The sequence below is a fragment of the Caloenas nicobarica genome, chromosome 6 (genome assembly GCF_036013445.1).
Source record: "Caloenas nicobarica isolate bCalNic1 chromosome 6, bCalNic1.hap1, whole genome shotgun sequence".
In the NCBI taxonomy this organism is placed as follows: Eukaryota; Metazoa; Chordata; class Aves; order Columbiformes; family Columbidae; genus Caloenas; species Caloenas nicobarica.
This window is the reverse complement of record NC_088250.1, coordinates 915,566-987,654: the sequence shown is the minus strand read 5'-3', so window position 1 is coordinate 987,654 and position 72,089 is coordinate 915,566.

The following is a 72,089-nucleotide window of genomic DNA, read 5'->3' as shown; positions in this document are numbered from 1 at the left end:
CAACCTCACATGGTTCACCCTGCCTTGAACAGCAGAGTGAGAAAAGATGTTCGGGGCTCTCTTCAAACCAGAGTTATTCTATGATTAAATGACTCTTTCCCTTGGAGAGGTTTTTGAAGAAAGAATACGGAGAGGAAAAAGAAAAGAAAATTAAACAAGACTCAGGAGATATAAAACATGTCAACTTGTCTTCCTGGGAAGAATGTTTCTCAACTCAAATTGTTAGTAGGGTTTGATCAGTTTGATAAAACAAACACACTTGCATCTGTTCAGGTCCTGGGCCATAAGAAGGGTGATGGATGGGTATGGTATTATGAGGTCAGTTGTGTCTCAGAAACTCATAATTCAGAAAGAAGCATGTGGCTGTCAAGGGGACTGTGAGGTCAGTTCTGTCTCTGGAGGTGACAGGCCAGCAGCAGGGACATGATTGGGAAAGTACCTCTGACAAAGTGCCCCATAGGCCCTACCCAGGTAGAGGGCTTAGAGATGGGTTGTCATCTCCATTCTCTGACAAAAGTGAATACCTGATAAGTCCTCAGGACGAGTTCCTGATGAAGAAGTACAAGGGGTTGTGAAGACTGAAGTCTCCCACTGTAATGACCAGGCTGTTCCCTGTGAGAACCTTGATGCTTATGATCAGGAAGACTGTGAAGTGCAAGCCCCACAGATTGACGTGGTCAGAAAATCCCAGAAAAAAAGAAATCCAAGTTCAGCCCTGTGATTTTCCACACATATTTTGAGGGTTATTTTCTCCACATAAATTAATCCAAACAACAGGCTGTTGGTAGGTGGTGATGGCTCATCCACCTTCACATACAGCTCAAGCATAGAATAACAAAATAGTTTATGTTGAAGAGACATTTAAAGATCATCTAGTCCAGCACCCCTACCATGGCAAGGGAAATCTTTCACTAGATCAGGTTGCTCAAAGCCCCATCCAACCTGACACGGAACATTTGCAATCATGGGGCATCTACTACTTCTCTGGGCAATATGTTCCAGTGTCTCACCACCCTCATCATACAAAAATTTCTTCCTTGCATCCAGTCTAAACCTATTGTCTTTCAGTTAAAAACCATGCCCTTTGTCCTTTCACTGCAGGTCTTGGCAAAAAGTCTCTCTCCATCTTTCCAATAAACTCCCTTTATATATTGAAAGGTCATGAGAAGCCTTCTCTTCTCCAGGCTGAACAACCTCAACTCAGTCTTTCTTCATAGCAGACGTGTTCCAGTCCTTGTGTCATTTTTGTGGCTTCCTCTGGACACACTGTAATGGGTTCATGTCTTTCTTGTATTGGATAACCCAGAGCTGGATGCAGCAGTGCAGGTGAGGTCTCACCAGAGTGGAGCAGAGGGGAAGAATCACCTCTCTCGACCTGCTGGCCACGCTGCATTGGATGCAGCCCAAGATATGATTGTTTTCTGGGCTGTGCCAATGATGGATTTGGGGGTCACATAACTTTGGGTTAGAAAACCATAGCTATGAGAATGATAAACTCCCAATGAATCTGGAAATTGTACAGGATTGGCTACTCCAGCTAGATCCCTGCAAGTCGATGGGGCCTGATGAGATTCATCCAAGGGTGCTTAAAGAGCTGGCTGACATCATAGCGGGAACTCTGTCCATGGTTTTTCTATGCTCTTGGGAATGTGGAGAGGGCCTGGACGACTGGAAGCTGGCAAACGTTGTCCCAGTCTACAAGAAGGGCAACAAGGATGACCCCGGCAACTATAGGCCTGTCAGTCTCACTGCTGTTCCTGGCAAAATCATGGAGACCATTCTGGGAGTTATTAAAAAACATCTGAATGACAACGCAGTCATCGGTCCCAGCTAGCACAGGTTCATGAGGGGAAAGTCCTGCTTAACAAACTTAATTTCGTTCTAGAACAAGGTTACCCACCTAGCTGACCAAGGGAAGCCTGTCAATGTGATCTTTTTGGATTTCAGTAAAGCCTTTGATGCCGTCTTTCAGAGTCTCCTCCTGGACAAGATGTCCAGCGCACAGCTGAGTAAACACGCAATGCAGTGGGTGAGCAATTGGCTCACAGGCTGGGCTCAAAGTGTTCTAGTAAATAGGGTTATGTCGGGCTGGCGCCCAGTCACTAGTGGGGTTCCACAGGGATCCATCTTGGGGCCAGCACTCTTCAATGTCTTTATAAATAACATAGACTCGGGACTTGTGGGATTGCTTAGTCATTTTGCTGATGACACAAAACCGAGGGGAGCTGTCAACACTCTGGAGGGCAGAGAGGCCCTGCAGGGGGATCTGGACAAATTGGAGAACTGGACAATCACCAACTGCATTAAGTTCAACAAGAGCAAGTGACGGATTTTGCACCTGGGACACGGCAATGCTGACTGCACATATAGACTAGGGGACAAGATGCTGGAAAGCAGCTCCGCGGAGAGAGATCTGGGCGTTCTGGTCAATGGCAAGTTCAACATGAGCCACCAGTGTGCCCTGGCAGGCAAGAGGTCCAAGTGTGTCCTGGGACGCATCAAGCACAGCATGGCCAGCTGGTCAGAGAGGGGATTGTCCTACTCTGCTCTGCACTGGTGTGGCCTCACCTGGAGCACCGTGTGCAGGTCTGGGCACCACAGGATAAAAAGGATATAAAGCTATTGGAGAGTGTCCAGAGGAGGCTACGAAGTTGATGAAGGTTTTGGAGAGGAAGCCATATGAGGAGCAGCTAAAGTCACTGAGTTTGTTCAGCCTGGAGAAGAGGAGACTAAGAGGAGACCTCATTGCAGTCTACAGCTTCCTCACAAGAGGAGGAGGAAGGATAGGTGCTGATCTCTTCTCTTTGGTGAACAATGACAGAACCTGAGGGAACATCAGGAAGTTCTGCCAGGGAAGGTTTATGTTGGACATTAGGAAAAGGTTCTTCACCTGTAAGGTGGTGGAGCACTAGAACAGGCTCCCTGGGGAGGTAGTCATGGCCCCAAACCTGTCAGTATTCAAGAAGAGACTGGATAATGCCCTCAGACACATGGTGTGAACTGTGGGGTTGTCCTGTGCAGGGACAGGAGTTGGACTCCATGATCCTTGTGGGTCCCTTCCAACTCAGGACATCTTATGATTCTGTCCTCTGCAGCACTTACCCATAGGTGCACACACCCACACTCCCTCCAGTGTGGGCCTGAGTTTTGATTCTGCCCAAGTGTCCTACCTACTCTTGGAGTCGTTACCCATTTGGCAACTTCAGCCTTGGGTCTCTCTACACCCTGGTGTCCTTCTCTTCCAACCAGCCCCCATTGCAGCTGGCCAGCAAAGCACAGGCGTGCATTCACACACACACACTAATGAGCTCACACAGCTAATAGCCAGGAGCAGAGTTTAATAAAAAGACAGGACACACTAATGTGATCAAGCCCAGGCTTTGGACAGATCAGCACCAAGCAGCCCCTCCCCAACTGCATCTGGCCCCTTGCATTCCTCTCCCCATTCACAGGCTGCTTCCTCCCTGTCCACCTGGGTCCCTCCCTTTCCATGCCCCAGTCCGCTCCCCAATTAACAACTGCCACCAATTACTTTTTTCCCAGTGAGGATCCCCTGTGATCACAGTGGTGCCAGCAGGGAAGGCAGCTCTTACGCAGTCGTTCACATGGCCTCGTCCTGCCCACAGCCTCATGGACACTACTGTAGAGACAACAAGACTGTAACAAGCTACACGAGTGTCCTGGGTCATTGGGGGGAGCAACGAGAGGAGGTGGTCTGAGTCAGGTGATCACGAATAGACCAATTGGAGTATTCCATCCCATTCACGACTTCCTGGAGAAAAAAGGTGGAGACCAGAAGGACTCTCTCTCCTCTGCTGGGTCTTCTGCTGCTTTGCTTGGCTTCTTTTTTTCCTGCCGTCCCTGCAAGCTGAGGCCTCATGGCTGTCCCTGCAAGCTGAGGCATCGTGACACACTGAATCTAGTCCTGGTTGGCTGCAGGATCCTGCCGGAGTAGCTGCTGGGAATTACAAGACTGGTTCTGTAATATTTGTTCTGCTTTATTTTTCTCTGTGTTCGTTTAGTAGCATTAGTAAAATGCTTTCAAATTTTCCAGCTTTCTTCTCTCTGTCCTTCTTTTCCTTTCCTCTCAAAATCGCCTGTCCTTAGTGAAAAAGGGGGATGAAAGGGGGGGGCGGAAAATGGGAGGGGGGAAGAGGGTTAAGGAAAATACATCTGCCGTGGTTTTTGATTGTCTCCTCGTGATCGAACCATGACAACGAGACCTTAGGGGTAGCAGAAATGCAAGAGCACAAGAGAACATTGTGGAAGGGAGGAGAGACCAGCACTGCAAAGCCATGTCCTACTGCTGTCCATGGCCATGGCTCCAGGGAAGCAGCAGCCACAATGACAATCAGGCAGCAGAGAGACAGCCCCTGCTGAGGCAGCAGGATGCAGCCTCTGGTCCCACGGGCTGCTCCTCCGTGTGGCAGCTGGAATTTTGACTCCATAACCCTTTCTTCCTGCTGGGGTTGTATCCCCAGCTCAGGAGAAGATTGGAAGAGATGAGAGCTCAGACAAATTATTTCATGCTGGCTTCTTGATTTACAGAGTGTCAAGGATTGATTGCAGGGCAACAATAAACCATGTCAGATGCTTTGTTAACCGCCTCTCCCCACCAGACCCTTTCGGCCCCCCTCACCACTAAGTACAAGTGATAGGAAGGCAAAGAGAAACAAAGAGATAGAGTGTTGAAAAAAGTTAAAAATGTTTTACTAATGCTACTAATAAAATAGAGAAAATAATACAAAATATACAAAACCAATCTTGAAATTCCCAGCAACTCAGCACCGGCTGCTTCAGCAGCAGCAGAGCAGACATCCAGAAGTCCTGGGTTGGACTCTGCAGCAAACCAGAACTGGATTCAGTCTGTCCCTAGGCCTCAGTTTGCAGGGACGACTTGCAGGGTCCTTTCCAGTTGCCGGCCATAGTCGAAGAGGGGAAAAAGGGACGAGACCCTCATGATCTCCCACTTTTATATGAAGTATCACGTGAATGGGATGGAATACTTAGTTGGTCAGTTTTAGTCACCTGTTCACTTTACTCCTCCTTGCCCCTCTCACTTATGGAACGTGCATCCTTATTAGCAACCTTGCATTCCACTGCTATGTCTACCAAAATGTGTATCCAACTTCAGAAAAGTGCAGTTACTAAGAAGGGCTTAACTGAAAGAAAAATTCACTAGAAGAGAAACTTGTCTTGTTTTTAACAGAACCAGGACATTCCACCCCTTATTACATGCCATTCACAGCATGCTTAGGCCTTATCAATACAATCTAATTAATTACTACGACCATATATACATACGTGTATACATATGTACATATATACATAGATGTAATTCATCATTCTCTTAGCCCATGGACCATCCTTTTGAGAAGTTCATTAAGTTCATTTAGTTAATGACTTTAAGCTTCATTTACCATAACAGCCTCCCAGGGCAGGAAAAATGGTATATTTAGTGCATCTCATGCCCATGGTTTGTGGGTTAAAGACATCAACTTCGAAGAAGTTGTCAGGTCCCACTCGAAGAAGCTAGCTCTGGTTTCATCATCACTGTCTTGGTCTGAAAGACACCTATTGAACACTGTTAGTATGGCATATAGCATCATGTAGCAATTAACAACATGCAGTTCAGTATTGAATATTCTCACCTAAAATCAAATCCCCTTGAGGTACACACCGAACTTCTCCATCCTTAAGCATCACCCACCAGGTGCTACCAGGACCTTGGGCAAAAAAAATCCCATGAATGGGCTTGCCTTTGCCTGAGGCAGGAGTAACCCAGACTGCCTTTCCTAACATATTTTTCATGTGTACTACAGGGACTTTATCTCCTTCTACAGTATGTAGAATTTCCGATTGTGCAGGCCCAGCTCGATTAGTTGATCCTCTAGTGTTGACCAACCAAGTGGCTTTTGCTAAATGTGAATCCCAGTTTTTAAAGGTTCCACCACCCATTGTCTTTAGTGTAGTTTTTAACAGACCGTTGTACCTTTCAATTTTCCCAGAAGCTGGTGCATGATATGGAATGTGATATACCCACTCAATACCATGTTCTTTGGCCCAGTTGTCTATAAGACAGTATTTGAAATGGGTGCCACTGTCAGATTCAATTCTTTCTGGCGTACCATGTCGCCAAAGGAGTTGCTTTTCAAGGCCCAAGACAGTATTCCGAGCTGTAGCATGGGGTACGGCATATGTTTCCAACCATCTGGTGGTTGCTTCCACCATCGTAAGTACGTAACACTTACCTTGACAGGTTTGCGGAAGTATAATATAATCAATCTGCCAAGTCTCTCCATACTTATATTTTAACCATCGCCCCCTATACCATACAGGCTTTAACCGTTTGGCTTGTTTGATTTCAGTGCATGTTTCACATTCATGAATAACCTGTGAAATAGTGTCCATAGTTAAGTCCACCCCTCAATCGCAAGCCCATTTATATGTTGCATCTCTACCTTGATGCCCTGAAGCATCGTGGGCCCATTTTGCTAAGAAGAGTTCATCTTTATGTTGCCAGTCCAAATCCACATCAGCTACTTGAATCTTAGCAGTCTGATCTGCTTGCTGGTTGTTTTGATGTTCTTCAGTGGCTCAACTTTTAGGCACATGAGCGTCCACATGACATACTTGTATGGGCAGGCTCTGTAGCTGAGCAGCAATGTCTTGCCACAGTGTGGCAGCCCAAATGGGTTTACCTCTGCGTTACCAGTTGCTTTTCTTCCATTGCTGTAACCACCCCCACAAGGCATTTGCCACCATCCATGAGTCAGTATAAAGATAAAGTATTGGGCACTTTTCTCGTTCAGCAATGTCCAAGGCCAGCTGGATGGCTTTCACTTCTGCAAATTGACTAGATTCACCATGTCCTTCAGTGGCTTCTGTGACTTGTCGTGTAGGACTCCACACAGCAGCTTTCCACCTCTGATGTTTTCCTACAAGACGGGAGGATCCATCTGTGAACAGTGCATACTGCTTTTCCGTCTCTGAAAGTTTATTATACAGTGGTGATTTTTCAGCACATTTTACTTCCTCCTCGTCTGGCGACATCCCAAAGTCTTTACTTTCTGGCCAGTCCGTAATCACTTCTAAGATTCCTGGGTGATTGGGACTCCCTATTCGAGCTTGTTGTGTGGTCAGTGCAAACCATTTACTCCACGTAGCATCGGTTGCATGATGCGTAGAGGGAACCTTCCCTTTGAACATTCAGTTCAGCACTGGCAGTCGAGGTGCCAGGAGAAGCTCTGCTTCAGTACCAATCACTTCTGATGCAGCTCGGACCCCTTGATATGCTGCTAGTATCTCTTTTTCAGTCAGAATGTAGTTAGCCTCAGATCCTTTGTATCCTCAACTCCAAAAACCTAAGGATCGACCTTGAGTTTCTCCTGGTGCCTTCTGCCAGAGGCTCCAGGTAGGACCATTATCTCTGGCTGCAGTGTAGAGCACATTTTTAACATCTAGTCCAGTTCGAACTGGTCCAAGGGCCACTGCATGAGTTATCTCACGCTTAATTTGTTCAAAGGCTTGTCGTTGTTCTGGTCCCCACTCAAAATGGTTCTTTTTATGAGTCACTCAATAGAGAGAGCTCACAATCTGGCTGTAGTCAGGAATATGCATTCTCCAAAAACCTACAACACCCAAGAAAGTCTGTGTCTCCTTTTTATTACTAGGTGGAGACATAACTGCAGTTTTGTTGATCACCTCCATTGGGATCTGATGCCGCTCATCTTGCTGTTTTATTCCTAAAAACTGGATCTCTCGTGCAGGTCCCTTGACCTTACTACGTTTTATGGCAAAACCAGCATCCAAAAGAATCTGAATTATTCTCTCACCTTTCTCAAAGACTTCTTTCTCTGTGTCGCCCCATATGATGATGTCATCAATATACTGCAAGTGTTCTGGAGCTTTACCTTCTTCCAGTATGGTTTGGATCAGCCCATGGCAGATGGTAGGACTGTGTTTCCACCCCTGGGGCAAGCGATTCCACGTGTACTGGATGCCCCTCCAGGTGAAGGCAAACTGCGGCCTGCATTCTGCTGCTAAAGGAATAGAGAAAAATTCATTAGCGATGTCAATGGTGGCATACCACTTGGCTGCCTTTGACTCCAGTTCAGATTGCAGCTCTAACATATCAGGCACAGCAGCACTCAATGGTGGTGTAACCTCATTCAGGCCACGATAGTCTACAGTTAGTCTCCACTCATCACTAGACTTAAGCACTGGCCAAATCAGTCTGTTAAAAGGTGAGCGAGTCTTACTGATCACACCCTGACCCTCCAGCTGACGAATCAACTTCTGAATAGGAATCAGAGAGTCTTGATTAGTGTGATATTGTCGACGATGCACCGTCGTGGTAGCAATTGGCACCTGCTGATCATCAACCATCAGCAGGCCTAAAACAGAAGAGTCTTCTGAGAGACCAGGCAAAGCAGACAGCTGTTCAATATTCTCAGTGTCCACAGATGCTATGCCAAATCCTATCGATACCCTTTTGGGTCCTTAAAATATCCTCTCCTCAGATAGTCTATGCCAAGGATGCACGGAGCATCAGGGCCCTTTACAATGGGATGCTTTTGCCAGTTTTTCCCTGTTAGGCTCATTTCAGCCTCTACTACAGTCAGTTCCTGGGATCCCCCAGTCACTCCAACAATATTGATAGGTTGTGTTCCCTTATAGTTGGAAGGAATTATCGTGCACTGAGCACCAGTGTCCACCAAAGCTTTGCACTCCTGGGGGTGTGTTGTACCAGGCCATGGTATCTGTACAGTCCAATAAGCTCTGTTATCCCTTTCCTCCACCTGGCCTGAGGCAGGGCCCCTCTAATTTCTGTTTTGCGCAGTCTCTGGGTGTGAATTAGAGGTTCCTTCATGAGTATCAGAATCTCTTCTGCCTTTTCTGTAAACTGGAGCAGTCATTTTCCTAGGAGTTTTTTCTTTTAACTCACGTACTCGTTCCTGAAGTTCTGAGGTATGTCTTCTATCCCACCTCCTCATGTTTTCTCCCTGGTCATGTAGGAAGAACTACAGTGTGCCTCTCTTTGTGGACTTCTTCTGTCCTCTCTCTTGGGATTGGAAACACCTTTTCCTAATAGCTGAAACATAGGTTTGTACAGGCCGTGAGTGGAAACTGTCTTCTCTGAGTGCTTTGATTTCTTGCTTTTCAAACCGGTCATCAGATTTTTCACACAGTTTCTCCACAGTCGAGACACAAGCCCGTAGAGAACCAGCAAGGCTGTCCTCAAAGTCCTGGAGCTGCTCAATCACATCAGAAATCCTTTGTCTACCACTAGCTGTCCAGATCATTGATGCTAATGACTTAGCATATGCAGGCGGTGTGCTTTGTAGAAACCCGTGCCACACAGGATTTTATCTGGGTCTGTCCCCTCTTGGCTGTTTGGCTCAAAAAAGATGATCTCCCATGCAGCTAATTCTCTCAGGAACTGGATACCTCTCTCCATAGTATTCCATTTCCCTGGATTACATATAACATCTTCCTTGAAGGGAAACCTTGCCTCCATAGCTGTCAGAAGTTGCCTACAGAGCGTGGAGGAGTCATTCTCTCTTGAAATTGTCTTATCAAGGGTGGCATCCCTTGACAGAGATACCAGCTGCCTGGCTTCCCTACCTTCTAGTTGCAGACCATCAGCTCCATTATCCCAACATTGGAGCAGCCAGGTTACAACATTCTCGCCTTCACGACAACTGAAGTCTTTTCGCATATCTCTCAGCTCACCTGGAGAAAAGGATCGAGTGGCTATCACTGCCTCTTCCCTTTGTGTTGATGATGCCCCTTGTGTTGGTGATGCCCCTTGGCCATCACCTGCAGCATGAATGGTCTTTTTTGTGACTCTTACAACTGGCAAGTGATGCTGACATGGGCTCACTATCTCTTGATTTATTTCCAGAGCATAAATGACTGTCACTGCCATTGGCATAGTCACAGTGCCTGTTGTGGAGGTTGCAGCAGCAGCAGTGCCCAGTGTGGGGGGTGCAGTAGCTGTCTTGTCAGTCACTGAGGCTGGAGAAGCGGCAGTGCCTGGTGTCGGGAGGGCAGCGGCTGTGAGGGCTGGAGCAGCAGCCTTGGCTGTTTTGCCCTGTGTGAACGGTGGGGGGCAGTAGCTGTAGCAGTTGCCTTAGGAGATGCCATAGCTGCTGAGCCTGTCACCAAGGCTTGAGCAGACACAACGTATATGTCAGGAGTTGAAATAAACACAGTCCTCCTATTTAGCCTCATCTCTCTTATCACTCGCATGAACTGACACACATTCAGCAAATATTCAGCAAACCTGACAATATCAAGAGAGTACGATCAAATCCCCAAAGATACTCAAAATTGTTAAAAACATCTGTAATCCGTCCTAACATAAAAGGAAAGGTGTTGTTAGTTAGCTTTTCAATAGATTGGCTCATCCAAATTGAAAACACATAGGTGTATTTCTCTTTAATCTCTATTGGAAATGTCTCTAAATACAACAGTAATGAATATATATTCATTACCGGCTGGAGTATAATAAAATAAACCAGTGCCTAACCACACAGCAACATCATCACCATATACCAGTTTCCGGACATGACAGAAGGCACGAACCTATTAGTGAAATATGCCCAGCACAAATACGGTACTGCAGAAGACACTGTAGAGAGTAACTCATGCAACTTATGCCACGGTATCTTTAAAACAATGTAATTGAATCTGTTTTAATACTACTAGATGATGTCTGAAGGACAAGGACCTGTGAGTACCTCACCCCTATGAGTTGGCACCGTGCCAAGAAAAATTGAATCTGCATCGCAGCAGTAAAAACCCCAAAATCTCCAAATTCTATCCCCTTTTAGTGCCAAATTTTAGTGTTTTTTTCAAGCCCCACGTTGGGCACTACACAAATCACACAAGCCAGCACAAAGGCCATCAGGTATTCCTGGAAGTTCCGTGAAGGCCAGTGGGACAAACAGTGTCTCTAGGTCACTTCACTTTGGGAGCAACATCCCATGGGAAACCACCTGAATGCAGCACTGGGATGTGCTTCCCTGAATTGAGATCCCTGTGTCCATTCCTCATTACATGGGGCATCTCAGACAAGTGCAGAGCAGGGAGACACACCACAAGGCTGAAGTGCCTCAAATCAGTTGGGAGCGGCAACGGGAAGCCAGAGAGTCACTGTGACTCCTGCCTCTGTGTGGAAAAGGAAAGACTGTCTCTGAACATCCCTGGGTGCACAAGGAGTCCACAAGACCAGCTCAGATGAGGACGCCTGACAGACCTTGGCATTTCTGTGTGTGACTCCAGGAACAAACCCCACTGGCTCAGTGAGATTCATCTCAGCTGCCTTGGGCAGGCTCATTGCAATTGTTCCTGTCTGCTATGTCACCCTTGCCTGTGATTCCAGATTGTCCTCTCAAAAGTGACAGAACAATCAGAGAGGATCTGAAGTCCTTGAAAAAGGCAGCTGTCAAACACATCTTCAGGAAAGTCAGGAAAGAGATTTATGAGAATTACAGGCTGGTCAGCATGTCTCTGTCCCTGGGAAGAGGTCATGTCTTCCTGTAGCCATTTCCAGGCACTTGAGGGGCAAGAAAGGGATTGCTCAACCAAAATTGGCAGGGGAAAGAATTGCATATTGTGTACATGGAAATTTGTAAGGCCTCAGACATGTTGTCCCATGGTGTCCTTATACCCAGATCGGGCCTGTCAGCTGAAGAAGTGGATGCTGGGTGGGAAGTTGGCTGAACGATCAAGCCCAAATATCATCAGTGATACAAAGTCCTTCATGCAGCCAGTTACCAGTGGAATCACTCAGTGACCAGCACTTGGACCAACACAGTTGAACATCTTTATTCTCCCTCTGTATGATAGGATGCAGAGCACTTTCAGTGCCTTTGTGGATGACACAATGCTAGGGAGGGGCTTTGGACAATCTCACCTGGTTCACTATTCCCTGAGCAGGAGAGTGAGACAAGATGATGTTCAGGGCTCTCTTCAAACCTGAGCTATTCTGTGATTCAATTAACCTTTCCCTTGTAGAGTTTTTTTGAAGGCAGGATAGCTGGAGGTAGAAGAAAAAAAGTAAATAAAGAGGTATAGGAGGACATGCAAATTGTGTCACATAAACAGCAGTTTCTATGAAGAATGTTTCTCCACTCAAATTGTTAGTAGGAAATATAATTGATAAATTTGATAAAACAAGCACAATTTTGTCTGGTCAAGTCCTGGGCCATAAGGAGGGTGATGGATCGGTATGGCGTTATGAAGTCAATTCTGTCTCAGGAGCTCATAATCCAGTAAGAAGCATGTGGCTGTGAAGGGGACTGAGAGGTTAGTTCTGTCTCTGGATGTGACAGGCCAGCAGCAGGAACACAGCTGGGAAAGTGCCTCTGACAAATTGCCCATACGACCTACACAGGAAGAGGGCTTGGAGACAGGCTGTCATGTCCGTTCTGCCTGAATACATGATGGGACGGCAGCAAACACATGGTCGTGTCTATCAGAGAAGCTGAAAGGCAAGCAGCGGTCCTGGGATTTAGAAGATCATGGTGAGGTGACTTCTCTCTGGTCAGGTGAAAGACCACAAGAAGCCTAATGGGTTGGGTTCCCTGATTGAAGGTCAGTTTCTGAGATAGTTGAGCTTTCTTTGGAAGTGGGAAAAAGAAGGAAAAAAAGATGTCAAAAAGAGTAACATGGGAGGTTGAGACTGGATATCAGAAGGAAGAAATGTCACTGGAAGGGCAGTGCTGTGGTGCAAGAGGTCACCCAAAGGGAGTCTGGATCAGTCCATGGCTTTGTGTTCCAAAAAACAGTCCGTGAGGGTGGAGACACATCAGTGAAGGTGCAGAAATGCTGGGGTGATAACAGGGTGGGGAAGCAAGATGGGTGTCTACAGCCTGCAGGGAAAGAGGGGCAGATGCAGGACTGTGTAGAACAGCCTGTGGTAGAGATGGCAAAGGGCACTGGCAAGGCTGGAAGGCACCAAGAGAACCCAGGTCTTTGACCCCTTGGCCGTGGCAGTTGTCTCTGTCACTGAGGCCTATGAGATGACATATTGTCCTCATGGAACTGGGGCATCGTTGGCTCCTTGCAGCCCCACAGGGAAGATGGAAGTTGTTGTACCAGTGTTGTCCTTTCCTTGGCCTTGCACACCCACATCCCTCAGTCCCAGGAAGAGCCCTGAGCTCTGGGTGAGGGATAGGATCCCCCGTGCCATTGCCTGGAGGTCATGGCTTCTTTCTGCTTCGGAAAGCAAACCAAGAGCTTTCTGAACATCAGGGCCACCCGCACAGAGTGGCTGTCGTCAGCCTCCAATTATCTGCTCTAACAAGTCCCTGAGGACTCTTTCTCAGTAACAGCCCTCAGTGGGACCCTTTAATGCTTCAAGGAACTTTGGGGTTTTGCTTTTGCCTTTGTCTCCTTGAGAGGTTTCTTCAGTACCTGAGGTTCATGGACTCAGCCTCAAATACACCATGGGCTCATTAAAAAGCCAGCAGCCCTAACAAGCCATGTCTCCTCCATAATTTTCTTTAAATATTGAAGACTTGTAGAGATAATTAGAGAGGTTTCAGGAGGGCAGGTAAAGAGGACATTTTCAATGAGCATTTTGAAGAATGGATAGAGGAATCGTCCCATGGATGCTGATGCAGAATGTCTCCTAAGGAGGTGTGGACAGGTGAGAAAAGCAGTCCCTTGAGGTTAGACATGGGATGGACAACCTTGCTACTCACCTCTCCAACCTCCCTGTTTTGGTTATTGGCCCCCTTGGAGTTACATCACTTTTCTTTACATCAGGCTTCACCGCTGAAATTTGCATCTGATTGTTACAGCTTCTTTACAGAAATTCCTGCCAGCTTACCTTAGACAACTGGACAAGCACAGAGATGACTTTTTTTTATTGGAGGAAAGAAAAAGAAAGAAAAGTTAAAAAGCAATCAAACAAACCAACCAGAATAGAACTGAATGAACAATAAAATACATTTCTCTGCTGTAGCGCATTTAAGCGACTTCCAGGGAGGTCCATCACCACAACTGAAGAGTTGCCTACAGGGAGTATGAGAGAGACGGCTGAAAGATGATTCTGCTTTACCTCCCTGAAGCTCAAAGCAGGGTGAGAGGGCTTTGAACGTGTAAAAAGTAAGAGGAGGAAAAAATTCTAGAGAACAATGGAAAGTGCAAATGGACAGGCTTCTGGAGAAATGATTTTGGACATTGTGAGTTGAATAAAGACAGGTAGAAACACCTGGAGTTCAGAGACATAAATACACAGCTTGATAGACAGAGTACTGGCAATGAAAGCACAGGCTAAGGTAGGTATTTCTTCAACCACAATTCATATGCATTCTCCTCCTGCATGCTGGGGCTGCTCCCCCAGCACCAGAGGAGATGTGTAGAGATGGGAGCTAAGAGAAATCATTCTCTCCTGGTTTCTTTAGTGAGTTTATCTAAACAGGCAGCCCAGATCCATGTGCACATGGGGTCTTTGGGTCTTGAAAAAAACAGATAGGAAACGGAGAATAATAATATCACAAGTTTAAAAACAACCAACCAACAAACACAAGGCATCCTTTATTTCCTTGTTCCTCATGCTGTACATGAGGGGTTTCAGTGTTGGATGTACCACTGAGTAGAGAACAGACACCATGAGATCAAGAGATGAGGACGAAATGGAAGGGGGCTTCAAGTGAGCAAATATGCCAGTGCTGATAAACAGGGAGACCACAGCCAGGTTGGGGAGGCAGTGTGCCGTCCCTGATCAGACGAATTCCTCAGCACAACCCTTAAGATCTGCATATAGGACAACACAACGAAAACAAAAAAATACCAAAATAAAAAAGCACTAAGTGTGATGAGACCAACTTCCCTGAGGTAGGCATCTGAGCAGGAGAGCTTGAGGATCTGTGGAAGTTCACAGAAGAACTGGTCCACAACATTGCCCTTGCAGAGTGGTAGGAAGAATGTATTGGCTGTGTGCAGCAGAGCACTGAGAAACCCACTGGCCCAGGCAGCTGCTGCCATGTGGACACAAGCTCTGCTGCCCAGGAGGGTCCTCTAGTGCAGGGGTCTGAAGATGGCAATGTAGCGGTCATAGGCCATGGTGGTGAGAAGGGAACACTCGGCTCCAAGGAAGAAGAAAAACAGAAAGAATCGTGCAGCACATCCCAAATAGGACATGACCCTGGTGTCCCAAAAAGAACTGGCCATAGATTTTCGGACAGTAGTTGGGATGGAGCCCAGGTTGAGGAGGGAGAGGTTGAGGAAGAAGAAGTACATGGGGGTGTGGAGGTGCTGGTCACAGGCTATGGTGGTGATGATGAGGCTGTTGCCTAGGAGGGCAGCCAGGTAGATGCCCAGGAAGTGCCAGGAGTGCAAGAGCTGCAGCTCCCGTGTGTCTGCGAATGGAGGAGAAGAAACTGGCTGATGGAGCTGCTGTTGGATGTTTGTTGTTTCTTGGCATAGGGGCTCTGTTCAAAAAAGGAAAAGACAACTTAAAATTAGGACAGACACCACTAAGCAAAGCCACTCAATTTTTTATGAAATCACCCCAATTTTAATGTATTTCCTTCCTCTGTTCCCACTGGCTGAGTGTGCTGTGAGGAGCAGGACCTCTGCCCCTATGATGCCAAGCAGACAGCTTTGCTCTGCTGCAGTGGGGACATGGGAGCTGATTTATGACAGCTCCGAGATTCACAAACAATGTCAGGTGTAATCCACTATTAACAGAAAAGTTCAATATCTGTACTCATGCCTCTCAAGAGTGTGGGCTGTAGAGGGAAGGATTAGCATGCCTTTATTATAATTTTGTCTCTGTTTTTGTTTTATACTGTCACACCTGGTGAGGGGTAGAAATTTTCCTTTTTATGACTGAAAATATGAAGAGTCTTGAGATAGAATAGGAAAAAGGGCTCAGCTTTCTGTGGTTCTGGGCAGAATTTGGAGAGCAGCAGTGTCCATCAGGATTTTACTCACCTGCCCAATACTGCCTTGAAGATGATGTCACACACAAATTAAAATACCCAGACTGCACTCCTATGGGAGTAAAGGAGTACTGTTTGAAAGGGCAGATCTACAAACTCTTCTCTGTCCCAGCCCAGAGGTGGAGATATGATGGAGAGAGGAGGACATGACCCCTCACCAAGAAACGCAAAGGAATCTGAGAGGACAGTGCTGACCCCCAGGGAAAGGCTCAGCACTCCTGGGGATCCTACAGCAGAGCTGGGCCTTTCTGGTGGCAGCTTGTGAGCCCAGCAGGACAGGCAGAGCAGAGTCAAGGCTCCTGAAGATGGCGTGTCCCAAAGGGAGAGTCAGATCATTGCCCAGCAGACAACTCCCAGTAGACATCTCCAGAGAAGGACCAAAAGGGCTCCTGAACACACCCTGCTCTGCTGCCTGGAGCTGTCCCTGCCTGCAGCTGTGTCTCTGTCCCCAGGTCTCCTCCCTGTCAGTGTCACAGACCCCATCCCACCGGTTGTGTGCTCAGCTCTGCCCTGCAGACCCCTGCCAGCAGCCGGGCACTGCCCAGGGGCAGCTCTGTGTGGGCCGGCTCTGATGAGAACATCAGACCAGCCCTGATGAGGCTGGAAAACTGATGCTGATCCTACTTGCAAGCCTTGGTGTTTTTGTTTCTGATATACACACATTTATTTACCTCTAAAAGAAATGGATCTGGAATTTCAGTGCCTCCCCTGAATTGAGACATTCATTTCTATGTCCCATTGCCCACCCAGAGATTACAAATCTGAAATACCATTATCCTGCCCTTTAGAGTAGCCCTCTCCTTGCTGTGCTTCTTTAAATATCGCCTGGGAATGTCCTGCAGTGATCTGGAACTGTGAGCTGCCCTGACCCAGGCAGCACCCTCTCAACAGCAGGATCCTGCCCTACCAGAAGTTGCTCTTTCCACCCAGAGTTTCTTCCCACAGCATTGTGGGGGTCTCCCCGGGCAGGCTGAGCGCTGACCCTGGCAGGCGGCAGAGTCCCTGCCCCGGCACAGCCCTAGGGTGCAGTGACCCTGCTCTGCAGGACAGCCCTGGGCACTCCTGGCTGCAAAACTGGCTTTCAGAGCAAGAACAAAAGCCCCCTCTCTACAAATCCCACAAGGTGTGGATGTACCAGTTTTAGGAGATGCCTCCAGGAGCTACAGCTGCATTGCCCTGCACCCAGAGACTTACCATGGCAAGGGCTGCAAAGATTTCTCCTCCAGTGAGCTCTCAGTCATCCTCCAAATCCTGATCACCTTTAATTTCCCTCTGCCTTGCTCGTCTCCCTGAGACACCCAGGCAGACCCCTCAGCCCTGCTGTGCTTTGCAGAGGAGCTGCTCCTGGGCAGAGCTGTCTCTCTGCAGCGCTGCCACTTGCCATGAGGCTCCTCTGCCCCAGGAGCCCAGCCCAGCTCAGCAGCAGAGGAATAGCCCAAGACACTTTAATGACCTCTCTGGTGGGTTTGGTGCTGAGTTCGTGAACGTCAGGTGGTGATAGCGAGTTGAAGACACCTCTCAAGAAGTCAAAGTCAGATTCAAACTCCAAAGTTTCTTGTAATGTTAATGGGTCCCACTGAGGAACACTACTGAAAAACTGTCCCAGGGTCCGGTTAGAGCAGAAAACTGTAGGCAGTGATGACAGGTCAGGAAAAGCAAAGTAAATGTGTCTCTGATGCTGAGTAAACCTGGATGTGTTTCATTAATCAAAGGCCCAAGCCCTGACCCCCAACCCTGGGAAGTGAGATCCTGTCCTTCAGACATTGCCCAGGGCTCTTCCCGGGACAGTGTGATGTGGGGCTGTGCAAGGCCGAGGGCAGGACTATGGTCCAACACCTCCCAGGTTCCTGGGAGGGGACAAAGGGGCCATGAGGCCCCTGTGCTGTAAGGACAAGGTGTCTCCTCGCAGGCATCAGAGTTGGAGACAACAGCCATGGGTAAGCGGAGAAGGAGCTCATGTCTGGTGGAGTCTTTCAGCCTCTTTACATCCCTTGATCATCTCCACGACAGCCTGTCCTATGCTGTGGAATCACCTGCTCGTCTTTCCCTGCAGGCTGGAGACATTCACCCTGCTGGCCCCTCTTGTTCTTGTCTGAGCATCTTCCTTCCTTTGCTGATATCTGTCCAATCCTCCTCAGCTGTTCATTGAAGCACAAAGGTTTGGGCTGATGCAAACTCCCTCTGGGTGACCTGCTCCACCACAGCAGTGCCCTTCCGGTCATATTCCTTTCTCTTCGTGCCCAGCCTGGACCTCCCCAGCTGCACTTTGTGCCATTATTTCTTTCTCATGCTGTTTCTCACTATGAAGAAAACCTCCACCATCTCTGAAACCACCCTTCTGGCACTCTCAGGCTACTCCTACGCTGATGCAGTCTCCCCAGCGCTGTTCAGCCAAAGCAGCCCAGGTCCCTCAGCATCCCACACTATGTGTACTATGTCCTGAACCCTTCCTTGGCAGAGCCCTACACTCTCCAGTTCCTCCCTGCTTCTCCAAACTGGGAAGCTGCACACTGGCACACACCTATGTGTGTGGGGTCACACCAGTGACGAATCGAATGGGATGTGAACTCCAGTTGTCTGGGTCCCCACGCTCCTCATAATGCAGCCCCGTGTGCAGCTGCCTTGTTCATGGTGAGTGTGCACCATGGGCTTGTGTGGAGGCCCTTGTAGTGCCCAGGCCCTTTTCCTCAGGGTCACTGCTCAGTGTGTCAGGTCCTGGTCTCTCGCGATGGATGGGGTTATTCTCCTGCCCCAACACAGAACTCACCACTTCTCCTTTTAAAAGTTAACGGATTTCTGATGGTGGAACCCCAAAGTTTCTCAAGGTCTGGACTGTCCCTGGATTGCTGTGGCTGCAGCCCCTCAACTTCCAGGCAGGACAGGGACCACTCGCCTTGAGACCCCTTGTTGCACTGAAGGAAAAGGGGCCCTGGCCTCCAGGACTCTCCTCAGCCCTTCAAGAGGCCACTACAATGGCAGCAGTAGCAGGGTTCCATCAAGAGTTTATTCAAGAAAAAGGAAATAATTTCCATTTTTCCTAGCACAGTCTTTCAATGCTGCTTTCTCTACCTTCTCCTGGTGCCTCTCTCTGACTACTGTGCCTCACTGTCGGTGGCACCAAACTGTTAGGGGGCATGACCATGTGCCCCCACAGCCCCAGGGCCTTGTCATTAGTGACCTCACTCACAAGGACAAACTCAGCTTGTCACTTGCCACATAAAGAAGCTCCATACATCCAAGCAACTTCTTCACTTTGAGGGAATCCCACTCTTGATCCTTCCAGATTGTCTCTTTGGAAAGCCTGTGCCCACCCATTGCAGCACTCCAAACTGTGTGACTTGTCCTACCACACCTTGGCAGTTACTCCATGGATGTCAAACAGCACGGGCTGCAGCTTGTCCTGGCTGTGCCCTTGGCTGATGGCATCAGTGCACATTTGGATTGTGGCACCTCAGGTGTAGCACCAGGCCAAGCTCTGACTTATCATAGGGAAATCTGGTTGGTACCAAGAATCCAGGTCCCCGTCTGTGCAAAGGTTTGACTTCAGAGCAGATAAATGCCACAGTGCTTGGCAGATAAAAAGTTAGGGCTGAAATTGGATGACAAGAGAGTGAGCAAACCCTGCTGTCCCCAAGGACAGAGAGAAACAGGGCTGGGAATCACAGACCTGGAAGGAAACGTGTGTTTTGTCAGTGGTGTCTCTGCTGCCCCTGAGGAACTTGGGCAGACATGTCACTGATCTCTAGGAATGACAAGGTGCTGCTGACAGGCCCAATCTGAAAGTGGTTTGTCTTTTCCTTGATTGTGTTATCAAGGCAGTGAGTACAGGCTGGTGAAAAGAAAAAAAGGAAATTTGGAAGTGTAGCTTTATGGATGGAAACCCCAGTGTGATGTGCTTCCTATTTGTGGGCTGCCCCACATCTACTGCATAGAGAAAGGACAGATCTTGCGACGCTTCAGAGGTAGGAACGAGTTTCTTGCACAAAGTCACCGAATCTGTCTGCAATACTATCTGGGGTGTCTGTCCCACACTCACTGTGAATGGGGATGGCTGCCCTGGACAGGACCATCGCTGTCCATGCCAGATGCATGTAGCTGTGTGTGAGAGCCTTGGCACCTCATGTAACAGTACAGGCCTGTAACTGGCATTAAAGGGAATAACTGCCCTGAATTTGATTCGTCAGTAGAATTATAGAATAATTTCGGCTGGAAGAGACCTTCAGGATCATCGAGTCCAACCATAGCCTAACTCTAGCACTAAACCATGACCTTAAGAACTCCATCTAAATGCCTTTTAAACACCTTCAGGGATGGTGACTCCACCACTTCCCTGGGCAGCCTGTTCCACTGCTTTACAACCTTTTCCATGAAGAAATGTCTCCTAATATCCAATCTGAACCTTCCCTGGCGCATCTTGAGACCATTCCCTCTTGTCCTATCACTTGGTACTTGGCAGAGGAGACCAACACCCTCCATGCTACAACCTTCTTTCAGGCCGTTGTAGAGAGCAAGAAGGTCTCCCCTCAGCGTCTTTTTTTCCAGGCTAAACACCCTCAGGTCCCTCAGCCGCTCCGCATCACACTTGTGCTTCAGCCCCTTCACCAGCTCTGTTGCCCTTCTCTGAACTCGCTCCAGTACCTCAAGGTCTTTCTTGTCCTGAGGAGGCCAGAACTGATCCCTGGATTCGAGGTGTGGTCTCACCAGTGCCCAGTATAAACAGGGATGGTCACTGCCCCTGGCCTGCTGGCAACACTATTTCTGATACAAGCCAGGATACTGTTGACCTTTTTGCCCACCTGGGCACACTGCTGGCTCATATTCAGCAGCTATTTACCAACACCCACAGGTCCTTTTCCATGGGGCAACTTTCCAGTCATTCTTCCCTGAGCCTGTAACAGGACCTGGCACTTGGTCTTGTTAAACCTCATACAATTGGCCTCAGCCCAATGATCCATCTGGTCCAGATGCCTCTGTAGACCCTTTCTACCATCCTACAGATCAACACTCCCACCCAATTTGGTGTCTAAGTGGGCATTTGATCACCTTGTCCAGATCATTGATAAAGATATTGAACAGAAGAGGCCCCAATACTGAGCCTTGGGGAACACCACTCATGACTGGCCACGAACTGGATTTGACTCCAATCACCACAACTCTTTGGGCCCAGCCATCCATCCAGTTCTTTATACAGTAAGGAGTATACCTGTCCAAGTCATGAGCAGCCAGTATTTTTATTTTATTTTATTTTATTTTATTTTATTTTATTTTATTTTATTTTATTTTATTTTATTATTTTGTTTCATTTTATTTATGAATAGACATGGTATTTTAAATGTATATGTACCTCTATACATTTATATATGTATATATATTTTATATAGATATAGAAACATGTATAAAACCAGAGAAATTAAATATATATATAGCCACAATAACATACATATAAAATGGATAAAACCTTCTTTAATAAGACTTAATGGAATCAAGAAGCAGAGTTTAAATCAGAGTAGAAAGAAAAGTACAAGGATGGGTTGACATCCCCCACTTTACCAGGTGTAGAAACAGCCCACAGATGTCCGGGCTTGGAGGAACTTCAAGAAGTTTGGGAGGACACAGACAAGCTAGATCATGGCCAAAGGCTATGTGCTCCCCCCAGGAGGCCACCAAGGGGCCATGAGCACAAATCCTTTAACATACAAAGAAAAGCCCAGTCCTGTGAGCTAGACTGAAAGGCCCTCACATCGCAGCCCAGTACAGCAGGACAGGCCATGTGGGATTACTGGGTCAGACTCTGAACTCCTCTTGGTGCTGCGAGACACAGGCAAACTGTCTGCAAACATGGAAAACCAGGACAAAATTCCAGCTTCAGAAGAATGTGTGCATGGGCACAATACGGAAAAGGCCACGTGAAGCAGAGGAACTTGCCGGTGAATTTGTGAATCACAAACTGCATTTTGAGGTGCCAAACAGAGGAAGGGTGGTGGGGAACTGCTTTTCCCCATGACTGCAGCAGATCTTACAGCTGCCTGTAAGGCCACTGTGGGGTGAAGGCTGGTGATAAATAGGTTTCCTTGTCCTTAGGTTCATAACATGATTGAATGTTGCAAAAAGCTCTGACTGACTGAGTGAGGGGAGAAGTCAGAAGTGAGCTGGGACTTGCCCAGGTCCAACTGAGCCACACTAGCCAAACCCAATATGCTGTGTGTGTCATGTCAAGCGGTGGGGAAGGGGGTGGTGTCTTGAACACTGTAGGACTTGAGCAGGGTGCATATGGTGTGGAATAAGGGGTGGAGATTGTACTGGCTGGGATGAAGCTAATTTTCTTGTTGACAGCCCCTGCTGATGGTGCCCAGAACAGCTTTGACAACACACTGACATTGTAGCAGTTGCTGAGCAGCACTGTCACAGCCTCAAGGCCTTCTCTGTTTCTCACTCTACCCTAGCAGTGTGGAGACTAGAAGTGGCAAGAGGCTGGATGGGGCGAAGTAAGGACAGCTGACCCCAGCTGTCTGCTCAGACTGACTGCTCTGCTCTAAGAGAGCTGAGGTCTGAACCAAGGCAGGCATCTGCCCCCAGGGCAGCGGCTTAGGGCCCAGCACCATTGCCAGGCTTGGGCTCCATGGGATGAGACCAGGACAGGGCTGTGGAGCTCTGCTCCATCCCAAACAACCTCATCCCATCCCCACAGAGAGCTCTGCGGAGCCTCATCCCACCACCCAGGCAGGAGCTGCCTGGATGTCCCCAGCAGCAGCAGGCCTGGATGTCCCCAGCAGCAGCAGGCCTGGGTGTGAGCTGCAGACAGGGCCTGGGCTTTGCTCTCGCTTCTTGCCAGCACAGGGCTCAATCTTGTCCTGTTTGGTCAGAAAATTCCCCCTTGCCCTCCTCCCTGAAGGCTGCCGTGCTGCCTGGTGCCGCTGATGGCTGTGGCTCCTCTGCTCTCCCCAGGCCCAGCTGACTCTGCATCCCTGCGGCTGGTGGGTGGAGGGAGCCGGTGCGACGGGCGAGTGGAGATCTTCCAGCGCGGGACATGGAGCAGAGTCCTGGATGACCAGTGGGGCGTGCAGGAGGCCAGCGTGGAGTGCCGGCAGCTGCAGTGTGGAGAGGCAGAAGAAGCCTACAATCCCCAAAAGCCTGAGCGAGGGACAGGCCCTGTGGGGCTGCGAGGGGTCCGGTGTGCAGGACATGAGGCCAACCTGACCCTCTGCAACACCTCCCTGCCTGAGAGTGTACTGGCAGAAGGGGTCGTGGAGGACGTGGGAGTCATTTGTTGGGGTGAGCAGTGCCGCACGGGCCTCCAGATGATGGGGTAGGGGAGCAGCCACCGCTGACAGCAACTGGGGTTTCTCCCCACTGCAGGGAGCCGGCAGGTCCAGCTGGTGAATGGGCCTGGGCGCTGCGCAGGGAGAGTGGAGATCTACTACCAGGGCAGCTGGGGGACCGTCTGTGATGATGGCTGGGACCTGTCTGATGCCGCCGTCGTTTGCCACCAGCTGGGCTGTGGAGGGGCAGTGGAGGCAGCCGGCTCTGCTCGGTTCGCAGAAGGCTCTGGGCACATCTGGCTGGACGTTGTGAACTGCTCTGGGGCCGAAGCTGCTCTCTGGGACTGCGCTGCTGGGCCCTGGGGGCAGCATGACTGCGGGCACAAAGAGGATGCGAGCATCATCTGCTCAGGTCTGTGCCGGGAGATGTGCTGGGAACTTGGTTCCTGGGGAGGCCGGGACACAGGGAAAGCCGGGCATGGCCAAGGCTGTTCCTGGCTGAGCCCCTGGCTGAGCCCATCCTACGGACACCCATGCACGGGTGCCCTCAGTCCCACTGGGTGTCCCTGGGGACCTCAGCTGTGCCCCAGGGTTGGCGGGGAGAGCAAGGGTGTGTGTCCATCAGGGACTTCTCTCTGTCCCTGGGTGCAAAGGGGACTTGCTGGCCCTGGTTCTGCCTGGCGGGGGGCCTGGGGAGCACAGACGTGTCCTGGCTCCCGCAACCTAGACCAGCCTGTTCCTCTTGCTGCCTTTCCTCCCAGAGTTCATGGCCCTGAGGCTGGAGGACAGTGACGGCTGCTCTGGGCGCCTGCAGGTTTTCTACAACGGGACGTGGGGGAGTGTTTGCTCCAACTCAGTGACTCCTGACACGGTGTCACTGGTGTGCAAGGAGCTGGGCTGTGGGGACGGAGGATCCCTGGAAACAGGCCTGCCCTATGGCAGGGTGTCTGGCCCTGCCTGGCTGGATTACGTGCAGTGTGGAGAGAAAAACATCTCCTTCTGGCAGTGTCCTTCCACTCCCTGGGACTCACAGTCATGTGATGACCTGCAAGAAGAGACCCATATCACCTGCAATGGTAACTCTGAGCCACTTGGGCACGGGTGTCACTCAGTTTCTGCTCCCCTCTGGGCATGGCCAAATGCAGAGAAAGAACTTGGAGGGGCTTTTCCTTTCCATGTCAGACCCTCTGCTGCTGGTGGTACAAATGTGACCACAACTCTCAGAACCCCGCACATACAGCAGCAATTGCCACCCAGCAGTGTCTGGGGGAGGCAGAGACTTCACCAAGTGAGGTCTCAGGAGAGACCAGAAAGGGTTCAGAAGAGCCTTCCCTCCATGGGCACCCTCCTGCTGCTCTGTGACCAAGATGGCACACAGAGGCCCAAGCAGAGCTCAGCCCCGCTCTCTTCTGCACAGTTCTCTGAGCCAGCCGCTTCACCACAGTGTTTCCTTCTTCAGGGGGACGCCCAGAAATGCCCCTGGAGCCTTCGGCCCCATGCCCCAACTCCACCAGCTGCACAGGTAGGGAGCTGCTCCTCTGTGTGCTCCTCTTGCCTGGCAGGGCTCTGTCTGCTGTCTAAGTGCCATGGGAGCTCTTTGCCTTGTCCAGACAGGGAGGAGATCCGTGCCATGGGAGGAGAGGACAGGTGTTTGGGCAGAGTGGAGGTCTGGCATCATGGCTCCTGGGGGACAGTGTGTGATGACTCCTGGGACATACGGGATGCCCAAGTGGTTTGCAGGCAGCTGGGCTGTGGCCCTGTGGTGTCTGCCCTGCATGAGGCTGCTTTTGGTGTGGGGCAAGGCCCCATCTGGCTAGAGCAGGTCAGGGCAGGGAACAGAGTCATCTCTGCAGGACTGCTGGGCCCGGCTTGGGGACAGACATGTTTGCCGGCATAAGGAAGATGCTGCCGTGCACTGCTCAGGTAGGAGGCAGGGCTGGGACCCCTTGCTCAGGTACTGGCAGGGAGCTGCGGAAGGCCTTTTACCCACTTGGTCCTGGCATGGCCCCTGACATCCTGAGAGCAAGAATGTTCATGTGGAGTGCAGCAGCCTAGTGCCAAGCAGGGAACAGCCTCAGTGGAAATGGGTGTCCTTGGGTCACTGCCCGTGGGGCCCTGCAGCTCCAGGGCCATTCCCCCTGGCCTGCCTGTGTCATCCTGCCTGCCACCCAGAGCACAGGCCCTGGGCCCTGTCCTGGCGTTTCTAGCACTACAGGAGGGGCAATTGGGGTGGGATGTGTCAGGGACACCTACAGACACACACTCACTCTGCTGGAGGGGAGGCTCTCTGGTACGTGCACTCCCACCCTCTAAGCCCAGCTCTCCTTTTCCTCCTCTGCAGCTACACCCAGGACAGCAGCATCCCCACCCCAAGCAGGTAACTTGTCCTCCCCCCAGGGCTGGATATCCCTGGGGCCAGGCTCTCACCCACAGTTGGGTGGAAGGGGCTCCTTGCTGGAGTGTGAAACTCCCAGGAGGAGGCACTGGGTTGGTTGTGGGATGGTGGGGAAGGTTGTAATTTACTCAGCAGGATGGAAGCTTCTCCATCACTCCCCTCTGGGGCTCTCCACCCCCAGCTGCCTTGTGTGATGGGGGTCAGGACTGATGCTGCCTCTACCTCTCCCAGGGCTGGTTCTTCCCCTTCCATGTTCTTTCCCATGCAGATCCCACCTGGGGCCATCCAACCAGCAGTGGGAGAGTTTCAGTGCCCATCATCATCTGCATCATCCTGGGGGCCCTACTCTGCCTGCTCCTGGCCTTCCTGGCTGGGCAAGTGCTAAGTGCCAGGGCTGGACGCAGAGGTGGGTCCTTCCACAGAGGTCCCAGTGATGCCTCCCGGAAGGGCTGTGGGTGCTGCAGGGTGTCAGTAAGGGGCACAAACAGAGCTGAGGGGATGGGGCTGTGTGCTGTCACTTGTCCCACGCACCTCCTCATCGACTGTTTCGCCACAGGGCACCATCAGCAAGGGGTGGAGAGAGCCCAGAGGTGGTGGGAGCTAGCGATGGGGCAAGGAGAGAAATAGCAGAGCAGGACCAGGGGAGATGTTAGCCTGGGGGAGACAACCAAGGCTGGCAATGCTCTGGGTAGTGCCGGAGGGGCTCTGGGGCAAGGGAGAAGATGGGAGGAGCACAGGGAAGCAGGATCCTTCTCCATGGGGGTCAGGCCCCCTGGCTGACCCTCTGCCCAGCCCTGCCCACCCCTTGGCAAGGCAGGGGCCATGCTAGTGGACTCATGGGGCAGATAAGGGTCAGCTCCAGGTGGAGAGGAAACATGGGAACTGCTCTGGGGTCAGACAAGGGGGGCGTGACCCAGGCACCAGAGGGGCCACGAGCACTGTCTCTGAAGGGATGATGTGAGGGTGATGCTGCTCCAGATAATCTCCACAGTAATGTGGCCCTCACTGGGGATGTGACAGCTGTAGTTGGACAGCACAGTGGGGCTGTACTGTTGGAACAGTCCTGGGCTGGTCCAAGGAACAAGTTTGGGGGAGCACAGTGGGGTCTCATTATCCCTCTGCCTGTCCCCATGTCAGCCCTGCCTCTGTCCCCAGGCTCCAGGAGAGCCCAGGAACTCTTCCCTGAGGCTGTGTATGAGGAGATCGGTTACAGCCCAGCGTGGGAGAAGCAGGAGAGGTTTGGTCACTCAGGTGGGTGTTGGTCCTCCCTGGAGACACATCTGTAGGATCCTTTCCCATGGCCCCAACCCAGGGCTGATCCCCTGATGCCCCCAGCCTGTGGTTCCTGCAGTGCTGGGGCTGTGTGGTCTGTGGGTAGAGCACCCAGGTCCTGGGCTCGGGAGAGGAGCTTCCTCTCAACCAGCTTTGCCCATCGCAGCTGGACAGCCCCTCTCTTCCTACTGCTGCACCCCACTTGACGAGGGAGGGAAGAGCTGTCCTGGGGCAGCCCTGGGAGCACTTTTGAGACAGGGTTTGTCACAGGGGAGCAGGGTGAATTCCCAGCCCTCCTCCCCATGCAGCCCCAGCTCTGTGGGTCCCCCTTTCCCAGCAGCACTGACCACAAACCAGATCAGTGGGCTCGCTCCATAACACCCACTGTGCATCTCTCCAGGCTCCTATTCAGAGCAGTCCCTGACTCAGCTGCAGCCCTACCCTGGGTACCGTGAGGAGGAGGATGGTCTGGGATCAGCACCAGGTAACGGAGCAGGAAGGGGTTGATCTGCCTGCAGACAAGTGATGGACAGAGGTGTCACTTTGTGTCACCATCAGAGATGGGGAGTACCTGAGGGTCTCTTGTGCTGCTGCCAACACCAGTGCCTCCCATTCTCTGCTCTGCACTATCTTCTCACTGTCACCATCACCCCTCTCTTTTCAGATGTTCTTGTTCTGCATGGGGATGACCCAGAAGAGGGCTATGATGATGCCATGGAGGTTTCTGACCCTGGGAAGGACATTGTCCCTGGGCAGGGAGCTTGGGAAATGCCCAGGGTGCCAGAGAAGGGAGCAGGACCCAGGGATGCACCCAGAGGTGAGAGGGAGATTTAGCACTGCTGATTCCTGGGGTTCCATCTCTGCTGCCACTCTAGTTGCTGCTGTACTGAGACAAAAACCTCCTGGGAAGGGGGAACCTGCCCCAGGAATTTTCCATGGAGGGACTGAAGGGTGGGAGAAGGAGCTGAATGTGGTGAGGAGCAGGGAGGAAGGTGATGTACAGACCCCATGGGGTGAACTGCAATGTCCCACCTTGCTGCTTGCAGGTGGAAGCCTGTGCTCCCAGAGAAGTGCCAGGGTCCCTGGAGCTGAAGGAGACATCATGTCTCTGTCCCCGGAGAGCATGGGCTATGATGATGCTGAAGATGTCTCTCTGGCACATCCTTGTGAGGACTCAAAGGCTGTGACACCAGAGATGGGTGCGCAGCAATCCTGAGCCCCCGACCAGGAGAGCCCATCCCTGCTGTGCAGCTGGGTGCAGCTGGGAAGGAGGAGAGGTCTGTGCAGCTGGGAGAGCTGTGAGCACCAGGGTACCAGCTCCCTTTGCCCATGGGCAGCAGAAACAGCCCAGAGTTTCCTCCATTTTTTTCCCATTTTTACACTGTGCATCACATTTGTTCTTATTAAAAGTCTTGGTGGACTTTGAGTTGGTGTGTGTCTGCCCAGGTGTCAGGAAATCGTCCTGAGTTTGATTAGGAGCAGCAGAGAACAAAGACATGGTGGTGGGGAAGGGACTTGTCTCAGGGACGGCAGGCTTGGTGTCAGGCTGTGGGGCTGTGAAAGCTCATAGTCCCTGGGGAATAATCCTGCTAACAGAGATGTTTCCATCCTGCTCGCCACAGGCAGTTTCTAGTCAAAATGGCTCTCTAATAGGTCCCCAGGGCCCATTTCTTCACCCCGAGATCTCCCAGCTGGTCTTTCAGGCCCTGCCTGCGTCATGCTGGTCCCACAGTGCAGAGGCCATGACAGAGCTGCCATGTTAGGCTAAGTCCTGGGCTGTGACCCCACAGAAGTGAACCCTAAGGTGGTTGTGGTGTCCTTTAAACTCCAGGTGACCCCAGAGGTGATGATGTCCCACAGATCTCCTCCTGCAATGGTCAAGAGGCACATGGGTCCCCAAAGCCCATCCTCACCAATGACTCCCCTGTTCTTTCTCGAGAACAGCCTAGAAGGACTCTTTTGGAGCAGTGACAGTCATGCAGGAACTACCCCTGCAGCCAAACATTTTCAAGCTCATGCTCAAAGCTGAAAAGAAAGTAAGTTTGCTTGGACAGACAGTTTCTCCCTCTCCCCTCCTCTCAATTGTGCTCAGTCACAACAAAAGCCAGACTTCCCTGGAATATTTCCCTGGGTCTGGGCTGAGAAGGTAGAGAGCACAGAAGCATGTGCAATGCTCAAGAAATGCAGAGGAAGGTAAACTTGGAAAATAAAAATGACATTTGGTGGTTGAGCTGGGACTGTTTGGAAGTCACAGTGTCATGGCTGGGACCCCAGGGGAGCCACTACTGGTATTCCTATCCTGAACTGTGTGCTGGCAGCAGGGAGGAACTGATGCAGAGGGATGTTCCTGTGGGGCCTCAGATGGATTCCCCTGTGCTTTGCATCTCCCTGCTGATGCCCAGAGAGGAGCAAGTCTGTGTTTCACCAAACATTGCAGCAGGAGGGCGAAAAAGGGAGGCAAGAAACTCTGCTCAGGACAGCGTGTGACTGAACAACACTGGTGCCCATGCTCCACAGGGGACGAACCTCAGCACAGATTTGCCAGCTGTCCTTGGCACATCAGAGGTCTCGCTGTGACAAACCTCCAGTGAGAGGATGCTGCCACTCAGACCTCAGCTCCAGAGAGTATCTGGCCCTGGGGCTGGGGGACGGTGACCTCCCCCATGGCAGTATGCTTTGTTCTGGCAACTGAGGTCCAGGTGAAGGAGATGTATGGGGAGGGGAGCCATCTGTGCACCATTGAGAATGACAAAGAGGAGAGAGACAGGCTCTTTACAGAGACCTCACAAAGGAGAGATCCTGATTGTTGATTAGAAGGAGGGACCTTCCCCAAAAGAGAGACCACCCCAAAAGAGCACTGAATGGAGAGTCCTGCCCAGGGGGAGGCTGGGAACTTGTGGTGCAAGAAGAAGGCTCCCTCTAACCCACAGATCTGTAGGGCATGGGCAGTGCTCTGGCAAGAGCTGGAAGAGCAAGGAGGGCCAGGGCAAGATGGAAGAAGACATATGGGCTCTGCAAAAATCAAAGGGAGAAGATCATTGCTGAAACCCAGGGTTGGTCCAGGGACCTGTATATCTTCACTTTAACTCTCTCCCAGATGAGCTACTTCAGCTCTGCCCCAGTAATCCTTGTGAATGGCTACTGGAAATGGCTAAACCCCTGTCTGCCAACGGGAAGCAGTGAATTAATTTGTTATATTACTTTGCTTGTTAACACAACTTTGCTTTGTTATCAAATTCTCTCTCATCTTGCATGAGAGTTTTTGTCACTCTGCCCTTCCAGTTCTCTTCCCCATTCCTCAGGAGAGAGGAGTGAGTGAGCAGCTGGGTGGGGGCCAAGCTACCAGCTGGGGTCAACCCACCACATTATGGACTTATTTCTACTGTCACTAAAACCAGTTACATGCTCTAAAATACTTCTTCTTGATGTTGATAAACATGATTTCTTTAATTTGGTTCCTGTCATTCAGTCTTACTTGACAAGATAGCTGCACTTTCATGGTATGTAACCTCTGGCGTAGAGGCTTTAGAATACTGCTTTTTCTTTAATTGATGACTGTTATCATTTAGTAGTAACACCTCTCAAAGAGTATTTCCACTAAATCATTTCCAACCTCTATATTTAATGCCCATTAACCATGTGTGAGTATGAAGAGTTGTTTTTTTATCAAAAAATGCCAAGGGACTGTGGGAAACTACGGTGGGTCCATGGATTCCCTGACGGAGGGTATGGGAACAGAGACTGGCCTTGAAGATATTAAGGTCTACCTGTGAGAAAGATGGGAATAAAGGGTTATCTGAAGACATTAAGGTGTACCCGTGAGAAAGAAAGGATGTATTCGTGAGAAAGAAGGGAGTAGAAGAGTAACATTGATGATAGCTAAATTAGCCAATGAGATATTACTACTGCAGCCTGTAACCAATAGCAAAAAGACACACGAGTTGGGAAAGACTATATAAAAATGCACTTATGGCAATAAACGGTAACTACTTGCATCTCAGAACTTGGTCCGCATCATTTGCCTGTCTCAACTGCGACAAGGGACAGACCCCAGATTGGTGAAAAGCACAAAGCAGGCCACTGGCTCTGAGCTCCCTCCATTTGCCCCATATTTCAGCACTGAAAGTGAAATTACGCCCGGTAGTGGCATTCTTTTGATTTGATTTACAGCCTACAGTACAACAAGGGTCACAAGATAGGCTAGGACACCACGAGAGGAATAAAATTCCTTTGGTCAAACAGGTGGGTGCTCCTGGGAATCCCAGGTGCTACGACATGCCAATATTTGTGTTCAGGGAGCTGGTCAAGTGACCCATCTCTGTTTCTGAAATGGTGTCTGAGTTTGCTCAAGTAACCTCTGACTTGATCCCCATCCACAGCTGGTTGTTCTCCTGACTCCTGCCTCCAGGAACAAAGGCCTGAGAGATCTTGCTGTTGAAGACAGAGAAGAACCCATTAGGTACCTGAGCCCCATCTGCTCCTGCTCTTACTAAATTCAGCATTTGGCCCACATTAGGGGAGGAGTGGTTGATACCCCAGAAGTCTGTGCTGCCGTTCAGTGAGACCTGGACATGCTGGAGAACTGTGCAGAGAAGAACCTAATGAAGTTCAACAAGGGCAAGTGCCGGGTCTTGCACCTGGTGAGGAATAACCCCAGGCACCAGTACAGGTTAGGAGCAGACCTGCTGGAAAGCAGTGCTGCAGAGAAGGACTTGAGAGTTCTGGTCGTCAACAGGTTGACTATGAGTCAGCATTGTGGCCAAGAAGGCAAACAGTACCCTGAGGTGCATTAAGGAGAGTGTGACCAACAGGTCGAGGGAGGTGAATCCTCCTCCTCTACTTTGCTCTGGTGGGGCCCCATCTGGAGTACTGCCTCCAGTTCTGGGCTCCCCACTTTAAGAAAGACAAGGAATTACTGGAGGGAGTCCAGCAGAAGGACACAAAGATGCTGAGGTGTCTGGAGCATCTTTCGTATAAGGAAAGACTGAAAGAGCTGGGTCTGTTCAGCCTGGAGAAGAGAAGGCTGAGAGGGCACCTTATTTATGCTTATAAATATCTCAAGAATGCGTGTCAAGAGAAGGGACCAGACTCTTTTCAGAGGTGCCCAACAATAGCTTGAGAGTCAACAGGCACAAACAGGAGCATAGGAGGTTTTATGTAAACATGAGGAAAAACTTCTTTATGGTAAGGATGCCAGTGCAATCTGCTCTAGGTGAACCTGCTTTAGCAAGTATGTCGGACTAGATCATCTCCAGAGACCCCTTCCCACCTCAACGATTCTGTGATTCATAGCTTCATCTGTGATGGCTCTCGAGGGGCCTACTAAAACCCTCAGAAACTTGGAGAATTTTAATCACATTCTAAGTATTTCTTCAGCGATTTGTTCGGTCTTCTTTCAGAATCTGCAGTTCAGGAACCTGCCACCAGAGGGGTCATTGAAATGCAAATACCCTAACTTGCCAAGGCTCTCTGCGTATTTTTCTTTAACTCTTCCATTCTTGTGTGGTTAATTAGAGAGATACCTGAATATAGTCTAAATATGAATATTTCCATAAGAAAGAACATTTGTAAAGGAATTACTCTTTTTGCAATTTTCTATATTTTCTTACTTACAGAATAAACAACATCAACAGTCACCAATTCATATTGACGCAAAGTGTCTCATAATGAAGTCTGGATATGTAGGAAAAGCAAGATCTTTCTGTCAGACTCTCTATAGACACTCTTCATCCCAACCCCCCATTTGTCATTGGTCATGTGAGACTTGCATCACTTGTGTTAAAATCAATGCTTTTCCCACTCAATTTGGAGCTGAACATCTCAGCATCAATTCCCACCAGCTTTACTTGGAGAAGTGGCTGCTCACAAACACAGCATTTCTCTTAGTTAACAGAACAACAGCAACAAAAACAAAAACCAAGGAAAAAGAGTCATTCAACAGAGAATAAAATCCATTCCTCAGCTTTCTCTTAAGTCCAAGTTGCCTCCACTAAATTCCACATGTACATTTGAATGGAAAATCTCCAGCAAGTTTAGTAGGAAAGGGCAGACAGAAGTAATGAAGGAGTTGGCTGAAGACACAGTCAGGCAGACAGGCGCAGCACCTTTAACCTGCCTGAAACTTAAATCAGCATCTAGTACATGAGAGACATCTGAGGGAATGGAGAGTGAGAGGAGGAGGAAAACCAGATGGACACAGGAAAATGCGTATCTGCAGCGAGTCACACAGAATCACAGAATCACAGAATGTTAGGCATTGGAAGGGACCACAAAAGATCATCTAGTCCAATCCCCCTGCCAGAGCAGGAACACCTAGGTGAGGTTACGCAAGAAGGCGTCCAGGCAGGTTTTGAATATCTCCAGAGAAGACGACTCCACAACCTCCCTGGGCAGCCTGTTCCAGTGTTCCGTCACCCTCACTGAGAAGAAGTTTCTTCTCAAATTTAAGTGGAACCTCTTGTGTTCCAGCTTGAACCCATTACCCCTTGTCTTACTCTTGGTTGTCACCGAGAAGAGCCTGGCTCCATCCTCGTGACACCCACCCTTTATATATTTATAAACATTGATGAGGTCACCCCTCAGTCTCCTCTTCTCCAAGCTAAAGAGACCCAGCTCCCTCAGCCTTTCCTCATAAGGGAGACGCTCCACTCCCTTAATCATCTTCGTGGCCCTGCGCTGGACTCTCTCCAGCAGTTCCCTATCCTTCTTGAACTGAGGGGCCCAGAACTGGACACAATATGCCAGATGACGTCTCACCAGGGCAGAGTAGAGGGGAAGGAGAACCTCTCTCGACCTACTAACCACCCCCCTTCTAATACACCCCAGGATGACATTGGCCTTCCTGGCCGCAAGGGCCCAGTGCTGGCTCATGGTCATCCCACTGTCCACCAGCACCTGCATGTCCCTTTCCCCTACACTGCTCTCTAATAGGTCATTCCCCAACCTATACTGGAACCTGGGGTTGTTCCTGCCCAGATGTAAGACTCTACATTTTCCCTTCTTATATTTCATTAAATTTTTCCCTGCCCAACTCTCCAGCCTATCCAGATCTCGCTGGATGGCAGCACAGCCCTCTGGCGTGTCAGCCACTCCTCCCAGCTTGGTGTCATCAGCAAACTTGCTGATAGTACACTCAATTCCCTCATCCAAGTCGTTGGTGAATATATTGAATAATACTGGTCCCAGTACTGACCCTTGAGGCACTCCACTAGATACAGGCCTCCAACCAGACTCTGCCCCATTGACCACGACTCTCTGGCTTCTTTCCTTCAGCCAGTTTGCAGTCCACCTCACTACCCGATCATCCAGTCCACACTTCCTCAGCTTAGCCGTGAGGATGCTGTGGGAGACGGTGTCAAATGCTTTGCTGAAGTCAAGGTAGACCACATCCACCGCTCTGCCATCATCAAGCCACCTTGTTATGTCTTCATAAAAGGCTATGAGGTTGGTCATGCATGACTTCCCCTTGGTGAAGCCATGTTGACTGCCCTTGATGACCCTCTTACCCTTGATATGTCCTAAGATGGCACCAAGGATAAGTTGTTCCATCACTTTCCCTGGGATGGAGGTGAGGCTGACCAGTCTAGAGTTGCCCGGGTCCTCCTTCTTGCCCTTTTTGAAGACCGGAGTGACATTTGCTTTCCTCCAGTCCTCAGGCACCTCTCCCGTTTCCCAAGACTTGGCAAAGATGACGGAGAGTGGTCCAGCAATGCCTTCAGCCAGCTCCCTCAGCACCCGCGGCTGCATCCCATCTGGACCCATGGATTTATGGATGTCCAGATTGCTTAACTGGTCCCTAACCCAGTCCTCATCAACTGAGGCAAACTCCTCCATTGCCCTGCCTTCCTCTGGGGCGTCAGGGCTACGGGGCTCCTCAGGACAGCCTCTGGCAGTGTAGACACAAACAAAGAAGGCATTTAGCAACTCTGCCTTCTCTGTATCTTCTGTCACCAGGGCACCCACCCCATTCAAGTGGGCCTACATTGCTTCTGGTCTTAGTTTTATCTGCCATGTATTTGAAGAAGCTCTTTCTGTTGTCCTTGACGCCTTTTGCAAGGTTTAATTCTAAGGAGGCCTTAGCTTTCCTAGTTGCCTCCCTACATTCTTTAACAACAGCCTTATATTCTTCCCAAGTGGCTAGCCCCTCCTTCCATGATTTCTAAACTCTCCTCTTCCACTTGAGTTTGCCCAGTAGTTCCCTGTTTAACCATGCAGGTCTCCTGGCTCCCCTCCTTGACTTCCTATGTGTCAGGATGCACTGATCTTGAGCTTGGTAGAAGCAGTCCCTGAATGTTAACCAACTATCTTGGGCCCCTTTACCTTCAAGCAGCCTTGCCCATGGCATTTCCCCCAGCAATTGTTTGAAAAGGCCAAATCTGGCCCTGCTGAAGTCCAGGGTAGCAATTCTGCTTGGTATTCTGCTCCCACCACACAAGATCCTGAACTCCACCATCTCATGGTCGCTGCAACCAAGGCAGCCCTCCACCTTTACTGCTTCAACCAGACCCTCCTTGTTAGTGAGGATGAGATCCAGCAGCGCACCTCTCCTAGTCCGCTCCTCCACCATTTGCATCAGGAAGTTGTCATCAATGCACTGGAGGAACCTCTTAGACTGTGGCTGGCTGGCTGAGTCGTCCTTCCAGCAAACATCAGGGCAGTTAAAATCCCCCATAACAACCAGAGCCTGTGACTGTGAGGCCGCTCTCAGCTGCCCGTAGAAGGCCTCATCAACTTCCTCACTCTGATCTGCTGGCCTGTAATAGACACCCACAACAGTATGAGCCCTGCCAGTCTGCCCCTTAATTCTCACCCACAGACTCTCAACTTGCTCCTCATCTGCACCTGGACAGTACTCTATACATTGTAGTTGCTCTCTCACATAAAGAGCAACTCCACCACCACGCTTGGCTGGCCTGTCTTTCCTGAAAAGGGCATAGCCATCCATGACCACATTCCAGTCATGTGAGCTGTCCCACAGCTCTGTTAATGCCACCAGATCATCTCCTGACCGAACGCAGGTTTCTAACTCCTCCTGCTTATTCCCCATCCTGCATGCATTGGTGTACAGGCACTTCAGGGAGCGAGCCGAGTACACTGATTTCACTCTAGGGGTATGGGGAGCCTCCCAGTCTTGATGGATTCCAGCATGCTGCCCCACTGATGCAAGCCCAGCTACAACCCCATCCCCCTTCGAATCTAGTTTAAAGCCCTGCAAATGAGCCCTGCTGATTCCTGTCCCAGCATCTTTTTACCCCTGTGGGATAAACCTTTCCCACATATCACTGACCGGACTGGTGTCTTATAAAACCAGCCGTTATCAAAGAACCCAAAGCCCTGCCTGTAGCACCAGTCCCGAAGCCAATCATTTACGGACTCAATTTTTCTATTCCGTCCCACATCATCATCCGAAAATGGAAGGAGGGAAGAGAAGATAACTTGAGCCCCAGACTCTTTCACCATTTGTCCCAAGGCCTTGAAGTCTCTCTTCATTCCCCTCAGACTACGGGATGCCGCTTCCTCCCCATCTGTCTGGAAGATCAGCAGGGGGTAATAGTCCGTTGGGCGCACCAGGTTGGGGAGGGCCCTGGCCGTGTCCCTGAGCCGAGCTCCAGGTAGGCTACAAACTTCCCGATGCTGAGGGTCAGCTCTGCATATCGGGCCCTCTGTCCCTCTCAGAAGGGAATTGCCTACCACAATTACCCTTCTTTCTTTCTTATCGGAGGCAGTCTTGAGGCGTGGAGTCAATCGCCTCTTCCTATGTGACCTCGTAGGGGGCCCTTGCACCACGTCCCCACCTACATCTTCTTCAATATCCAGGGCCTCAAACCTATTACGGAGGGGCACCCGGGGAAGCAAAGCAGGTAGGGAGGGGGGTTGCCCGCGACGCCTAACTGGAACTCGCTTCCAACCCTCCTCAGCTGTTTGGCCCCCTACTTCTGCCCGACAGTGACAGGGCAGGGGCTCTCTCAAATCTTCCCTCTCTGCCCAACAGGGCAGGGGGTCCATCACCTTTTGGGGGGTTCCCCCTTGGGGCCTTTCTGCCTGGCACGCCAGGGAGTTACTCCACCAGTCGATCTCCCTTTCACACTCCCTGATGGACCTCAGTGTCTCAATCTCCTCTTTAAGCTTTGCAACCATGACGAGCAGATCTTGCACCTGCTCGCATCTCACACAGGCTGAATGCTCATCTCCCTCCCCCGGCAGTAGCAGGCTCTGGCACTCCCTGCAGCCGGACACATGGACAGCCACGGTTCGAGGCAGTAGCTCCGTCTGAGTCGACACAGTCTTCTTTAAGCAAGCCCTCTTCCTGGAGGAGACCATGTTTGGCAACAGTCAGGGACACTGGCAGTAGGTAAGAAGGTCTAACAAGCAAGGAGTGATAGTCTCTGCGCCCTACTGCACAAGCTGCTCCACCTGCCGCTGCAGCACAGTGTGGGTGATACTCACCGCGTCACAAGCTGGTTGCCTCTCCCAGCGCCTGGTGGGCAGCGACACGTCGCTGCCCTCCCTGAGGCTTTTTCAAGGCGAGGGGCAGGGGTGTGATCGCCGTCCCCGTGGTAACGCCCACGCCACGTCAGCCGCTCTCGCAAGGGCTGCCGGGGGCTGCCGGGTCCCGAAACCGAAACCCACCCCCACGCTTCTCCTTACCTCGAGATCGCTCTGAACGGCTCCGGCCGAGCTGGTTCCGATCAGCTGATCTCGACGGCTGAGTGCTAGTTGTGAGTTTCACCCGCTTTTAAATCTCCCGCCGTCCCCGTGGTAACGCCCATGCCACGTCAGCCGCTCTTGCAAGGGCTGCCGGGGGCTGCCGGGTCCCGAAACCGAAACCCACCCCCACGCTTCTCCTTACCTCGAGATCGCTCTGAACGGCTCCGGCCGAGCTGGTTCCGATCAGCTGATCTCAACGACCAATATTTATTGGTACTATCTGATACCTTTTCGGGTCGGCCAGAAGCATTCTCCACGAGAACAGAAAAAGTGCGGGAGGTGACTTGAACACTAGTACAAGAAATAATACCAGGGTTTGGAGTTCTGGCTGTTATCTCCTCTCATAGAGGGCCATCTTTTATTTCAAAAGTTATACAGCAAGTCAGTCAGCACTTGGGAATAGGCTGGCAACTATATACCCCATAGGGGACCTCTGCTATGGGGTATAAAACTGAACAAAATCGGGAAATGTGTTTGGACTCGGAGTAGGGGTTTGGATGGGCCAGTACGTAACATCCAACCGGGAGATTATGTGCATGTGAAGTCTCTTGCAGAAAAGACTTTGGAAGCACAATAGGAAGGTCCATTTCAAGTCGTCCCGACATCCTTCACTGCTAAAGAACAGAACGCCCGGATCCATCATTCCCGAGTGAAGAAAGCCTGCAAAGCACCATGAAAGGTAACCCAGGTGCAACCTGGAAACCACACAGGTCTCCTGGCTCCCCTCCTTGACTTCCTATGTGTCGGGATGCTCTGATCTTGAGCTTGGTAGAAGCAGTCCCTGAGTGTTAACCAACTGTCTTGGGCCCCTTTATCTTCAAGCAGCCTTGCCCACGGGATTTCTCCCAGCAATTGTTTGAAAAGGCCAAAGTTGGCCCTGCTGAAGTCCAGGGTTGCAATTCTGCTTGCTATTCGTCTCCCGCCACATGAGATTCTGAACTCCACCATCTCATGGTCGCTGCAACCAAGGCAGCCCTCCACCTTTACTGCTTCAACCAGACCCTCCTTGTTAGTGAGGACGAGATCCAGCAGCGCACCTCTCCTAGTCCGCTCCTCCACCATTTGCATCAGAAAGTTATCATCAATGCACTGGAGGAGCCCCCTAGACTGTGGCCGGCTTGCTGAGTAGTCCTTCCAGCAAATATCAGGGTAGTTAAAATCCCCTATAACAACGAGAGCCTGTGACTGTGAGGCCGCTCTCAGCTGCCCGTAGAAGGCCTCATCAACTTCCTCACCTTAATCTGGTGGCCTAAACCTTTCTGAAATTCTATCAAAGAGATGAGATGATGTCCGCCTTGACATGTTTTGGTCCTTCTGGACCTTCTGGGTGACCTTTTGGTCCTTTTGGTCCTTCTGGTCGACCGGCCCGGGTGGCACTTATGACATTGGCACGAAGAAACCCAAAAGAAAAGACAAATGCTACAACTGCAGTGAGCGGGCTCACCTTGCCGAAGAATGCAAGCTCCCATGGCAGCCTCAAACATGCCATTTCTGCCGGAGCACCAGCCATGTGCTCGCCGGCTGCCCCAAAAGAGCTCAGCAGCGCAGCAGACAAACACCGGGAGGCTGACTTTTGCATTAGACATTTGTTTGTTGTGATAGTAACTCAAATGTTTCGTTGAACATTAAAAATCTGTTTGTCCTTTGAAGGACAGCGATGGGTTTTCTCAGGTAGAAGTAGCCTTCTTAGCTGTGCTCAGAGAAAACATAGATAAAGAATCATCACATTAGTACAAGAATTTACTAACCTCTTCGAAAAAGGGGGATCGATAGAGGGGATTAACTAACTAACACTTCAAGAACTAACACTTGGAGAACTAGAGCTAACCCTTAACCCACATCACAATTGCCTAGCCTCGCTCAGCTTTGTGTAACTTCTTGTATGAGAAACGGGAGCTCGCTGACGACTTGACAGGCCTTGCAAAGATAAAAAAACCCTAGCTGCATCCTTGGGTCAACTAGATAAGAGAAACTTGGGCCCAGGACAGGAGATCTGCCAGTTCTAACCAACTCATCAGTTTGAGTCCCAGCCAACTCAGCACACCAGGCCAGAGGTAAAAGTGTACAGCAAAGAAGACCCCGGTTCACCATCACTGCGCAGGCGCAACCAGGAGGGGCCGGAGGTGGAGGCTGTGGAAATGATTTCCCGGAAGTCATTGTAATAAGAACGGCCTTCTGGGGGACAGGTTATGGATATGCATAGGTGTTCCTAGAACTTTCGTGGATATGTAACACTTTACAGCATTTCACCAAGCTCACAGCTACTGGAAATTTACACAAGTCTTAGGTGGAATTATTTAGCCGTGTGTCCAGCACTTTCAATAAACACACCTTCTTTACCATCTCAAGGTTGTGAAGTCATTTCCACGCCTCAATTCAGTGCTTTTTAGAGAGCTAGAAGAAAACATGCACCAAAAATGAGGGAAAAAAACGTCTGAAAGCTGAGGAAAAAACAGCACTTCTTTAGAATCACATTGGAAGCCACTCTGACCCGCACTGCTAATGACTAAGGCACAACCAACCTAGAAGTTTCTTGCAAGTGTCGTACCAACACACCCAGAGCATCTCCATTTCTTTTTCCTCATTTTAAACTGGCAGATATTGATTTGTCCACAAGAAAATCCCCAACGTAAGCAAGACTCACTGCTCAGCACACCACTCCTGCACTGCCCTTCCCAGCAACAGGCATCCTGTTGAAGGTGTTCCATAATACGATTCCTGCCACAACTTGATCCCTGAGGTAGAAAATGACACCATTGCTGTTCTCTTCTCTTCTCTTCTCTTCTCTTTGGGACTCGAGGCACTGGGGGAAAACTTGGAGAAATGTCAGCTTCTGGTGCTTCTGCTTCTGTTTCAGTCTCTTGATCGAAGAGATCTTGTCCCTAAAGCAAAGAGATGTCAAACATCCAGTGCAGAAAAGCAGCAGCAGCTCTTTGCCTGTGATGTTGAAAGTGGACTCAAGAGCAGGGCCCTGTAAGAGACTGAGGCGTTTTTCTCTGAGTTGCGTGCGGCAAAAGTAACTTTCAAGAAGACGAGAATGAAACGATCCTAACATGAAGCACAGCGCTGACCATTCCTGACTTCCAGTGGCAAAAGCAAAAGGCAGAACACTCTCCTTCTTTAAGGCAGCATACACAAAATAAAGATGCTTAGAACCACACCAACTCTTGTGTGCAAAACCTGATCATTTGATTGCTATGGAGGAAATTCAGCCTCCCTGGGAAAAGAAGTTTGAATTTGGGGAAATGACTTACCCGAGGTCTTCTTGGAGGAACGTTATGTTTTCCTCACATTTTACTATCAAAAGCAGCCTTTAAAGCTGGGTGTAGAAAAGAAGCAAACCGATGGATGTCTCCTGGAGCTCTTCAGTGCCATCAGACCAACTCTCTGGCCACTACACAGCGAGACACAAAAACCTTCGTGCACGGAGACAGCTCCCGAGCATGACTGTAGCCCTCCCTGATTGCTCCGTTGCATTTCTCAGCATGTCTTTTGCTGTTCATTTAGCAAGAACTCCTCCCGTTGGCAAATTACTCTTGGCAAACTACTGTCAACAAGGTGTCCTGGTTTTCTTAAAAAACATGTTTCTCTTTCAGTGAATTTTTCTGTCGGCTAAAGTCTTCGTACAAACTGTGCTTTCCTGAAAGCTAGCTACATGTTTTGGTAGACATAGCGATGGTATGCAAGATCATTGATAACGATGCATCTCGGGAGATGTGCAAGCAGGAGCTGAACTGCAACTGACCGACCAAGTATTGCATCCCATTCACGTGATACTTCATATAAAAGTGGGAGATCACGAGGATCTCGTCCCTTTTCCTTATGGCCCACATTGGGAGAGGACCTTGCGAGCTGTCCCTGCAAACCAAGGCCTAGTGACAGACTGAACCCAGTTGCGGCTGGCTGCAGAGTGCCGTCCAGGACTTCGGGTGCCGGCCCTGCATCTGCCGGAGCAGTTGCCGGGACTTTCAAGATCGGTTTGGTCTATTTGGTATTCTTTTCTCTATTTTTATTAGTAGCATTAGTAAAACATCTTTCATTTTTCCAACTCTCTTCTCTCTGGCCTTCTTTCCCTCCCAATCGCCTGTCAATAGTGGGAAGCGGGGAGAGGGAGGGGCTGAAGGGGCAAGCGGGGAGAGAGAGGGTTGACAATACATCTGTCAGGGTTTTATTGTCACCTCGCAATCAAACCTCAACACAAGGCCAATGGGTTCGGACCCTATGTTAAGAGCCAGATTGCTCCTAGGAAGGAAGTGTCGATTTCGCAGAGAACATGTGCAGCAGATTAAAGAGAAGAACACATTGCTGTGCCGTCACCTTGAACTGGGCACCTGTTGCATTGCAAGTGGGGGGCTTATAGGAGTCAACGCAGCTGTGATTTGGGGCCCAGCAAATACCGTGTGTCAAAAGTGTTCCCAATCCAGCTGAGGAAACAGATGCTTCCCACAAAACGATTTGGGTATCTCGAGATGTACATGACTACCTTTCCGGCCAGCACCCCAACTGACTTGTTGTGGCACTGCCCTGCAGCAGCAGAACGTGTTGCCGGTCGCCTCACACGTGACGAGCGCAGCTTGGACAGCTGTGGTAAGTTACTGGCTTTGTTCCGTGTCAATTTTACTCCTTTTGCTTTTCATGAAGTGAGGCTGTTTCATGCCCATTTCGTCATGAAGTTCGACTTCCCCTCAAAGTGCTGGCATCACCTTATCCCGGAGAAGGACCGCACTGTGAGCAGGAGGAATACCCCAGTCCAAGCCGGGTAAAGAAGGGCTCCGCTCCGGGGACGTGGCGGTGCCGTGCTCCGTCCTGAGCCCCCGGCCGATGGCGATTCGACTCCGCCCTTCCCCAGCTGAAATTCCCGGCAGGGCAACTCGGCAGCTGGATGCAGAGAAGAGACATGCTGCTGCTGCTGCCCGGTGCTGCCCTAGTGACTGCAATTAGCTCTGGCTCTGTGCAGTGCGCCGGGGTGCTGGGGAAGAGGAGGATGCTGCGAAGGCTGCTGCCCAGGCCATGCAGCAGCCACAGACAGCCGTGGCTGGTCTGCAATGGGCCACACAGGCTCTTGGCTAACTGGGTTTATACCTGAGCCTCCCTCTATTTTTAGGCCCCAGTAACCCGGGGCGGAGGAACTCGCGTCTGAGATGAAGCTCTGCGTGGGTGGATTTCTTCTGAAGAGCAGCACTGTTTGTGGCCCTTGTCCCCGGTGTCTCAGGCCTGAACCTGCTCTCGTGACGCTGGAAGCCTTGTGCATCAGAGCCTTGTGCAGAGATGGATGAGGGCTCAGATTTCCAGCAAGGGAGCGAGAAGCCGGCTCTTCCTGACTTGGGAGAACCTCGGCAGAAGCGAGGGACCCCATCCCGGCACCACGTGTGTGTGCGCAGGGTCTCGCCTGTATCAGCTCATGTAGGTGCTCCAAAACACCCTCGCAATGGGGAGGTTCCTTGTGAAACGAAGCTGATGCCGTATGGTGCAGGGATTAGGTCAACCAGGCCAAGTTGGCAATAGATGTGCAATGTTCAAAGTCCTTGACTTGAACTGGAGACAGGCGGGTGGGAAGGGAGCTTGAAGCGGGATGCAGCCAGACTGCCGGCTTGTGGCAGCACCAGCCCAGGGCTTCCCACAACCAATGCCGGGACACCCTGAGGACAGAGATTGCCTGCACCCGTCTTTGTCCCGAGATGGACCAGGAACTGATGAGCACAGGGGGAAAAGTGTCATTTTTTATTGGCTTTATTACTTTGTAAAAAGCATCCAAGTACCCGGAGAAGACTGGCCTCGTGATAATTGGGGCTAATTTACAGAGGGGAGTGGACCAAGTGATTTCTTTACAGACCAAGTCTAAGTTCAGATCAGAAAGGAATAAAGCCGTTGTGTGTGCTGTACAGAGCTAGTCTCGTAGCAGCTATTGAAGATTGCTTTAAGCGACGAAGTAATGCGAGTAAAATTGTAGAATCCTTTAAAATCTGGTGCAAGTTTTGCAAAAAACTACCTCCAGTTTAGAGCAACAATTAGAAAATTGTTTTGAACAATTAGAAAAAGAGAGGGAAGAAAACCGCTCATTAAAAGCTACTCTAAAAGAGGAGTGTTTGAAAAACACAAGGGCGCTGCAGGAGCGGGAGCTGGAGGAGAAAAGTGTCCGACAAGTAGCTCAAATGTACCCTCTGAAAGAATTAGAGATGAGAAAATGTCATGAAGAATATCCACCCATAAGACCCTTGGTGAAAACAGAATATTTTTATGCAAATGAGCAGGATACTGACCCTCACATTACAACGAGGCAAACTCCTTACACTGCCACCAAACTAGCTAAACTAAAAAAGGAGTATAGTCGTCTCCCTAGAGAATCTGAAACAGAGTACGTATGGCGCGTATCTCTTACCGGGGGGGACCAAATTCACTTAACTGAGCAAGAAGCAAATGGTTACTGGGGGCACGGAGTTTTCTTAACAACTGGTGACAGACGTGCTCCATGGTCCCTAACCCAGCGAGCTGCTTATTGGGCTGGAGGGTTAAACCCCCTAGATAAGGGAGAACCCCTAGCAATCACTGGCACACCTGATCAATTGCTAGAAAGTGTACACAAAGCAGCTTGCTTACAAATGATACATGAAAGAAAATTGATTCTCGAATGTGAATCCCCAATGATGTTGCCAGTTAATCCAGACATGATGACTCCTTTAATAAGGGGACTCCCAGAATCACTTAAACCTACTTGGATTAACCTTCAAAGAACAGTTGCACTGATCAATCCAGTGGATAGGTTAGCAAGTGTAATTAGCACCCAAAATAACAGGAGTGGGGACCAAAGGGATGGAGCTAATACCAGCATTGACTCCCCCTTTACCCCTGCCCCGACTTCCCCAAACCAACCGAATACCAAAAAGGTGTGGACATGGGGAGAAGTGGCACAAGAACTGGTTGATTATAACAGGAAATATGGTCCTGTAAAAATCCTAGAAGAAAAGTCAAGAGGAATCCTTCAGATTGAAGTTAAAAATCCACCCCTCCCTACCGATATTCCTGTTGCCACTTCAAGAAGGGAGCGCCCGTACATTAAAACGGGAAAGGGAGAACAGCCAAAGGACCAAATTTCAGAGGATTGGGAAGGCTTGTTAGAACGGTTGCATGTAAAACGCAAACACACCGGAGCTAAAGATTTGTATCGTGAAGCTCTGGCCCGAGGCTGGCCCGTCACCAGAGAAATGTGTAAAACCTGCATATCAGCCTGCGAGCAATGTCGGAGACGGCTTGAAAGGCACCCTTTAGAAGACTACCCTCTACATTTAAGGGAGGGTAAAGGTTTGTGGGATGCCTGGCAGGTAGATTATCTTGGCCCCTTTAAGAAATCGGGGGGTAAACGTTTTGTGCTGGTGGGGGTGGAAATAACATCAGGATTAGTCCAAGCTGAAGCTTTTGGCAGGGCTACAGGTGAAAACACTGTGAAACCATTGCGAGAATGGTTTGGAACTTTTCCAAACCTACAAGCTGCACCCGCTGGATAATTGTGGGTTAGCGAGAGCTGTTGCCTGGGCCTGAGGCCTGTATGCTAGCTTGTTGCAAAATCGGGTGTTGCAATAGACATGAAACACAGCGCGCCCGGACAAGGCCCAGGAACGAGGAACTTGTGGTTATCAGCAAACGCCTACGCCCTAGGACAAAGAACAACCCGTGACCACAGGTGGCTGACTGATAGTCGCGGGAACATCGCCTAATCAACAAACTCTGTTTAAATAGTCTTGCTAGTCTTGCGCATGTGCTAGAGTGATTAGCCAATCAACTTAAGACACGCTTAACTTAGAGCGTATAAATGTATGTGTGTTAGCCCAATAAATCGGACATCTTGCTTGCATCAAGCTGCGTCTCCGTCTCTCAATCGCGACAAATTGGTGACCCCGACGTGATCGCCGACGGTGAGACCGCCGAGGAACGAAGAACCGCCTATCTGGTGGCAGGTCGCGAGTCCCGCAGGACGTTGAATGAGCTGCTGAAAGGAAGCAGGATAAGCCGGCCGGCTACTTAATCCCTCCGTCTGGAACGAGAGGTGAGCTGCGGGAAACTAAAGAAATGGGGAATCAAGCGTCTTCCCCTGAGAGAGACGTTTATGAGCTTATGAAAGCGTTGGAAACTAAAGAAATGGGGAATCAAGCGTCTTCCCCTGAGAGAGACGTTTATGAGCTTATGAAAGCGTTGGAAACTAAAGAAATGGGGAATCAAGCGTCTTCCCCTGAGAGAGACATTTATGAGCTAATGAAAGCGTTGCTTAAAAAGCATGGGAAGAAGACCCTCTCAGGGCAGGATCTCAAGTTAATGCTCAAGTGGGTGCAGGTGAAAATCCCCACAGTAACTGCCTCTTCGATTTTTACACGTGAGCTTTGGGACGATGTGGGGGTAAAATTATGGGATGCGGCTACGGCGGGGAACGAAGAGGCGCAACGTATGCTCCCTAGATGGAGAACTGTTTTTGAGACTGTGAAAGCACAGGAGCAAATGCAATGGGGCTCCTGCGAGGAAGAATCAGCACCTTCCCAGTTACTCCCTGCCTGTCCCGTAACCTCTCCCGATGCTGCTAATGGGGTGAAGCCTTCTGCGCCACCATTAGCTTGCGCCGCAGGGTATCCCCCTGAAGATGATCCCTTTGATCCGGGGCCTATCGACCCCGAGAAGGAGCCTGACTTATTTCCCCCTGACCCTCATGATGTTTGGGGAGAAATTAAGCGCCAGGCGTTGAAGGAAGGGGAGCTGGAAGTAGCGAGAACTATAGTCGCCCCTGTAATATATCGGGGGCGGGGGGGGGGCCCAATGGGAAGCACTCTCCTTCTCGGTTATCAAAGAGTTACGCCGTACCGTTACCGAGCACGGGCTATCCTCTCCCTATTTTGCGAGTCTTTTGTCTTCGGTATTTGACACATATGTTATGACCCCACACGATCTGAAGTCTCTTGCGCAGTTGCTATTGACTCCAACTCAGTATATGATGTGGGAATCTCAATGGAGAACAGGATTGCAAACAATTTTGCTGGGGTATGCGGGACATGCTAATGCTGCTTTAGCTGCGTTGACCATAGAACATCTTACAGGGACGGGACGGTTCTCGGACCCTGTCGCTCAAGCTAGGGATATCCCTCGAGAAGCTTTAGAAGCACTCCGAGAGGAAGCGAAAAGGGCCCTGCTGAAAGTTCCTGATTCAGGCAGACCCCAGAAAGCATTTACTACTATAACCCAAGAACCTCGTGAACCGTATATGCAGTTTATAGATAGATTAAAACAAGCCCTAGAAAGGCAGATTGATAATACGGAGGCCCGAGAAATTCTACTCCTTAAGTTAGCCGTAGAAAATGCTAACGCTGACTGCAAAAAACTCTTAAGGTCTCTCCCGAATCAGAATCCTACCCTAATTGAGATGGTGGAAGCCTGTAACAGGATCGGCACCATGGACCATAAATTTGAGGTTATGGCTGCCGCGTTCGCGGCCATGCGTGGGCCAGTTAACCCCACTCCACCACCCCGAAACTGTTATGGCTGTGGGAAGCTGAGCCACCTTAAGAAAGATTGCCTTGCTACGAGTGCTTGGGGGCATCCCCAGATGCCCGGGGTCTGCCCTAAATGCCAGAAGGGACGGCATTATGCTAATCAATGCCAGTCTAAGTATGATTCTCAGGGACGTCCGATACAGGGAAACCGGTCACAGAGCGCGGGGCCGCGGAGCGTGCAGACACAAGTTCCGCGGATGGCACCCCTGCGGGCGCAGGGCGGGGCAGCAGCGTTGCCAACCTCTACCCAGCAACAGCAGGAAGTGCCGGCTTGGACCTGGCAACCTCCTATGCAGTAACGCTACTTGATTCCTCAGTCCATCTGTTGCCCACTGGTATTGTCGGTCCTTTACCACCCGCAACGCAGGCATTGTTGTTGGGAAGGTCGTCTACGACGCTATCAGGGCTTTTTGTATTACCTGGGGTAATAGATGCTGACAGTTCTCAAGAGATTAAAATCATGGCTTGGACTCCGTTTCCTCCTTGTATTATACCAAAGGGAAGTCGGATTGCACAACTAGTTTTAATGCCCAAAGTTGATAATTCTCTGCCTAGTGACCAGTTAATGCCACAGAGGCAAGGAGCTTTTGGCTCCACAGGAGAACCGCAGATTTTATGGGTCCAATCTATCACGCAGAAACGCCCCACATGTCGATGTACTCTTATTCGTGGGAATCAACGGGTTGTACTGTGCGGAATTATTGACACGGGTGCGGATGTTACTGTCATTTCTCAAGCCAAATGGCCCCTCCAATGGCCCCTAGCAGATGTTTCCCAAACGTTAGCTGGGATAGGGGGATATGGAGCTAGTCGACAGAGCTTAGAACTAATTCAGATACAGGATGCAAGCGGCCAGACAGCATCTATCAAACCGTTTGTTTTACCTGTCCCCATGGTTTTGTGGGGGCGTGACATGTTATCCCAATGGGGTATGTCTCTTCAAACTACCCAGGCACATTTTTAGGTGGGGCCATTGAGGGGCGTGAGACCCTAAAATTAATCTGGAAAACTGAAACCCCTGTTTGGGTTGATCAATGGCCCCTACCTACGGAAAAACTTCACGCCCTCCAAGAACTAGTTGCTGAACAACTATTGAAGGGACATATTGTGTCTTCTAACAGCCCCTGGAATTCGCCGGTTTTTGTTATCAAAAAACACACTGGCAAGTGGCGCTTGCTCCATGACCTCCGGAAAATTAATGACGCTATGGAAAGCATGGGAGCCCTACAACCAGTGCTCCCATCACCTACTATGATTCCTCGTGATTGGCATTTAACGGTCATTAACCTTAGAGATTGCTTTTTTAATATTCCCTTGCATCCAGATGATGCCCCTAAATTTGCCTTTTCTGTACCAAGCATCAACATGCAAGCCCCATTACAAAGGTACCACTGGGTTGTGCTGCCACAAGGAATGAAAAACAGTCCCACGATATGTCAGTGGTATGTAGCTAAGATACTTAGTCCAATTAGAACCATGATGCGCTATGTCTTACTGTACCATTATATGGACGACATTCTAGTGGCAGCAGAACACCATGAAGTCATGGAGGAAGCCGTAGCCCTTGTCATGGTTGCCATTAAATCGGCAAACTTCTGTATTGCCCCAGAGAAAGTACAACGGACGCCACCGTGGAAGTACTTAGGGTGGCGCATACGAACTCAAACTGTTGTTCCTCAGCCTTTACAAATAGCCACGGAGGTAAAAAACTTACATGATGTACAAAAACTGTTAGGAACAATCAATTGGGTTAGACCCTTGCTTGGCATTACTAATGCAGACCTAAGCCCATTATTTGAAATGCTCAAAGGGGGCTCAGACCTCTGTGCCCCACGGAATCTTAATCCTGAGGCTGTTAACGCCCTACAGAAAGTTGCCATGGCAATTACCAACAGACAAGCGCATCGATGGGCACCTGAGTTACCTTTTCAACTCATCATTTTGAATCCTTCACGGCAACCTCATGCGCTGATCTTTCAGTGGGATAGCCAGAAACCGGACCCTTTGCTGATTATTGAATGGATTTTTTTACCCAACCAAGCCACAAAAACTATTTCGACACAGCATGAAATGTTTGCATCCCTTGTCGTCAAAGCTCGACAAAGACTGTTGACTTTAGCAGGAACAGACTTTACCCTTATCTGTCTACCAGTAACAGCTGTTTATTTTCAATGGCTATTACAACAATCGGACGCATTAGGGACAGCTCTAGTCAATTATACGGGCCAACTTACTTCGCATCCACCTTCTCATAAACTGTTACACGCTGATTTTCACCTTTTGCCAATGCCAAAAAGAAGCGATCAGCCTCTACAGGCCTTTACTGTTTTCACAGATGGATCGGGTAGAACTCACAAGTCCGTTATCCTTTGGTGGGACGATAAGTCTGGACATTGGGACTCTGATGTAGAAACTGTACAGGGCTCTCCTCAAATAGCAGAATTGTTAGCCGTGGTTCGCGCCTTCCGGAAATGGTCTATCCCTCTCAATGTAATTACTGATTCTGCTTATGTTGCAGGAATTGTTCAACGAGCAGAAGCCTCAGTGCTCCGTGATGTTTCTCATGCAGCCTTGTTTACCTTGCTACAGGAGCTTATCTTTCTCTTAGATTCTCGCCATCATTCCTATTTTGTTATGCATATTAGATCCCATACCTCTTTACCTGGGTTTATGGCAGAAGGAAACCGACAAGCTGATATGCTTATGCTACCCGTGCAGGTATTACCCGATCGTGTGGCGCAAGCTCGACTTAGCCATTCCTTTTTTCATCAAAATGCTGGAGGTTTAAAACGACAATTTAACCTCACCACGCAGCAGGCAAAAAATATTGTTGCCGTGTGTCCTGATTGCCAAAGACATTCTTTTACATCCGTTGCCGGAGGAGTTAACCCAAGAGGGTTACAGAGTCTGCAGCTTTGGCAAACAGACGTTACGCATTTTCCTGAATTTGGTCGTTTGAAGTATATACATTCTTCTATCGACACCTTTTCGGGTGCATTGTTTGCCTCTTGTCATACAGGAGAAAGAGCGCGAGATGTTCAAAGGCACCTGATGCGAGCCTTTGCCACTTTGGGAATACCCTCACAGATTAAAACTGACAATGGCCCTGCCTATGTCTCTTCATCAATAAATTCCTTTTTAAATTCTTGGGGAATCTCACACATCACCGGCATTCCTCACTCCCCCACAGGCCAATCCCTAATAGAGCGCTCGCACCAATCCCTCAAGTGTTTGTTACAAAAACAAAAAGGGGGAGTAGGGACCGCTACCCCAGAAGAGCGATTACAGAAAGCCTTATATGTCTTTAATTTTTTGAATTGCTCTCTGTTGGACAGTAATCCTCCCATAGTTCGACATTTTAGTACAAACACCCTCTTGGAACCCAGAATTAAGCCACCGGTGTTAATTCCGGACCCTGAAACAGGTAAAGTAATGGGACCCTATCCCCTCGTTACATGGGGTAGAGGCTATGCTTGTGTCTCCACAGAAAGAGGCCCCCGTTGGATCCCAGCGAAAAATGTGAGGCCCTTTTGAGAGGCACTACAGCAGCAGCCCTCTGACGACATCTTGAATCCAGATTCTACGCCCGGTGAAGAGGACACTGCCCTCAAATGAACTCTGTTTTAGAAGCTACTAAATGGGAGCTTAAATGCCCCCAGTGTACAAATTGTTACCCATGGATCTGCAGGATTTGTGCTAACTGTGGTAAATCACAGTGGCTGAACCGCCACACGGTGGGACGTTGGTGTCGTGATTGTCTTGAAAAAGAGTGGCAAAAAGTAGATAATTTATCTGACCACTCCAGAAGTATCCACCAGCAAATTGAAGAGTTGCGAGAACGAGTCCATAATATAAAGGAAGGTGTGGACGGATTCGATGGGTGGCTAGCATCTTGGGGCATTTCGGGGTGGATGAAAGATTTGCTTAAACAAGGGCTTTCTATCCTTCTAATGATTTGTGTGTTGTTGATAGTAATTCCATGTATATTACAATGTTTGCAAAAATCAATAACCGCTTCAGTAACAAAATTTTTGTTGTAAATCAGGAATCAACGCAAGATTCGAAGGGAACCCTGAAAACCCCTAGTATGGAAATGTTAGTTAGAGAAGATGTTCTTGAGTTAGTTGGTCATCGACCTTGGGATAGCCAAAATGTTTAATTAAAACAGAAAGGGGGAGATGTGGGCTAGCGAGAGCTGTTGTCTGGGCCTGAGGCCTGTATGCTAGCTTGTTGCAAAATCGGGTGTTGCAATAAACATGAAACACAGCGCGCCCGGACAAGGCCCAGGAACGAGGAACTTGTGGTTATCAGCAAACGCCTACGCCCTAGGACAAAGAACAACCCGTGACCACAGGTGGCTGACTGATAGTCGCGGGAACATCGCCTAATCAACAAACTCTGTTTAAATAGTCTTGCTAGTCTTGCGCATGTGCTAGAGTGATTAGCCAATCAACTTAAGACACGCTTAACTTAGAGCGTATAAATGTATGTGTGTTAGCCCAATAAATCGGACATCTTGCTTGCATCAAGCTGCGTCTCTGTCTCTCAATCGCGACAGATAATTACATCATTTTAATTATTCTTGCCTCAAGGAGGCGAGCCCTGTTTGTTTTCTGTTTTGCAGGAGAACTCCGAGGGACACAGAGAATAACGCGAATCATTCATGAATCAAATCTGAAGGCCTAAATTTTAAAATGACCAATAGCATAATTGAGCTGCGGAAGCGAATTCCTAATAAAAAGCGAACACAGAGAGACCTAACTGGTGTGTTGGGGTCAGGATTGGGAGTTTTAAACGGTATTGGTTCAGAAATATTAATGAATAAATTGGCCACTACAACTAGTGATTTGGCGAAATTGCAACTGCCCCTGCGTTCTTCCCTATTGGCTTTGGGAACTAACCAATGGCTGTTATCAAAAGTGTTACCAAAGTGGGAAAAAATTAATGTGAAAGACCATGAAATGATAATAGATGCACTTGGTGTGGCCCAAAATAACCTTTCTTTAGCTCTCAGGTGTATTCAGGCACAGCTGTGGATGCAATCAGTGGCCTCCTCGATCATAAGAGAAGGCGAAGAAGGCACTTTTCCCACCGAAATTCGGAAAATTGTTTGGGACAGTGCCACTGAATTTGAGAGAGAATTCCAATCCTGGTGGACTTTGGTAAACTTTACCTATGACCCCATCACAAACACGGCCACAACCTTTGTGTTAACTATACACAATGCTACAATAGACATAATTTACCCCATTATTGCATTAGGTTTGAACCACAACGGAACTATACTCTCTCCTTTCGAGCATAGAGTATGGGCCCGAAAAGTGGACGAGAAGTGGCAAACTGTAAATTTAGAATCTTGTATTGTGCGAGAGCAGCAAGGATTCATCTGTGAAAGTAATACAATCAGTGCTCAAGACATTTGTCTAGACACTGAGCAAAATGTTTGTCATTTTGAAGTTCGCCCTAATAATCAAGAAACGGTATTAGTGTATATTGGCAAAGGTTGTGTGTGCTTGAGGACTATTTGTGATTCTATATTAGTAGATATGGTGATGGTAAATATTAGAAACCATTCAAATTTTTGTATTTGTAATTTTGTTAAAATTACTGGATGTGATTTTTCTTACCTAGCACCAGTCATATCTCATCAACTTATACAATCTAATTACATACTGATTCATGAATTATTGCCTACACCTCTTGGGATGAATCTCACATCGGTAAAGCAATTGTTGCAACACCAGGACTTGATTGAAATCTTGGAAGAAGTTGGAGTAAATGGACAGAAAACCTAGATAACTCTTCCTGAAGAAATTCACCGTGTGTTGAGAAGAATTGAAAAGGACGCAGAACATAAGCGGTGAGACACGCTCTTCGGGTGGTCACCTACTGCTAGAGGCATCCTGAACAAGTTGTGTCATCCCATTGTTGTTCTCTTGGTATTAGTTTTGATAGGTTTTGTTCTGTCCGCGGTATTGTTCGTTTTAAATTGGAAAATGGTAAAGCGTTTGACACATTTGACATCTGCGCTTAATGCACAAAATTTGTTTAACGTGCCCTCCAATGTAGACATTCCCAAAACCATTGATATCAAGCGGAACGCGTGGATATAAACCATTTCTTTCTTTTCCTTTTCTTTTTCTCTCTCTTATCCTTTCTGTCTCTCTTTGAGGACTGTGTTACTGCCACAAGCTCCTGATAGCAATGCTCAGCCACGGGGTGGTGTGAGAGTCGGTCCGAAGAACAGTTTCTGCCTGAACATGGCCATCAGGGACTTGGAGAACAGAATGGACTGAGAGAAAGAACTGGACAATGATATGGAGAGAGGCCTGAAGCAAGGAATTGTGTTGTGCAGGTCTCTCCGACCTGGGGGCTACAGGTGCTGTATGGACTCTACCTGCTTCCTGAGCCAAACTTGCCCCCAGCACCTGAGACGAATTGCGTTACAAAGGCCTCTCCGACCCGAGGACAAGAACTGCTGTCCGGAAGATGGATTTTCGCCTGGTGTTTGAGCCAGACTTGCCCCCCACTTCCTCCCTGTAACAAAGGCCAACGAAGAAGAGCATGCGCAGAGGCCCACCAAGGGTCTTGAGGTCACCCAACAGACCGGTAAGAGACCCCTGAATCGAGGCGACACAGGCGCAGACGGGCCCTGGCAAGCGAAGCGGGGACGCTTCGGGCCTGCGCAGTTAAGCCTGGATTGCGCAATAAAGGCAGAGATTGGCCTCGACCTATGGGAGTGACGGGGGTAAAGAAGCATAAAAGACAACTCCTGACGGGACATCATGGAGATCTCCCCACCGGAGGACCCTGAATCATGACGGAGGACCGGCAGGACTCTCGTCACGGGACTGGAGACCAGAGGGACGCCTTTGGAGCTCGTTCGGTGGTAAACCCAGCCTCATTTTCCGCCTTTTCTTTTTACCTTTCCCTTTTCCTCTACTCTCTTTCTATCGCGTGCCGCTTTACGGGCAAATTAATAAAGCAACACTGCTTGATTGAATTATAACCCCTTGGCATTTTGGTTGCCTTAATTTTGCGCCTTGAGATCAAGGTAAACGAACCATCACAAGTCCATCACCGAATGGACCGTGACATTAAATTGGCGTCATGGACAGGATTTTGAGAGATAGAGGGGTGCAGGTAGTGTCTGGTCTGTATCAGGGGAAGGACGTTTCGGTTCAGCCGCACCTGGCGCTGCACTGTTATCAGCCGACGGTGTTATCAGTGACAGTTGTTCAGAAAGCAAGGGGAACGATTCAGATTTCCCGCACACCACACACGCCTTGGCGTAAAGTACTCCGAACTCGAGTTGAGGGCTCTGTCTCTTGAAATCAGACCAAAAGATCTCAAAGTGCAAAAGGGGTGCTGTTCTCATGGCGATGAGAATTGTCTGCTCGGGATAGTGAAGGGGCAAATTTGTGGTTTTTGTGTACCTAAGTTGAGCCTTCCCGTAGCAGATTTTGGCCTCTTCAACCGCTCAGGAAAGAGAAGGGTGACGCAGCAGTTGCTGTAGCTTTGTGTAACTAAGTCGTGCCTTCCTGTAGTGGGTGTGTTCCCTTCATAATAAGAATGACTGAAAGGGCTGATAGTCAAGATTCTTGGTTAGTAAAAGATTGGGACTCGCTCTACACACTTTTAGCAAAGTATGGAGCTCGACCCTCTGTACCCGGAGAAGACTGGGCTCGTGATAATTGGGGCTAATTTACAGAGTGGAATGGACCAAGTGATTTCTTTACAGACCAAGTCTAAGTTCAGATCAGAAAGGAATAAAGCCGTTGTGTGTGCTGTACTTAGAGCTAGTCTCGTAGCAGCTATTGAAGATCACTTTAAGCGACGGAGTAATGCGAGTAAAATTATAGAATCCTTTGAAAATCTGGTGCAAGTTTTGCAAAAAACTACCTCCAGTTTAGAGCAACAATTAGAAAATTGTTTTGAACAATTAGAAAAAGAGGGGGAAGAAAAGCGCTCATTAAAAGCTACTCTAAAAGAGGAGTGTTTAGAAAACACAAGGGCGCTGCAGGAGTGGGAGCTGGAGGAGAAAAGTGTCCGACAAGTAGCTCAAATGTACCCTCTGAAAGAATTAGAGATGAGAAAATGTCATGGAGAATATCCACCCATAAGACCCTTGGTGAAAACAGAATATTTTTATGCAAATGAGCAGGATACTGACCCTCACATTACAACGAGGCAAACTCCTTACACTGCCACCAAACTAGCTAAACTAAAAAAGGAGTATAGTCGTCTCCCTAGAGAATCTGAAACAGAGTACGTATGGCGCGTATCTCTTACCGGGGGGGACCAAATTCAGTTAACTGAGCAAGAAGCAAATGGTTACTGGGGGCACACAGTTTTCTTAACAACTGGTGACAGACGTGCTCCATGGTCCCTAACCCAGCGAGCTGCTTATTGGGCTGGAGGGTTAAACCCCCTAGATAGGGGAGAACCCCTAGCAATCACTGGCACACCTGATCAATTGCTAGAAAGTGTACACAAAGCAGCTTGCTTACAAATGATACATGAAAGAAAATTGATTCTCGAATGTGAATCCCCAATGATGTTGCCAGTTAATCCAGACATGATGACTCCTTTAATAAGGGGACTCCCAGAATCACTTAAACCTACTTGGATTAACCTTCAAAGAACAGTTGCACTGATCAATCCAGTGGATAGGTTAGAAAGTGTAATTAGAACCCAAAATAACAGGAGTAGGGACCAAAGGGATGGAGCTAATACCAGCATTGACTCCCCCTTTACCCCTGCCCCGACTTCCCCAAACCAACCGAATACCAAAAAGGTGTGGACATGGGGAGAAGTGATTGATTATAACAGGAAATATGGTCCTGTAAAAATCCTAGAAGAAAAGTCAAGAGGAATCCGTCAGATTGAAGTTAAAAATCCACCCCTCCCTACCGATATTCCTGTTGCCACTTCAAGAAAGGAGCGCCCGTACATTAAAACGGGAAAGGGAGAACAGCCAAAGGACCAAATTTCAGAGGATTGGGAAGGCTTGTTAGAATGGTTGCATGTAAAACGCAAACACACCGGAGCTAAAGATTTGTATCGTGAAGCTCTGGCCCGAGGCTGGCCCGTCACCAGAGAAATGTGTAAAACCTGCATATCAGCCTGCGAGCAATGTCGGAGACGGCTTGAAAGGCACCCTTTAGAAGACTACCCTCTACATTTAAGGGAGGGTAAAGGTTTGTGGGATGCCTGGCAGGTAGATTATCTTGGCCCCTTTAAGAAATCGGGGGGTAAACCTTTTGTGCTGGTGGGGGTGGAAATAACATCAGGATTAGTCCAAGCTGAAGCTTTTGGCAGGGCTACAGGTGAAAACACTGTGAAACCATTGCGAGCTGCACCCGCTGGATAATTACATCATTTTAATTATCCTTGCCTCAAGGAGGCGAGCCCTGTTTGTTTTCTGTTTTGCAGGAGAACTCCAAGGGACACAGAGAATAACGCGAATCATTCATGAATCAAATCTGAAGGCCTAAATTTTAAAATGACCAATAGCATAATTGAGCTGCGGAAGCGAATTCCTAATAAAAAACGAACACAGAGAGACCTAACTGGTGTGTTGGGGTCAGGATTGGGAGTTTTAAATGGTATTGGTTCAGAAATATTAATGAATAAATTGGCCACTACAACTAGTGATTTGGCGAAATTGCAGCTGCCCTTGCGTTCTTCCCTATTGGCTCTGGGAACTAACCAATGGCTGTTATCGAAAGTGTTACCAAAGTGGGAAAAAATTAATGTGAAAGACCATGAAATGATAATAGATGCACTTGGTGTGGTCCAAAATAACCTTTCTTTAGCTCTCAGGTGTATTCAGGCACAGCTGTGGACGCAATCAGTGGCCTCCTCGATCATAAGAGAAGGCGAAGAAGGCACTTTTCCCACCGAAATTCGGAAAAATGTTTGGGACAGCGCCACTGAATTTGAGAGAGAACTCCAATCCTGGTGGACTTTGGTAAACTTTACCTATGACCCCATCACAAACACGGCCACAACCTTTGTGTTAACTATACACAATGCTACAATAGACATAATTTACCCCATTATTGCATTAGGTTTGAACCACAACGGAACTATACTCTCTCCTTTCGAGCATAGAGTATGGGCCCGAAAAGTGGATGAAAAGTGGCAAACCGTAAATTTAGAATCTTGTATTGTGCGAGAGCAGCAAGGATTCATCTGTGAAAGTAATACAATCAGTGCTCAAGACATTTGTCTAGACACTGAGCAAAATGTTTGTCATTTTGAAGTTCTCCCTAATAATCAAGAAACGGTATTAGTGTATATTGGCAAAGGTTGTGTGTGCTTGAGGACTATTTGTGGTTCTATATTAGTAGATATGGTGATGGTAAATATTAGAAACCATTCAAATTTTTGTATTTGTAATTTTGTTAAAATTACTGGATGTGATTTTTCTTACCTAGCACCAGTCATATCTCATCAACTTATACAATCTAATTACACACTGATTCATGAATTATTGCCTACACCTATTGGGATGAATCTCACATTGGTAAAGCAATTGTTGCAACACCAAGACTTGATTGAAATCTTAGAAGAAGTTCGAGTAAATGGACAGAAAACCTTGATAACTGTTCCTGAAGAAATTCACCGTGTGTTGAGAAGAATTGAAAAGGACGCAGAACATAAGTGGTGGGACACGCTCTTCGGGTGGTCACCTACTGCTACAGGCATCCTGAACAAGTTGTGTCATCCCATTGTTGTTCTCTTGGTATTAGTTTTGATAGGTTTTGTTCTGTCCGCGGTATTGTTCGTTTTAAATTGGAAAATGGTAAAGCGTTTGACACATTTGACATCTGCGCTTAATGCACAAAATTTGTTTAACGTGCCCTCCAATGTAGACATTCCCAAAACCATTGATATCAAGCGGAACGCGTGGATATAAACCATTTCTTTCTTTTCCTTTTCTTTTTCTCTCTCTTATCCTTTCTGTCTCTCTTTGAGGACTGTGTTACTGCCACAAGCTCCTGATAACAATGCTCAGCCACGGGGTGGTGTGAGAGTCGGTCCGAAGAACAGTTTCTGCCTGAACATGGCCATCAGGGACCTGGAGAACAGAATGGACTGAGAGAAAGAACTGGACAATGATTTGGAGAGAGGCCTGAAGCAAGGAATTGTGTTGCGCAGGTCTCTCCGACCTGGGGGCTACAGGTGCTGTATGGACTCTGCCTGCTTCCTGAGGCAAACTTGCCCCCAGCACCTGAGACGAATTGCGTTACAAAGGCCTCTCCGACCCAAGGACAAGAACTGCTGTCCAGAGGATGGATTTTCCTCATTTTAAACTGGCAGATATTGATTTGTCCACAAGAAAATCCCCAATGTAAGCAAGACTCACTGCTCAGCACACCAGTCCTGCACTGACCCTCCCAGCAACAGGCATCCTGTTGAAGGTGTTCCATAATACGATTCCTGCCACAACTTGATCCCTGAGGTAGAAAATGACACCATTGCAAAAGGCAGAACACTCTCCTTCTTTAAGGCAGCATACACAAAATAAAGATGCTTAGAACCACACCAACTCTTGTGTGCAAAACCTGGTCATTTGATTGCTATGGAGGAAATTCAGCCTCCCTGGGAAAAGAAGTTTGAATTTGGGGAAATGACTTACCCGAGGTCTTCTTGGAGGAACGTTATGTTTTCCTCACATTTTACTATCAAAAGCAGCCTTTAAAGCTCGGTGTAGAAAAGAAGCAAACCGATTGATGTCTCCTGGAGCTCTTCAGTGCCATCGGACCAACTCTCTGGACACTACACAGCGAGACACAAAAACCTTCGTGCACGGAGACAGCTCCCGAGCACGACTGTAGCCCTCCCTGATTGCTCCCTTGCATTTTTCAGCATGTCTTTTGCTGTTAATTTAGCAAGAACTCCTCCCGTTGGCAAATTACTGTTGGCAAACTACTGTCAACAAGGTGTCCTGGTTTTGTTAAAAAACATGTTTCTCTTTCAGTGAATTTTTCTGTCGGCTAAAGTCTTCGTACAAACTGTGCTTTCCTGAAAGCTAGCTACATGTTTTGGTAGCCATAGCGATGGTATGCAAGATCATTGATAATGATGCATCTCGGGAGATGTGCAAGCAGGAGCTGAACTGCAACTGACCGACCAAGTATTGCATCCCATTCACGTGATACTTCATATAAAAGTGGGAGATCACGAGGATCTCGTCCCTTTTCCTTATGGCCCACATTGGGAGAGGACCTTGCGAGCTGTCCCTGCAAACCAAGGCCTAGTGACAGACTGAATCCAGTTGCGGCTGGCTGCAGAGTGCCGTCCAGGACTTCGGGTGCCGGCCCTGCATCTGCCGGAGCAGTTGCCGGGACTTTGAAGATCGGTTTGGTCTATTTGGTATTCTTTTCTCTATTTTTATTAGTAGCATTAGTAAAACATCTTTCATTTTTCCAACTCTCTTCTCTCTGGCCTTCTTGCCCTCCCAATCGCCTGTCAATAGTGGGAAGCGGGGAGAGGGAGGGGCTGAAGGGGCAAGCGGGGAGAGAGAGGGTTGACAATATATCTGTCAGGGTTTTATTGTCACCTCGCAATCAAACCTCAACACAAGGCCAATGGGTTCGGACCCTACGTTAAGAGCCAGATTGCTCCTAGGAAGGAAGTGTCGATTTCACAGAGAACATGTGAAGCAGATTAAAGAGAAGAACACATTGCTGTGCCATCACCTTGAACTGGGCACCTGTTGCATTGGAAGTAGGGGGCTTATAGGAGTCAACGCAGCTGTGATTTGGGGCCCAGCAAATACCGTGTGTCAAAAGTGTTCCCAATCCAGCTGAGGAAACAGATGCTTCCCACAAAACGATTTGGGTATCTCGAGATGTACATGACTACCTTTCCGGCCAGCACCCCAACTGACTTGTTGTGGCACAGCCCCGCAGCAGCAGAACATGTTGCCGGTCACCTCACATGTGATGAGCGCAGCTCGGACAGCTGTGGTAAGTTACTGGCTTTGTTCCGTGTCAATTTTACTCCTTTTGCTTTTCATGAAGTGAGGCTGTTTCATGCCCATTTCATCATGAAGTTCGACTTCCCCTCAAAGTGCTGGCATCACCTTATGCCGGAGAAGGACCGCACTGTGAGCAGGAGGAATACCCCAGTCCAAGCCGGGTAAAGAGGGGCTCCGCTCCGGGGACGTGGCGGTGCCGTGCTCCATCCTGAGCCCCCGGCCGATGGCGATTCGACTCCGCCCTTCCCCAGCTGAAATTCCCCGCGGGGCAACTCGGCAGCTGGATGCAGAGAAGAGACATGCTGCTGCTGCCCGGTGCTGCCCTAGTGACTGCAATTAGCTCTGGCTCTGTGCAGTGCGCCGGGGTGCTGGGGAAGAGGAGGATGCTGCGAAGGCTGCTGCCCAGGCCATGCAGCAGCCACAGACAGCCGTGGCTGGTCTGCAATGGGCCACACAGGCTCTTGGCTAACTGGGTTTATACCTGAGCCTCCCTCTATTTTTAGGCCCCAGAAACCCGGGGCGGAGGAACTCGCATCTGAGATGAAGCTCTGCGTGGGTGGATTTCTTCTGAAGAGCAGCACTGTTTGTGGCCCTTGTCCCCGGTGTCTCAGGCCTGAACCTGCTCTCGTGATGCTGGAAGCCTTGTGCATCAGAGCTTTGCGCAGAGATGGATGAGGGCTCAGATTTCCAGCAAGGGAGCGAGAAGCCGGCTCTTCCTGACTTGGGAGAACCTCGGCGGAAGTGAGGGACCCCATCCCGGCACCACGTGTATGTGCGCAGGGTCTCGCCTGTATCAGCTCATGTAGGTGCTCTGAAACACCCCCGCAGTGGGGAGGTTCCTTGTGAAACGAAGCTGATGCCGTATGGTGCAGGGATTAGGTCAACCAGGCCAAGTTGGCAATAGATGTGCAATGTTCAAAGTCCTTGACTTGAACTGGAGACAGGCGAGTGGGAAGGGAGCTTGAAGGGGGATGCAGCCAGACTGCCGGCTTGTGGCAGCACCAGCCCAGGGCTTCCCGCAACCAATGCCAGGACACCCCGAGGACAGAGATTGCCTGCACCCGTCTTTGTCCCGAGGTGGACCAGGAACTGATGAGCACAGGGGGAAAAGTGTCATTTTTTATTGGCTTTATTACTTTGTAAAAAGCATCCAAGGCTGAGCAGAGGCTGGCAGCACCATGTCCTCAGGGCAGGTGAACGCCGCGGTCGCCGTCCACGCACCCATCCCTCGCGTGCCACCCTGAGCCGCTCCCTCTGGACGCTGCGCAGGCTCAGGACCAGCCGCATCTCCAGGGAGCCGCGCGGCGCTGGCAGCCGGGCTCTACTCCTCTTGCTGTCCCGCTATGCAGCTACAGCGGAAAGCCCTGCGCAGAGCCCGGAGCGCCATCCTGAAGCGGGAAGGCCGTCGAGCCGGGGCGTGCGGGCGGGTGGTGATGCCTGTGGGGGTAGGAGAGCTGTAGGCAAGGGGTAGGGCGGGCGACCGACAGCCCCTGCCTGCCCCCGCCACCGAGGGCTTCCCTCAGGGAGGGGTGGCTGGGGAGTGGCCCCCTGTGCACGCAGTGCCACAGGCCTGGCCCGGGTGCCGCTGGCTGGGACAGCCGGGACAGCCCAGCCCTCACTGGGATGGTGCTCAACTTGGGGACGTACCTTGCTCATCCTCGGGCGCGTCCCTGCAGCTGGAGCTCGACTGTGTGTCACCTGTGTGCTGGGAGGCCACCTGCATGGAGACAGCAAGAGCACAGGGGATGGAGGGGATGTGGGTGCCATGGCACGGGGAGCACCGGGCATCTCCCTGCCGCACACAGCCCAGGCACCGCGCCGGCCTCCGGCGACTCGGGATGCCCGCTGCCGGCCGTGCACCACCAGCTCACCTGCTGCTGAGGATACGGAGCCACGGGAGAAGCCGCTGCATGTCCTTCGTCGTCCGCTGCTGGGGCAAGGTGGAGTGTGCCAGCGTCTGCCGGAGGCTCTTGAGGCAACCAAGAAGCCACTTCCTCCTCGTTTGCTGCCGGGCAGACGATGGCTGTGCTGGGCTCTCCTTGATGGCCTCCAGACATTGGAGAAACCGTGTTTTCTCCTTCAGTGTGTTCAGCTGGGACGAGAAGGGCTGTGCTGGCCTCTCCCTCAGGCTCTCCAGCCAAGGGAGACTCGGTGGCATCAAGTCCTGCGGCTGTTGGTGCTGCCATTGCCACATCCAAGCGCTGGGCCAGCTCCTGCTGTTCCACCGCTTGCTGGCCAGGTCCCGGGATCACAGCCAGAGCCCTGCGCTCAGCCTCACTGATGAGGTACTCCACAGTGTCCCACACAGCCACATCGTCCTCTGTGGGGCTGTGCTGGGCAGGTGCTGGGCTCTCTGCCTCTGCTGCCGCCTCAGTGTCCGTGCGGCTGGGCAAGCCAGAGCCCTCCTGGGGTTCTGCAGGGGCATCCTGGAGGTGGTCCTGGACCAAGGGGTTGACCCAGATGCTGTGGATGCTGTAGTCTTCACCCTGGCACCCCTCTTTGCTGTTCTCCTCTTCCAATTCCGCACGTTGGGCCAGCTCCTGCTGTTCCCCAGGCTGCTCGCCAGTTCCCTGGATCACAGCCACAGCCCTGCGCACGGCCTCACTGACGATGCGCTGGGCTGCGTCCCACAGAGCCGCGTCGTCGGCTGTGGGGCCCTGTGGGGCAGGTGCTGGGCACTCTGCCTCTAGTGCTGCTGCTGTGTTGGTGCTGCGGGGCCAGCCAGACCCCTCCTGGGGACCTTCATGGTGGTCCTGGAAGCGCTCCTGGACCGAGGGGGTGACCCAGGTGGTGTGCGTGGTCTGCTGGCCCAGGCTGTGGCTGACCTGTGGGCAGGAGGAGGAGGAGGACACATGGGATGGAGGCGGCATCCCCGGCCCCGCGGCAGCTGCGTGCGGCCCCGTCCCACCACCGGCCTCTCCCTCCTGCCCCGTCCCTCACCTGTGGCCTATTGAGCAAGGCCGGCAGCCGGAAGGCCTGGGAGTGGGCGTTGGCCTCCTTGTCCATGGGCATCTTGAGCCTCGTCTTTCGCAGAGCTGACACGGGCACCCAGGGGAGATGCTGCCTCCTAAGAAGCTGCTGCCTCCTGAGGAGCTGCTGCCTCCTGAGAAGCCGCTGCTTCTGAACAGCTGCTGCCTCCTAAGAAGCTGCTGCCTCCTGAGAAGCCGCTGCCTCCTGAGAAGCTGCTGCTTTCTGAGAAGTTGCTGCCTCTTGAGAAGCTGCTGCCTCTTGAGAAGCTGCTGCCTCTTGAGAAGCTACTGCCTCCTGATAAGCTGCTCTCCTGGGAGTGAGCACCCCAGGGCTCTTGCTCCTTATATACCCCCACGGTCACTGCGTGCACCCCCATGTCACAATGGCCTCTGGCTAAGACGAGGCGCCCGCATCACAGAGCCCGGGCGGTCGCCACAGAGACACCCACCTGCGGGCCCGGCTGGGACTGGCTGTGCCTGGCGTGGGGCAGCCCCTGCTTGAAGGAGGAGGGAGCAGAGATTGGCAAGGGAAGCTGTCCCCAGTACACAGGACCCCATCCCCCAGCGCTTTACTCAGAGATGCTGCTGGCTGCTCCACTACACCTGCAAGAATCCGCATTCAGAGCTTGCTTGTAGGAGAAACCAAGGGCAACTCTACAGCCTCACCACACTGATTCTTTGTTTTCAACATGATCGTCATTACTTTTCTGAAGGACAATAAAGAAGCTACACGAGCCTTTGAAGACCTTGCTAAGGCTTTCATGTCAGTCCCTCCTTTAGGACTCCCTGATGTGAGTAAACCATTTCTTTTTGCTTACAGTGCTAGAAGCAAAAGGGGGACATTGGCTTTCCCCACCAAGGCTTCTGAAATAGCAGGCTATACAGAATGATGTAGAAATCATCGTCATTAACATTGTCAACCCAGCTTCTTTCCTTAGCGGAAACATTGGAGAATCAGTTCATCATGATTGCCGGGAGACCATCGAAGCAACATACTCCAGTCGAGCAGATCAGGCAATGTAGGCCCACTGATGAATGGGGTGGGTGCCCTGGTGACAGAAGATACAGAGAAGGCAGAATTACTGAATGCCTTCTTTGTCTCTGTCTACTCTGCCGGAGGCTGTCCTGAGGAGCCCCGTACCCTTGAGGCCCCAGAGGAAGGCAGGGCAATGGAGGAGTTTGCCTCAGTTGATGAGGACTGGGTTAGGGACCAGTTAAGCAATCTGGACATCCATAAATCCATGGGTCCAGATGGGATGCAGCTGCGGGTGCTGAGGGAGCTGGCTGAAGTCATTGCTGGACCGCTCTCCATCATCTTTGCCAAGTCTTGGGAAACAGGAGCGGTGCCTGAGGACTGGAGGAAAGCAAATGTCACTCCGGTCTTCAAAAAGGGCAAGAAGGAGGACCCGGGCAACTCTAGACCGGTCAGCCTCACCTCCATCCCTGGGAAAGTGATGGAACACCTTATCCTTGGTGCCATCTTAAGACATATCAAGGATAAGAGGGTCATCAGGGACAGTCAACATGGCTTCACCAAGGGGAAGTCGTGTTTGACCAACCTCATAGCCTTTTAGGAAGACGTAACAAGGTGGCTTGATGATGGCAGAGCAGTGGATGTGGTCTACCTTGACTTCAGCAAAGCATTTGACACCGTCTCCCACAGCATCCTCACGGCAAAACTGAGGAAGTGTGGACTGGATGATCGGGTAGTGAGGTGGACTGCAAACTGGCTGAAGGAGAGAAGCCAGAGAGTCGTGATCAATGGGGCAGAGTCTGGTTGGAGGCCTGTATCTAGTGGAGTGCCTCAAGGGTCAGTTCTGGGACCAATACTATTCAATATATTCATCAATGACTTGGATGAGGGAATTGAGTGTACTATCAGCAAGTTTGCTGATGACACCAAGCTGGGAGGAGTGGCTGACATGCCAGAGGGCTGTGCTGCCATCCAGCGAGATCTGGACAGGCTAGAGAGTTGGGCGGGGAAAAATTTAATGAAATATAACAAGGGGAAATGTAGAGTCTTGCATCTGGGCAGGAACAACCCCAGGTTCCAGTACAGGTTGGGGAATGACCTACTAGAGAGCAGCGTAGGGGAAAGGGAGCTGGGGGTCCTGGTGGACAGCAGGATGACCATGAGCCAGCACTGGGCCCTTGTGGCCAAGAAGGCCAATGGCATCCTGGGGTGTATTAGAAGGGAGGTGGTTAGTAGGTCGAGAGAGGTTCTCCTTCCCCTCTACTCTACCCTGGTGAGACCTCATCTGGAATATTGTGTCCAGTTCTGGGCCCCTCAGTTCAAGAAGGATAGGGAACTGCTGGAGAGAGTCCAGCGCAGGGCCACAAAGATGATTAAGGGAGTGGAGCATCTCCCTTATGAGGAAAGGCTGAGGGAGCTGGGTCTCTTTAGCTTGGAGAAGAGGAGACTGAGGGGTGACCTCATCAATGTTTAGAAATATATAAAGGGTGGGTGTCACGAGGATGGAGCCAGGCTCTTCTCGGTGACAACCAACAGTAAGACAAGGAGGTAATGGGTTCAAGCTGGAACACAAGAGGTTCCACTTAAATTTGAGAAGAAACTTCTTCTCAGTGAGGGTGACGGAACATTGGAACAGGCTGCCCAGGGAGGTTGTGGATTCTCCTTCTCTGGAGACATTCAAAACCCGCCTGGACGCCTTCTTGCGTAACCTCACCTAGGTGTTCCTGCCCTGGCAGCTGGATTGGACTAGATGATCTTTCGAGGTCCCTTCCAATCCCTAACATTCTGTGTGATTCTGTGGAAGATCTAAAGGACAGTCCTATGGAAAACACTAAGAACTGCTTGATGGACGCAAGCAGCTGTATCCTGAACGCTGAAAGGCATGCTGCTTCTGCTATAGCCATGAAGTGATGGAATCTGGACTTCCACCTCGAAGTACTTCTGCACAAAAGGCAGAAATAATCGCCCTTATTCGTGCTCTGCAACTAGCTCAAGGTAAAATGGTGAACATCTATACTGACTCGAGGTATGCTTTCGGGGTCGTGCATGCGCACGGAGCAATTTGGAAAGAAAGAGGCCTCTAGAACTCTCAAGGCAAACATATCAGACATGCAAATGAGATACTGAAGTTATCGGAAGCAGTTCAACTTCCTAAGAAGGTGGCAATCATGCATATCAAGGCACACCAGAAAGTGAGCTCGCAATTGGAAAAAGGGAACGAGCTGGCAGACAGAGAGGCAAAACCGGCAGCTAACCAAAAAGTAAGAATAGAAAGTGCCCTAGTCCCCAACGGGCAGGTCTCTTTGGACGGTAAGCCAACTTCTTCTAGATTTTGAGGGATCATATAATTAGAAAGGCTGGGCTCACAGCCCACAGGGAAAACTTCTTGTTACCTCCTCTTTCGTTTGGCCTTTAGTAAGTGGGAGAGTTGGTCCGAAGAACAGTTTCTGCCTGAACATGGCCATCAGGGACTTGGAGAACAGAATGGACTGAGAGAAAGAACTGGACAATGATTTGGAGAGAGGCCTGAAGCAAGGAATTGTGTTGTGCAGGTCTCTCCGACCTGGGGGCTACAGGTGCTGTATGGACTCTACCTGCTTCCTGAGCCAAACTTGCCCCCAGCACCTGAGACGAATTGCGTTACAAAGGCCTCTCCGACCCGAGGGCAAGAACTGCTGTCCAGAAGATGGATTTTCGCCTGGTGTTTGAGCCAGACTTGCCCCCCACCTTCTCCCTGTAACAAAGGCCAACGAAGAAGAGCATGTGCAGAGGCCCGCCAAGGGTCTTGAGGTCGCCCAACGGACCGGTAAGAGACCCCTGAACCGAGGCGACACAGGCACAGACGGGCCCTGGCAAGCAAAGCGGGGACTCTTCGGGCCTGCGCAGTTAAGCCTGGATTGTGCAATAAAGGCAGAGATTGGCCTCGACCTATGGGAGTGAAGCAGGGGTGAAGAAGCATAAAAGAAAATTCCTGATGGGACATCATGGAGATCTCCCCACCGGAGGATCCTGAATCATGACGGAGGACCGGCAGGACTCTTGTCACGGGACCCAAGACCAGAGGGACGCCTTTGGAGCTCGTTCGGTGGTAAACCCAGCCTCATTTTCTGCCTTTTCTTTTTACCTTTCCCTTTTCCTCTACTCTCTTTCTATCGCGTGCCGCTTTACGAGCAAATTAATAAAGCAACACTGCTTGATTGAATTATAACCGCTTGGCATTTTGGTTGCCTTAATTTTGCGCCTCGAGATCAAGGTAAACGAACCATCACAAGTCCATCACCGAATGGACCGTGACATTAAATTGGCGTCACGGACAGGATTTTGAGAGAGAGAGGGGTGTAGGTAGTGTCTGGTCTGTATCAGGGGAAGGACATTTCGGTTCAGCTCACCTGGCGCTGCACTGTTATCAGCCTACGCTGTTATCAGTGACAGTTGTTCAGAAAGGAAGGGGAGCGATTCAGATTTCCCGCACACCACACACGCCTTGGCGTAAAGCACTCCGAACTCGAGTTGAGGGCTCTGTCTCTTGAAATCAGACCAAAAGATCTCAAAGCGCAAAAGGGGTGCTGTTCTCATGGCGATGAGAATTGTCTGCTCGGGATAGTGAAGGGGCAAATTTGTGGTTTTTGTGTACCTAAGTTGAGCCTTCCCGTAGCAGATTTTGGCCTCTTCAACTGCTCAGGAAAGAGAAGGGTGACGCAGCAGTTGCTGTAGCTTTGTGTAACTAAGTCATGCCTTCCTGTAGTGGGTGTGTTCCCTTCATAATAAGAATAACTGAAAGGGCTGATAGTCAAGATTCTTGGTTAGTAAAAGATTGGGACTCGCTCTACACACTTTTAGCAAAGTATGGAGCTCGACCCTCTGTACCCGGAGAAGACTGGGCTCGTGATAATTGGGGCTAATTTACAGAGTGTAGTGGACCAAGTGATTTCTTTACAGACCAAGTCTAAGTTCAGATCAGAAAGGAATAAAGCTGTGGACATGGGGAGAAGTGGCACAAGAACTGGTTGATTATAACAGGAAATATGGTCCTGTAAAAATCCTAGAAGAAAAGTCAAGAGGAATCTGTCAGATTGAAGTTAAAAATCCACCCCTCTCTACCCATATTCCTGTTGCCACTTCAAGAAAGGAGCGCCCGTACATTAAAACGGGAAAGGGAGAACAGCCAAAGGACCAAATTTCAGAGGACTGGGAAGGCTTGTTAGAACGGTTGCATGTAAAACGCAAACACACCGGAGCTAAAGATTTGTATTGTGAAGCTCTGGCCCGAGGCTGGCCCGTCACCAGAGAAATGTGTAAAACCTGCATATTAGCCTGCGAGCAATGTCGGAGACGGCTTGAAAGGCACCCTTTAGAAGACTACCCTCTACATTTAAGGGAGGGTAAAGGTTTGTGGGATGCCTGGCAGGTAGATTATCTTGGCCCCTTTAAGAAATCGGGGGGTAAACCTTTTGTGCTGGTGGGGGTGGAAATAACATCAGGATTAGTCCAAGCTGAAGCTTTTGGCAGGGCTACAGGTGAAAACACTGTGAAACCATTGCGAGAATGGTTTGGAACATTTCCAAACCTACAAGCTGCACCCGCTGGATAATTACATCATTTTAATTATTCTTGCCTCAAGGAGGCGAGCCCTGTTTGTTTTCTGTTTTGCAGGAGAACTCCGAGGGACACAGAGAATAACGCGAATCATTCATGAATCAAATCTGAAGGCCTAAATTTTAAAATGACCAATAGCATAATTGAGCTGCGGAAGCGAATTCCTAATAAAAAACGAACACAGGGAGACCTAACTGGCGTGTTGGGGTCAGGATTGGGAGTTTTAAACGGTATTGGTTCAGAAATATTAATGAATAAATTGGCCACTACAACTAGTGATTTGGCGAAATTGCAACTGCCCTTGCGTTCTTCCCTATTGGCTTTGGGAACTAACCAATGGCTGTTATCAAAAGTGTTACCAAAGTGGGAAAAAATTAATGTGAAAGACCATGAAATGATAATAGATGCACTTGGTGTGGTCCAAAATAACCTTTCTTTAGCTCTCAGGTGTATTCAGGCACAGCTGTGGATGCAATCAGTGGCCTCCTTGATCATAAGAGAAGGCGAAGAAGGCACTTTTCCCACCGAAATTCGGAAAATTGTTTGGGACAGCGCCACTGAATTTGAGAGAGAACTCCAATCCTGGTGGACTTTGGTAAACTTTACCTATGACCCCATCACAAACACGGCCACAACCTTTGTGTTAACTATACACAATGCTACAATAGACATAATTTACCCCATTATTGCATTAGGTTTGAACCACAACGGAACTATACTCTATCCTTTCAAGCACAGAGTATGGGCCCGAAAAGTGGACGAAAAGTGGCAAACTGTAAATTTAGAATCTTGTATTGTGCGAGAGCAGCAAGGATTCATCTGTGAAAGTAATACAATCAGTGCTCAAGACATTTGTCTAGACACTGAGCAAAATGTTTGTCATTTTGAAGTTCGCCCTAATAATCAAGAAACGGTATTAGTGTATATTGGCAAAGGTTGTGTGTGCTTGAGGACTATTTGTGATTCTATATTAGTAGATATGGTGGTGGTAAATATTAGAAACCATTCAAATGTTTGTATTTGTAATTTTGTTAAAATTACTGGATGTGATTTTTCTTACCTAGCACCAGTCATATCTCATCAACTTATACAATCTAATTACACACTGATTCATGAATTATTGCCTACACCTCTTGGGATGAATCTCACATTGGTAAAGCAATTGTTGCAACACCAGGACTTGATTGAAATCTTAGAAGAAGTTGGAGTAAATGGACAGAAAACCTTGATAACTGTTCCTGAAGAAATTCACCGTGTGTTGAGAAGAATTGAAAAGGACACAGAACATAAGCTGTGAGACACGCTCTTCGGGTGGTCACCTACTGCTACAGGCATCCTGAACAAGTTGTGTCATCCCATTGTTGTTCTCTTGGTATTAGTTTTGATAGGTTTTGTTCTGTCCACGGTATTGTTCGTTTTAAATTGGAAAATGGTAAAGCGTTTGACACATTTGACATCTGTGCTTAATGCACACAATTTGTTTAACGTGCCCTCCAATGTAGACATTCCCAAAACCATTGATATCAAGCGGAACGCGTGGATATAAACCATTTCTTTCTTTTCCTTTTCTTTTTCTCTCTCTTATCCTTTCAGTCTCTCTTTGAGGACTGTGTTACTGCCACAAGCTCCTGATAGCAATGCTCAGCCATGGGGTGGTGTGAGAGTCGGTCCGAAGAACAGTTTCTGCCTGAACATGGCCATCAGGGACCTGGAGAACAGAATGGACTGAGAGAAAGAACTGGACAATGATTTGGAGAGAGGCCTGAAGCAAGGAATTGTGTTGTGCAGGTCTCTCCGACCTGGGGGCTACAGGTGCTGTATGGACTCTGCCTGCTTCCTGAGGCAAACTTGCCCCCAGCACCTGAAATGAATTGCATTACAAAGGCCTCTCCGACCCGAGGACAAGAACTGCTGTCCAGAAGATGGATTTTCGCCTGGTGTTTGAGCCAGACTTGCCCCCCACCTCCTCCCTGTAACAAAGGCCAACGAAGAAGAGCATGCGCAGAGGCCCGCCAAGGGTCTTGAGGTCACCCAACAGACCGGTAAGAGACCCCTGAACCGAGGCGACGCAGGCACAGACGGGCCCTGGCAAGCGAAGCGGGGACGCTTCGGGCCTGCGCAGTTAAGCCTGGATTGCCCAAAAAAGGCAGAGATTGGCCTCGACCTATGGGAGTGACGGGGGTGAAGAAGCATAAAAGACAACTCCTGACGGGACATCATGGAGATCTCCCCACCGGAGGACCCTGAATCATGACGGAGGACCGGCAGGACTCTCGTCACAGGATCGGAGACCAGAGGGACGCCTTTGGAGCTCGTTCGGTGGTAAACCCAGCCTCATTTTCTGCCTTTTCTTTTTACCTTTCCCTTTTCCTCTACTCTCTTTCTATCGCGTGCCGCTTTACGGGCAAATTAATAAAGCAACACTGCTTGATTGAATTATAACCCCTTGGCATTTTGGTTGCCTTAATTTTGCGCCTCGAGTTCAAGGTAAACGAACCATCACGAGTCCATCACCGAATGGACCGTGACAGTAAGGGAAGAGCACAGAAAGGGCCATTGGGGTGCAGAAGCACTATATAAACATTTGATCAGAAAAGAATAGCGAGAAATTTGTATACTACCATAAGACGGGGGACACAGCAATGCGATCTTTGCCTGCAGACTAATCCTAAGAAGACAGCCGAGCCAGAAATGGGTCAAATTGGGAAAGGAAATGCACCTGGGCAACAATGACAAAGAGATTTTTCAGAACTCCCAGGAAAACTGGGGTATCAATATTTATTGGTACTATCTGATACCTTTTCAGGTTGGCCAGAAGCATTCTCCACGAGAACAGAAAAAGCGCGGGAGGTGACTAGAACACTAGTACAAGAAAAAATACCAGGGTTTGGAGTTCTGGAGTGGAGTCCGCTCCTCCACCATTTGCATCAGAAAGTTATCATCAATGCACTGGAGGAGCCCCCTAGACTGTGGCCGGCTTGCTGAGTAGTCCTTCCAGCAAATATCAGGGTAGTTAAAATCCCCTATAACAACGAGAGCCTGTGACTGTGAGGCCGCTCTCAGCTGCCCGTAGAAGGCCTCATCAACTTCCTCACCTTAATCTGGTGGCCTAAACCTTTCTGAAATTCTATCAAAGAGATGAGATGATGTCCGCCTTGACATGTTTTGGTCCTTCTGGACCTTCTGGGTGACCTTTTGGTCCTTTTGGTCCTTCTGGTCAACCGGCCCGGGTGGCACTTATGACATTGGCACGAAGAAACCCAAAAGAAAAGACAAATGCTACAACTGCAGTGAGCGGGCTCACCACGCCGAAGAATGCAAGCTCCCATGGCAGCCTCAAACATGCCATTTCTGCCGGAGCACCAGCCATGTGCTCGCCGGCTGCCCCAAAAGAGCTCAGCAGCGCAGCAGACAAACACCGGGAGGCTGACTTTT